General features: G+C 43.5%; 3 protein-coding genes across 4 annotated transcripts; 1 reads left to right on the top strand and 2 right to left on the bottom strand.

Annotated features, from left to right (window-relative positions):
- The first annotated feature begins 3057 nt into the window (after nt 1–3057).
- Nucleotides 3058–16633, top strand: kctd12b (potassium channel tetramerisation domain containing 12b). The gene is made up of 2 exons (XM_030061388.1): nt 3058–4622; nt 15503–16633. The coding sequence occupies exons 1-2, from the start codon at nt 3779–3781 to the stop codon at nt 16081–16083; spliced, it is 1425 nt and encodes a 474-aa protein (XP_029917248.1). The 5' UTR covers nt 3058–3778; the 3' UTR covers nt 16084–16633.
- Nucleotides 16634–43338: 26705 nt separating this feature from the next.
- rhogd (ras homolog gene family, member Gd) lies at nt 43339–47080 on the bottom strand. The gene is made up of 2 exons (XM_030061917.1): nt 46986–47080; nt 43339–46406 (listed from the first exon to the last, which is right to left on the bottom strand). The coding sequence occupies exon 2, from the start codon at nt 46369–46371 to the stop codon at nt 45796–45798; it is 576 nt and encodes a 191-aa protein (XP_029917777.1). The 5' UTR covers nt 46372–46406; nt 46986–47080; the 3' UTR covers nt 43339–45795.
- Nucleotides 47081–49287: 2207 nt separating this feature from the next.
- On the bottom strand, nt 49288–60352 carry fhdc2 (FH2 domain containing 2). Of its 2 annotated transcripts, XM_030062510.1 has the most exons (12): nt 60135–60352; nt 58182–58853; nt 58009–58070; nt 55489–55591; nt 55105–55190; nt 54652–54752; nt 54238–54308; nt 53909–54016; nt 53407–53477; nt 52654–52771; nt 52295–52459; nt 50174–52168 (listed from the first exon to the last, which is right to left on the bottom strand). In XM_030062510.1, the coding sequence occupies exons 2-12, from the start codon at nt 58671–58673 to the stop codon at nt 50174–50176; spliced, it is 3372 nt and encodes a 1123-aa protein (XP_029918370.1). In that variant the 5' UTR covers nt 58674–58853; nt 60135–60352. The 2 variants fall into 2 exon arrangements, with proteins under 2 accessions (XP_029918371.1, XP_029918370.1); XM_030062511.1 differs by lacking the exon at nt 60135–60352 and having other exon boundaries at nt 49288–52168; nt 58182–58673.
- Between the last annotated feature and the right edge of the window lie 2078 nt (nt 60353–62430).

Raw genomic sequence — 62430 nt, 5'->3', positions numbered from 1 at the left:
TCTCTGCTATAACTGGAGAATATTATTGACACTAGATTGCTATGATGTTTCTGATAGTAGGAGAGAAGCCTCTGATGCTCGACTCCCAATGTAAGCACTCCCTACCCTAACATGAGTACATTTGTATGTATGGTCCAAAGGCCACCATTGGAAATCACCTGAATGCACTACAGCTTGATCATCTTTTCAGAACCCTGTGGCAGTGTAGCATCAAGACAGATAGTGAGGTTTATGGATCCATAATTTGCAAATGCACTTTGCCCAGTTAGCGGGCCAATAGACTCTACCAATACTAATTCCCAGTACAGACTAACGAGACAGGCATGTGAAAGTCCAAGTTGAGGATAAAATCCTCATTCGATAGCATGTCTAATTCTGCTTTCTCCTGTATCAGACTGAAGCGCGTCAACAGGAAACTGAAATGTTGCATATTAGCAGCAATTAAATAGGGAATGGTAGACCTCACTTTCCTTTAGCCATGCCAACCTGAAGGCATTCAGTGCGTCAGAGAGCACGTTGTTGGTGTATGGCTCCTCCTGTTGGTGCAAGGAGAACCAAACCTCTCCACGTATCAAAAGGGTGAATCAACTTTAATTAATTTCTTTACAGGGTATGAATGGGTTCATGACCTAAAAATATCAGACTGCTTTCATCCTGGGTTCCTGGATTTCTCCTTGGATCACAATCAATCAATCAGTCAGTTGTGCAGCTGTAGATCTGTGAATATAAACGCTGTGAGCTCTGACGGTGTTTGATATTTAGCTAAAGAAAATTATCAATGACAGCCTTTGCCTTAGTTCCTCTCTTTACAGAGATTAGAGATACATAACTGCATGTCTTACCGAGGAATGTGTTGATAGCATACCTTGTGGTATCTTTCTTGTCACCTGTCACATATATGCATGATGGCTTATACTGGAGGAAATGAAGCTGTGCAGATGGGTTCAAATGGACATCGCAAACACCTGAGAAAATAGATGCAACACCCTGTCCATTTTTGTTGCCTCGGTGGAATTTTGCCCATAAATCACCTAGTGGTGCAGTTGTCACCAAACCTGCTGAGGACAAGGGGATCAATATGCACACACATCCATGACGTCCTCACTAAGTAACCTTCCTCTTCTCACTGCATTATCAAGGATGATTTCAGCAGCATGTCATTATTATCGATATTTTTCTTCATACAGTACATGCAGAAAAAACAAAGTCATTGCACAACACTAGTAACCACCTTTCTCATTTCCTGTATATGCAGTTCTGTCTCCCATGGGCCATGCTTCAGGCACACACACACACACACACACACACACACACACACACACACACACACACACACACACACACACACACACACACACCCCTCCCACACACACACACACATACACATAGACACACCATGCACTTAATAGCCTCGGAGGAGCCATCACTGTGATGAGAATTGACAGACATACACACATAATCCAGCCTCTGCAGAAGGTCAGACCAATTTACTTGATGTAGTCATTCTGTCCATATTTCTGATGATCAATGGGCTATGCTCTGAGTGTGATTAGAATGATGAAACTGCAATTGAAAATCCAGGCTCAGATGCTGATGTGGTGCAGGATTTTCAGGCTGCCTCCAGTCAGTCAATTACAAGGTGATGATCCAAACACAAATACTACAATGAATATCAGCAAAATAGTGCTGCATGGCTCTTAAGCCACTTGCAGAGGTAATAAAAATGCCAATTTATACGCTTGCAGGAATGACTTTATAATTTATAAGACTTAGCCAGTTATGGTGCAGCTCCAGAGCATATTTTTTGGAGATATTGTTTTGGACTACTTGGGATTCTGGTGCTGAAGCCCATATTGCTCTTGCATATTTCAATTAAGGGAATAACAAATGGAGCTGGGACTGTGTTGTCAACTCACTTCACTGGCAGACAGTTACACTCCTCTATTACCTTCAGATCCTGTGGTGGCCCACATAGGCAGCGCAGGCAGATCCAGATTGTCGGCAACAGGGCCAGCACTGGAACCAACTGGAGTCCGTGGGCCCCTCAGGGAAATCAGGGCCAGATTGCTTGGAGCTAGGCAGAATGGGGCTGCTGATTAGTCAGAGGAATGACTGTTGTGGACGAGGAGAGACAGAAAGGAGAGAGAGTGAGAGATAGATAACAGGCAGCCTGTTGACTGCGACAAGTCTCTGAGTCACCCTGCCTGTCCTCCCGCACCTGTTGGTGCTGCTGTTTACACTTTGTGTGTTTTAAATTCTGTCATACTGTGTCAGTAACATTTAGCAATTGACTGCATTACTTGTGAGCTCTTTTAGGTGAGAATTTACTCAGTAATTACAAATAAAGGCTGTAGAGTGAATACACAGTGACACCATCTGTAAGTAACTCTCTCCATTTTTATCACTGATCAGACTAGATGATTCAACTGGATGGACAAAGCATTTCCTTTCGAGTATCCACTAGATGTCACTGTTCTCCCATCATACACAGAGGCACTGCACTGATAATTTTATGTGACCCCATAAATAAATGCATACTCTACTTACCCACAGTCCTTGAGGGGGATCCCACTGAGATTCCAAACGAGATGCAATAATTTCTTATTTATTTCGCCCTTTTGTGGTTGGAACGACGGGACAGTCTACATAAATGGCTGCTAGGATCAAGATTTTCAGCTTTTGCTGTACCGACTATAACGACCCCACCTAAGTAGGCTATAAACAGTTATAAAATCCACATCTACAGCAAATGTCTCAGATATGTGGCTCAATAAGCACCACAATCTATTCGGTCTCCTTGGTCTAATGTGTGCATTTATTTATGGGTCAATTAAAAAAAATCGAGAGGACCTTTAAAGCCACACATTATTATCTTCAATCAGTTAAGAAGATAATTTACCAGTCGATTAATGCACAGTCAAATGTTAGCAGGGGTCAGGGTATTGGTATTTTGACCTGGATCTCAGTCAATACACGTCATCCGCAGGTAGGTGTGGTTAACCGGGGTGAATAATACTGTAGTTGCCGTTACGTTGCAGCGGAGTTACAGTCTGACAGGGGAGAGAGGAGAACATGGGTCGGCGGGCTGACCACCTCCAATACCTCTGAGTCCAGTGATGGAAAACTGGAGATCTTTATGTTTACGTTTTTAGTCAGCGATTACTTGGGGAAAAGTCCTCCTTATTTTCTGGCTTTTCACTCACGGGACACCCACAGAAATCACCAACTATGGATTTTTCCCTGATTGCGGTTGTGAGGAATAAATCGTTATGGACAGTATTTGCGAAGTCCGTGTGTTTCCAGCCAAGAGAGCTGGGATTTTGGTGTCAATAACAGATTTTCAGTTTCGGGATATTGCGTCTGTTTGTGCGTAAAGGACATGAACATAACGGTTCCATCCCCTGCTATCTGAGAGTCTGCGCTATGTTTTAGTTACTATGGGGGGAAACTGTAGTTAGAATAGATGGTATTTGTGTGACTGCTTCGTATCTGCTGGCTTGGATGCCAGTGCGGTTTGAGGCGAGCTTTTATTGCGCGCATACGAATTGTGCGCTGCAGTTTTAGACGCTCTGTTACCACAGGTAATCTGCTCATCACTGCATCGGGACCTGCAAGCTTTAACTGCCGTCAGGCCTCGCTAACCACTGAGAAACGTCTCACTGCTTAATTTTTCCCCCCGAGTCCTGCAGTTTGAACTAAAGCTTGCATAAACTCCAACTAAGGTGACAGACGCTTTTTAACCCTGCACCCAGTTCTTACTGCTTTGCAGGACTCAGCCATGGCTTTACCAGATAGCGGCATAGCAGGGGAGGAAGTAACCTTCCCTGAGATTATAGAACTCAATGTTGGTGGTCAGGTGTACATCACCCGCTATTCTACTCTCACAAGTGTGCCAGACTCCCTGCTATGGGAGATGTTCAGTCGAAAGTCCACCAAAGGACTGGCAAGGGACACCAAAGGACGATTTTTTGTGGACCGTGATGGCTTCCTGTTTCGTTACATCCTGGACTACATGCGTGACCAGCAGCTGGTCCTTCCAGACCATTTCCCTGAGCGCGGGCGCCTGCAGCGGGAGGCTGAGTTCTTCAACCTGCCTGAGCTTGTGAAGCTGCTGGCACCCAAAATCAGCAAGCAGAACTCCCTGGGTGATGAAGGATGTCAGAGTGACCCAGAGGACTCCTCACCTGGGATTGACACAGCCCGTAACCTTGGCTCCCTGGGTGCTGCTGCTGCTGCCTGTGCCAGTCTCGTGCCTGGTGGTGTGGATGGCAAAAGGTCAGGGTTTATCACAATTGGCTACCGAGGCTCATACACTCTGGGGCGTGACAGCCAGACCGATGCCAAATTCCGGCGGGTGGCACGCATCATGGTTTGTGGAAAGACCTCCCTGGCCAAAGAGGTGTTTGGGGAGACACTGAACGAGAGCCGTGACCCCGACCGCCCACCAGAGCGGTACACATCCCGCTACTATCTCAAGTTCACTTTCCTGGAGCAGGCATTTGACAAGCTGGCTGATGCAGGCTTCCACATGGTGGCCTGTAACTCCACAGGAACCTGCGCCTTTGCCCACGAGCAGACAGACGACAAGATCTGGACCAGCTACACTGAATATGTGTTCTACCGTGAGTGAGACTATCGGCTTTGTTCCCCAGGCTCCCCCAGCCCACCCTCCCCGGCCTCCAGCCATCCTGTCCTTCTCCCTCTGATGGCTCCTGCAACAGTAGATGTACTGTAGATGTTCCCCCCCTCCATCTCTCTCTCTGGCCAGCTTTTCTCCTATGAACAATACCCACCAGCTGCTCTGACTCTTCGTACCTCCTTTGCAGGTTGAATCTGCAGCGACCCCCCCACCCCCCACCCCACCCTCTACATTTATTCTCCCATCCTCAGGTCTGACTTCTGCCCTGGCCTAAGCCCTTGATCCATCTACTCGTAGCCCCGGTGCCGGCCCCAGAACCAATCCAACACCCTTGACCACAGCAATCTTTTCCTACAGACTGATACCTTCTATGTACTTTTCCTTCTTTGTACATATTGCATCTGCCTCGGTGAAGCACAATACTGTATCTAAGAGCTAATTTTGTTAAAAGGAGCCCTGTTGAGTCTTTATGACTATAGAACCAGTCATAAGGGCCTAATAGAAAGGGCTTCAAAGAGTGCCCATGATGTACAGTGCTGTACTTTGCCTCTGCTTACTCAAGCAGCTCGGACTCTCTCCTGCTCCTCTCAACTAAATTACCAAATAATTGGACATCTTATCAGCTTTGAGGGATGCGAGGAGCCCAGCACAAGAACAAAGTGTTACATGAATGAATCTAATTACATGAATGAATCTAATTTCCTTGAGTTTTTATTAAACATGCCTGGTACTGTGTGGTTGAGAACATGCCATAGTTTCCCTGTTCAATTGCTGTTGCAAATGACGGTTTAGTTAAGCTTCTGCTCGTAATACGTAATGTAATAACACAGACCAGAAAAGGCATTGAACTTTGTGTTGTGAAAGGAAAAGACTGGCATGTACAGCTTTTCACACTAACATGTAGTAGGACAATCCATTTGGAGGTATATGGAATTTCCTGTTCCAAAATATGTTGGCTCCGAGTCAAGCTAACCAGCAGCAGGCTTTGATAAGAGCAGAGAATGCTCAAATACTGAGAGGTCACGCTGACTGGAACGGAAAAAAAAAACAGTTGCAAGAGATGCCAGATGAAGTGTGTGTATTGATTGTTCAATGGAGCTGTCAGTATTTTAATCACCCACACAGGGAGGGCAGAGGAGATGAATGGTGTTATGTCATTCACAACCCACTGCTCTTTTTTTCCTTCTTGTTTTTCATTAACATTTATTTGCTCAATTACAAATCAAAGAATATTTCAGAAAGGCCCAAAGCATGCCTACACAGCTTTTGTCCTTTCTAAACCCTGTGGTTGCTGTCTTAGAGGATCATGTTTGAGTGTTTTGTAAACAGTAATGTTATTCTTGATGCTCAGTTCAGGATTACAGTTCAAGCTGTTGCATATTTGATAATGGTTCTCACTTACTGTAAGTGAATACCCATGAGAAAGGGTAGGATTTCACTGCAGCCAGCCAAAGCCCAATGTTTTCTCACCACTGTAGCCAATGCATTGTGACGGTATAGTGACTGTGTATGAGAGCAGTTCTAAAAGAGTGAGTATAGCTAGAGGGTAATTGTCCCAGATACAACCTCAGGACAGGTCTGCACATCATATACCTCAGATTAAAACACACAAATCTAACAGATGAGTTTAAATCCAGCAGATGAAATCAAAGTGCAGTCACAGTTAGGGAAAACTCTTTAATTTATAGATCCTGTAATCATGCTATAGAGAGAGGAAAGTAGGCATTACTTAAAGTTTGAGTTGAGAAACTGCCAGTGAAGTTGTGTTGTAAAGTCTTTCATTTGAGCTAAGGTGTCAGGTCATAGTTTTGCCATAACTTCTGACAGTGACAATAAATGTGTTGTGTAATATCTAGAATCGGGTAGTGTACTGTTTCAGTGTGATGGAGTGCTCCTGACATCGGCATCAACACATCAGGCCTGCTGCAGTGTCTTGCCGCAGACAACACACAACACCGGAATTAAGAAAGTGATTTGTCGAATAAAAGATGTTTTCCTTCTATTTTGATTGTATTTTCCATTCAGAGCAATTGTGCGACAATTTAGGGTGGCATTCAGCGCTGACTAAATAAAGAAAATAGCATACGCCCACACAATAATAGTGTAATTTAAAATTTTAATGAACAGTGGCTATAAACTCTTTCACAAGTAAACCATTTCAAATTTTCATCATCCCATTTCCCGTGGAGATGGACCCATAAAGGGAAATGTCCTTGAACATAAACTGTACTTCATACTAAATGATCAAGACTCTACCCCCAGGCGCTCTCTATCTCTCCCCCTGTCCTCCCATCTGCTTTTCCAGCTCTTTCACATTTTTTTCTTCCCCTTTTTTCCTTAGCTGGCTCATGTATTGAACAGTTGACCAGAGAACAGCGCTAGAATAGAAATGAGGACACGTAAAGATAACAGGCTGTGTCAAAGCAGATTACAAAACTCTTATGTTGTTGCCAATAATCCTCCTTATTAGTCTTAACAGTTAAAATCTAGAGGTAGATTGTGCATAATATTCAGGATTAAAATTGTTAAAGCTTCACCCTTTAGCACACCTTTTTGCCCATTTCTGAAACATACGAAAACGATATCTGTAGTCAAGAAAGCTATTTTTCATGGGCATTATTTACACTAAAAAGGCAAACACACTGTTGCTTGTGTGTTGCAAGAAGTCATGACATATTAATCAGCACATATTTTGAGCTCTAAAACAGAGCTCAGTCTGGCCTACATAAAAAAGATAGCTTTCGAGCTTGTTAAAACCTGTTAAAATATTCATGTGCCTCCCTTCCTTTAAAATAGATTATTTTCGCTGCTGTCTGGAATGTATGACATATCCTCAGAGAACAGCGTAACAGAGTGCCTGCAGTGCCTCCAACCAATCCCAACCCAAACAAGCACAGGGAGGATCACAGGCAGCGTTCCTCCCATGTCAGTGTCCACCAACAGTCATTAGCACAGACATGGAGAGACTCACCTCAAGTGGGGAATTTCAGACCCCAGTGGCTCCACCACTCTCCGTCCATACCTCTGTGGGTTACCTTGAGACTCGACATTCAACAGGAGACGTGTGAGAGACGATGGCACCCATAAATGAAAACAGTAGCGGGCCAGGTTGTGAGAAAATGCTACTTGGAATTTTTTAATTCTCTGTTGTGAAACGTGCGGTTGAAAAAATAATTTAAAAAAGTGTAGCATGCCTGCTTATGTGCCATATAGAAAGCAGGTTCCAACTGTGTCACCATAGTGGTATGCCTGTTTTAACCAGAGTGTTACAATAAAGATATTTTACCATGAAGTTTGATTTTCTGTGTCTTGTAAAAAGCCAGGATCAATGAAAAATGTTTCCATGTGAAGCAGACAACAACTGCCACTCACATACATGCAGAGAGGTGCAAAAAAAAAAAAAAAAAGATCAATTGACTATTAAATAAATAGAGCAACATAACTAATTTCTTTATTTTACAGTATTGTTTCCCCTTGTCATTTTACATATCACCAAAAACATTCAGTTTCATATTCATATTCATATTCAGTCTGCCAGTGAGATGATATAATCCGACTTGTTTCCAGAATTTTATTGAATCAAGTGTAATTGTCTTGACAGTAGAGGGCTGCTCTGCCTTATTCTCCATTGTTACAACATATAGACTTTATACAGATTGGAAAATGGGATCATCTCATTCCACTGGGATTTTTTTCCTACTTGTTTCAAGAGGCTAATAAAAAAAAAAACTGATGTGGATGATAGACAAATTGACATTTTTGCAGTGTAATAAAATGTACCAAGTTACTAGTCTTTTCCCAATCATAATGCAACTGTTGCCATAAAAGTGCAAGGCTGAAAAGAATGTGTGTCCTGAGACTATAAGACTGTGTCCAACACCATTACAGCTAGAGGACTCTACCTCGAGGCAGTGATTTGACACATGGTCTGTGCCTGTGGTGCCAGTGTCACACTAAGTTGCTCTATATGGCAGCATGCCTTGGCCAGTCAGCCTCCATTTCTTAGAATGATCCTCTTGTCGCCTGGCCAGATAGGTCAACGTTTCCCTTGTTAGGAAAGGAAAGGAAAGGACCAAAGGGAAAGGAAAGGAAACGCCCGAAGGGAAAGGAAAGGACTTAAGGGAAATGAAAGGAAGTGAGAGGGAAGCAGGAAGCGATGCACATTATAAGTTAAGGGACTGGAGCTCAAGACTAAGGGATGATACAAAGAGAGCAAGCGAGAGAGATATGAATAGATAATAGAAGAATGATTCTTCTATTATCTATCCATATCTCAGGGACAGTATTTAAGCAACAAGGCTGTTGGTGTTTAATCTCATGTCTTCCTGTAAAGCCTCAGCGTGAGGTTTACTGTGTTATTTTGGGGAGGAGCTGCATCATCCTGACAAACAATACCTTCACTGGGCAGTGCAATGTTGTATTCCTGCATGAGAGATTCTGTTACGCCAGAAAAATATTGATCCTCAAGATTTCTCATTAGGATTTATGATTAATATTGATTCATATTTTTATGTCAGTGGAGAAGGCGAGAACTGACATTTTCTATCAGACAAAATCCTAATTTTCCAGTGTGTGTGTGTGTGTGTGGGTGTGGGTGGATGGGTGTGTGTGAGTATGCATGTGTGTGCCTCACACAGCTGTGTGACATGAACGTCACCGCTATGCTGTGTCTCCACATAACCTCAACGTTTTAAGGGGTACGAACTGTGCCTTTAAATGGACTGGAAGCAACACAGCTCTCCCCCTCCCTGACAGAATGCTGTATATATACATTCTCTTTTATGAATAGACATCCATGCCGGAGTGACAACACAGCACACCACAATGAGTCATTTTTCTCAACATCTCCTCTTGAGTGGGCTATCGGGCGCTGAATGGTGCAATCTGTGTTTCTATTCAATCTGAGCTCTCAGCTGCACTCATCTGAGCTCCGTTTTTATTTACATGACCAGTCGCTGCAGCGCATTGTCCACTTTTGGGTTTTTGTTGTTGTGCTTGTGGCTGGACAGCTGGTTAGAGCGATGTAAGGTCTCTGTGTGTGTGTGTGTGTGTGTGTGTGTGTGTGTGAGAGAGACAGGGGTCTTTGCCTTGGGTCAGCGCTGGGTCCCTGGCTGATATGAGGCCACACTGGGATAATGAACTAGGTGCACTCCGGGGCTCACTAATGTGCTGAGCAGGCAGTTGTCATATCCAAAACTCACACATACACACACACACACACACACACACACACACACACATAGAGGGAGTGAAGTTGCTAGGGGGAGATTCACAACAACCTCCTTGGAATACCCCCAGTGGAAAAGACCCAGCGCATAGAGACCACATGTGAAGCTGACGATACTCGGGGCCACGAGATTTAACATCTAATTGGCTGGCTTCTGTTCCCTCTTCTTCATGATCAGTTAAAAATGCATTAGAAAGCAAACAAGCCATTTGCCTCCCTCAGCCTTTCCTGACAGCAATAACCAGGAGAAGTCCATGCTAATAAAGAGAAGCATCATGGCTGCTAATTACCTGGGAGCGGTGTCAGACAACAGATGGTGTATGAAGTGGAGGAGTGGAGAGGAGGAGAGCAGGGAGCAGCCTAAGGCCAAGAGGCCCGCTGAAAGGACTGTTGCTGCTGCGGCTGGGTCGCATGTGTCTTATAGGGGTGGGGTAGGGGGGGTATGCCAACTAAGAGCGCGCATGCTTCTGTGCATTTCCACTTGTGTTTGTGTAAAGTGCATGTGTGTATTTGTGCTGTTCTCTATCTGACCATGACAACAGCGCTGTTTGTTCACCCACGCTGGCATGTTAACCAACATGCACAGAATACAGTAGGCTCCAGGCGTCTTTGTCGCATTGTGTGTTGGGTTATTTATAGTGAGGCAGGCACCGAGCCAGATGTGTACCTTCACTGCACCGCTCTATCCTCCAGCGTGGGTACGCACATGCTCAGCTGCTCCTCACACACATCTCCAGCGAGAGCAGCTGTCACAAAACATATTGGCTCGTGATCACCAGGGGGACTCCATCATGCAAGGTCGGAGGGGAGTCACATCCAGTGGGGACAGGGGGGAGGAGTGAGACGAGATGTAGTGTCCAAAGAAGGATGCATGAGGTCACAGAGATTTGCAGTATCTTCCTTTATTTATCTTCCCCCTTGCTCTCTCTCTCTGTACCTCTGTGTCTTCGCAATCTTTTGTTTCTTTTCCCTTAGGCCCCCTGTCAGAGTTAGAAGAATTGGCACAGAGAGCGGTAAGGGATGTATGAAAACGCAGAGAGAAAGTAAGATGGGATTGAGGCGGGCAATGAGCATGAAATTAGTTGAAGTTGAGTGTGTCAAAGTGTCAAGAGCAAGTTGTCGGATAAAGAGGGGAAAGTCACTCAACGGGAAACATAAGTGGCAAAGTTTCTTGCAACGCTGCGCAGATTCTGAGTGTGGATAACAGGAGCAAGGCGGGAGTAGGACGGAAAGGCAGGAGGAACATAGAGGATAGAGATCAGAAAATAGAAAGAAACAGCTGATCAAAGAGAGACAGCAGAGAGGATGAGTGAATGAGGAAAGGACAGCTGTGCGTTTGTTGTTCTGTTATGAACGACCTCTCTATGTTAGCTGAGAGCAATTTTCAACAATGATTAAATAGGACACCCAATCATTTCTTTATTTTTAATATGAACAATGATATTCAGTTTAGTATCAGCTGAGTTAAACCCTAACCCTTATTATTTCTGATACAAAGTTGATAATGAGCTGACAGTGTATTGATACACTGATAAGTTGAGTATTTACATTGGACAGGTTTATAAGTGCTTAAATTGACTTGAATGGTGCAACTTAACTGCAAAGCTGATACTAAGCTGAATACTAATATGTGACATATGTGATATATGTAATTATGTGGTTATTTATTGTGACAGTGTAAAATTATGTTATGCTACTTGTACACTACATGAAGCGGTCTGTTACAGCAGAGTGAATGGGACCAGGAATAATTACTGCATCTCTGCTGCTGCCATGTATCTGAGTGTGAGCAGTTAGTTGTAAATAGTGTCAGTTTGCGCCGGTGTCACGCTGGGATTCACCTCAGCCATCTGGTGACTGTGGCTCTAATCTCTGCCTCTAATCATCTGTAATCTGAACAGCCAAGCCTGATCTCAGTGGCCCAGGAGAAGTAAATATGGAATGAGCAGGCAGGTGAAGAAGCACCTAGATCAATATGGCATAGATTAATATGCCACGTAAGTCTGCAGATATCAAATCTCATGAAGCAGTCTCTCACGAAATGGAAGAGAAAAATCTTGCTCATCTGTGGGTTAATTATTGATTACTTGCTTTTTGGTTCATTTTGAACCTCCCTCTCTCACCCCACCCTACCGCCTTCTCTTTCTGTCTTTACTATTCAACAGCAACTTTCCATTTTTTCAAGCTTATCTTTCCCATTTCCTCTATGTTATGAAGACTGACACAAATATAATTGCTCAGAGACCTGTCACTGCACGGCAGCGCGTTTTGATATGGGAAACAGTGCCTCAGTACGGAAAGTGACTCAGACGGCCAATATTGTCATACTACATTTGATTACGCCCCCATATGTATTTGCTCTCTCAGCAATCAGAGAGAAAAGACAATGAATGTGGAAGGGCGCTGAGGCCCACTCTGTCATTAGGCGGCATACAGATCATTTCACAAAGCAGATGTTGGATATCTGAGCTGAGTGGTGGGTAATTAGATATAAGACATGCAGTTATTGTCAAAACTATGTAGCGTGAGCTCCTTTCAGAGCAGCAGGGTAGAACCATATGCACAACTTCATGCTCTATATAAAAGAGTGCCTCCATCAGAGAGACATTACGAAGCATTTGTGCTGCTGTGTCTACTGCACATTGATGTGTTACCATGGCGATGATGTTGTCCTCCTGCGTGCCAGGCTCCTCAACCTCAGGTCATTAGGCCTGCCAGTGGTCATGGTGAATTTTTTTAAGTATGCATGCCTGTTGGCTGAGTGACCTGGTCGTCATCAAGGTAATTCAGTCATACATGTTACATTCATTTTTAAAACATTTTATTACTACATGCATAGAATATTAGGTTTTATTATGAAAGCCTGTATGTAGGAGTTAAGTTGGGATGACAAGGCCTGAGAACAGATTCTTTCATAAATCATGTGAACTTAAAGTAGAAGTCATGGAATAGTATCTGTCTATTTGGGCACACAAAGTTCTGATGAGAGGTGTACAACTGGACAATAATAGATGGAACTAGAAAAGGAGCATTTCCTGAAGAAAACGCACATCTTTGCTGTCAGCGGATAAGCTGATTAGTTTGGTTTTGCATTTATGTGTTTATCATCATGACAGTGTGCATGTTTGATCAGCATTCCATACTGAGCATTTTGAAATTCGAATGGAGTTTCTACTCAATACAGTTGGTGACTTATAAATACAATGGGAGTGGATGGGACTTCATTGACTTCCATGTGTTTTGTATCTCATAAACTATTCATGTCATCATTATGAGAGTGCACATGTTTGATCAACATGCCACGATGAGCATTTAGACATTAGAATGAAGTTTCTTCTGCACACAGTGGCTGACTTATAAATACAGTGGATGTCTATGTAATTGTATTTCAGTATATGTCAACCAATAGCAGAGTATTCAATACACAAAATGATAGCATAAATCTACACAGTTTGACACGTGGAATGTCTTGTGTGAGGAGATAGATGACAAAAAAGTTTTTTTCAAAAATCACTTAACACTGCAGCAATTAGACAAAATTAGACAAAATGTGACGAATAAAAGACATGGTTTCAGGTAAGGGGAAAATAAAATGCACACAGTGGAGTAGCCATTTGGTCACAAAGAGGTAAAAGCTGGCATTACTGACATATTATGGCTGCTAATGGCAGTAATGATGGCAATGGAGGGATGTGTCACGCTGAACAGATGGGAGACTTTAAGAGTGAGAGAGAGCGAGAGAGAGAGAGAGAGAGAGAGAGAGAGAGAGAGAGAGAGAGAGGATATGCGAGAGAGTGCTTTGGCTTTTGCGTACATCTATGGGGAAAGAGCCGGGAGAAAGGGACAAGTGCTCTCATTCTCTGTTCTCTTCCATAAGGCTTAGTGGTAGAGGGGAGGATGGAGCCCATCCCCCAGTGGATTATTCCTCTGACACTACTAAGCCCACGTACTCCTACGTCCAGGCAGTCCTCAAACACATGTATTCATTATAAGAAACATTGTATGCACTGTACACACACATACACACATACAAAGAAAGGCACATGCACGTGTGCACACCCACACAAACACACATCAACACACACTAGAGAACATGCTTCTTCTGTTAGACTCTGCCACCCCTCTTTTCATATGCACAGTCTCCGCCCCCCATGTCTTTCTTCCTGTTTGTCTTTATCTCTCCTTCTTTCAAATGCCAGTACATGCCCAGAATAAAGCTACGTGCACGCTCGCTCGCTCGCTCTCTTTCTCACACACACACACCTCCACATACACGCACACACGTGCTTACGGGTGTATGCACAAACACAACACAGACACACACAAACTTGCGCGCTCTCTAGCACTCGCACTCAAACATACACATACAAACAAACACGCATTCGGTTATTCAGAAAGCAAAAGCAGTGGGAGAATATTCTGCGCCGCCTCCATTTGACACAAGCAGCTTTTCCTGTTATATAAGCTGGGTTACTGTGACGATAGAGGAAAGAGTGTAGGGCCCTTGTGTGTGTTTGTATGTCTGTGCACTTGTGTGTGCGCATTAATATACTTACATATATCTTTGCATCAGTGTGTGTGTGAGGGGCTGTGGGAGAGACTATCGTTATGTGCACACTTAAGTGGAAAGTCATGCCATTTAACAGCATGTATGCGGCTTTAACGTTTCATTGCGAGTGTGAGCATGTGTGTGATTTAATCTAGTGTGACTGAGCTCTCAGGTGGTGGGAGTGCATGTATGCATGCAGGGCTGTCATTACCATCAACACTTAAATGCGCTAAGTTTGCAGTGACTTGCTGAGCCAAAACAAGGACTGTGTTCGATCTTACAACCAGTGCAAATCAGAGGAATAAGTGATGCTGGCAGCCTGCACAGCGGTTTCCACAAAATTAGCTGCTTTGTAAACAGAGAGGAGTTGATTCAAAATGGTAGATGGGCTTTAAATTACCCTCAAGTACAGCAGGTCCATGTGTGTTTCCAACTGTTCCGAGAAGCTGCGCCACAGCAACATCCTCTGTCCGCACATAAACATGAGTTTAGATGGAGGATCCACAGAAACCGCTGAAAAAATAGCTCTCTTATTATCAGCCACAATGTTCCAGGCCATTCACTCAGCCTAGCGTGCCCTTCGAACATAATGTGAATTCTAACAGAGAGAAAAGAATCTGTAGAGGGACACAGACCATTCTGAGATTAAATCTCTTTTTCTCCCCTCTCCTGCTGAGTCTTCTTTCCCCTGCTAATTTCTGCTCCCATAATGCTTCTATGCTCCCCTGTGCCAAGATGTGTTTACTGTTGTACCCTTGGAAACAAAACTCTAAAGCTCAAAGTTGAGGTGGTTGTTTCTCTCCTGGCAATACACTACTGACACACTTTGATAAGGCAAACAATAAAGGGAGAATGTAATCAAATTTTCCCTGTGAAGTTCCCCTGATAGCCAGGACCTTTCAGCAGATGTCAGACACCTGATTCTGAATACAATTTCTTTACTTGCCCCTTGTCTTATCCCTTTTTTTAGTGATTTCTCAGTGCTTTTGTGCCCATCCTCCTAAATTTTGCATGAATTGGATTTTAATTCAATGTCCCAGATCAAACCAGACTGTGTAATTATGCAGTGCTTTTCTTCCTGCTGCAGGTGGTTCATCACTGACTTCCACGAAGATGACTTTGAAACTCCCAGTCTCCAGTGAAGCTGTGACTTCCGAGCGTGCCGCTGCTCGTGTCGATGCACCGACAGCAGAGTCGCCCAGCGGCAGGACACAAAGCCTTCCAGAGACCAACAGCGGCACAACACTGGATTTACAAAACCCCTTGCCCCTGGACTGTCCTCCCCCTCCAACTCCTCCTCTTCCTCCTCCACCACCACCTCCTCCTCCTCCCCAAGCTCTGGACAGCCCTGACCTCCCTCCTTCACCGCCTCCTGCCCTGCCTCCATCAAACCCAGAGTCCGTCTCCACCCCTCCTCCCCCCAGTCCGCCTCCCCTCGAAAGCCCCCAACGTCCGACCACCCTGAACCTGAAGACACTGCCCCGCCTCACCTCCAAGGAGAACGGCGCCCCCCCGGCCGGGGTTGACGAGGATGAGGAGGAGAGGAAGATGCTGGAGGAGGATCTGAAGAAATGCATTGAGGACTTCAAGAAGATCCGCATGCCCAAAGTGTTCCCAGACCGCAAGAGGCACTGGCAAAACGACTTGCTCAAGAAATACAATGCATAGAGGGCTTTAGCTTGTGGTGAAAAAAAAAAAGCAGGACAATCCAACAAATCATCAGCTTGACTAATTCAGAGAAGAATTTACAAGAGTTCAGTGGAAAATGTTACAAGCAGTGGTCTTCAGCTTCTATGTGACCTCTGTCAGCATGCGGCAACAAAGTTTACTCATGAGATTTAGAAAATGTGGTAGCTTTTGCATGTAAACAGAACTGAAGTTGACACATTAAATATAGTGCTTGGGTTAAGCTGCTTTAGCAGTCATGCATACAGGACTAAACAACTGAGAATAGTCTTTCCCATCATAGAAAACAAGATACTATCCTGATAGAGAATGTTAGTAACACTCCTTTCTACAAAGCTAATTGGAAAAAATACATGATATCATAACCACTGTGAATCATTTGCTTTTCACTCACTCTGTGATAAAAAAAAATTATGTCATGTCATGTCATGTCATTAATTAGACATTTCTGACCTGCTCTCTGTACCATTTCCAGTGATCAAGCTGCTGGCTAATGTAAGATAAGTGTGAAATTTTAGGCTTTTGACCTTGCTGATGCAAAATAAAAGAAATAACTGAAATCTCTGGCGCAAGTCATCTAAAATGCCTCACCTCATCCATATTAACAGCATGACTTCAAAGCCTTCCTGCTCTCTGCCAGTAATTCAAAAGCTCTGCAGTTTGGTTCATTTTACGATTGTGTTATCCTCAAACTAGCAATAAAAGGAATTCTAAAAGAGGATGTGGTGGATTCTAGGGAGCGAGGTGGGTGATTATCCAGGACCAGGATGTGCTGCTACTAATAATAATAATAATGATAATAATAATAATAATTTCAGGAACACATCCGCAACACCAATTAAAAACATATATTTTCTTGCATTTTTAGTGGTTAGTTCATGTCATATCAATAAACATACATAAAATATCCAGCCAATATTACAATCACAGTTTTTTGAACAGTCCTCATTCTGCCACTCATGTCAAACATGCATCTTCATAACATTCAGAGTGGAGGGGTGTTCAATCCCAAAAGGTCTTTGGCTTCTCTTTTATTCTTGTTAAGACACCAGTGACTATATTCATTCATTCTGAAGAATCCAGCATTGTATATCCAAAAGAAGGATTTAAAATCCAAAATCAAATATTATGTGCAAAACCTTTTTGAGCACTTTTATATTCCTCTCCAACCTGCTGCTGAAAAACATCTATATACGGAAGCCATGGAATTGTTGTTTCCCTTCGACTTTAACCATTCACACCAAAGGGCTGACTTATTGACTGCAACCTTGGTGTCTTTTTCTGTGTTTTGATCTCTTTATCTCTCATTTGGCCTGTCTCTCACTTCGCTCCAAAATGCTGCTTCACCTTTGATTGTATTGAGCCCAGTGGCCCTCCTTCCACTCTGCTGCCGAAAACATCCTCGGGGGTTTTCTTCCACAAGAGTTTTCCCCCAAGGCTGTGTCACTGGTCAAACCGCAGCTCGGCTGTCTGCATCGCCTCAGGTTAATATTGAGGTTAAGATACTAATCCTCAAGTGGTGGGCAAGAGGGATGTTTTATCTTATTAAACATCAGACAAATAGAATAGTTTTATCAGGGACACTGGTAACTGCCAATAAAGATATCCTCTTTGCTGTGAGTGGAGGATTAACAACAGATAAAGGGTTTGTCACAATCCTAAAGAAAATGCTGTGTCTGCACAGCAGGCTATCCCTCTCCCTCTACACTATAGCCCCAATTTCTGCAAACCATCTCAGTCCTTCTCAAACATTCCCACCAAACATCAGTGCTGAATCCATCTCCAAATGACTGGTCACAGCTGAGAAGTCAATAGAAAAGATTCTAGCTCTCAACTCATTAGAGTGTCTTGCCTCATCAGCTCCTTTTCTCATATTTGGCATTCAGCTCTGGCTTGTACAGAGACAGTATGCTGGCTAGGCTCCCGGGCCCAAAGAACGCGCCTGAGTCAGGATGCATGCAGAGGATAGTAACAACAAGTCTTCCTGATTTAAAATTCCTGTTTACTGTAGCAGAAGCTGCACAGTCTGCTCTGCTGGATTCCTGTTACACAAAACAGACACCCCTATCCAAAAATAAAGCCCTTGATTTGCATTTTGGGCTTCCACACAGGAATTCATTCATTTGTGCATTCTCTTTCCACCCTTTGTCTATATCTATATCTTCCCCTGAAGCTGGCCTCAACTTATTATGAATGCACTCTGGGACTGTGATCTCTGAAGTTGAGAGGCTCACCCTTCAACAAAGGGAATACTTATCCTTTGAGACAGCGAGGTAAAGCAATCTACAGGGACCTCCATAAAAGAAGCATGCTTTGACTGGATAACCAAGATCAAACATGCAAGTTCTAGCTGTGGTGATAATCACTGTGCAGATGAGTGGCTAACTTGAGGCTCTGTCTTTAATGTCATTTCCCAAGGCTTTCACTGAACTGCCACCACATGTACAGATGACGATGACTAAATGAAGCCCTTTCCCTGTGATTTCATAGGAGCAGTAACACTGTTGGACACAACTGTTCCCCTGTTTGCAAATTAATAAGTCTTACTCATGAAAATTGCACCTGATAAAATAAAGGCATGGGCATCTTCAAGGGCTTCATGTTTTGAAAAGTTCAGATCAGAATTTGACGGACACATACGGCTTCCTGGGGAAAAAGGGCAACCAAACATGAACTTTTTTCCTTTGCTTGCGAGAAGATTCTTCTGCAAGAACAAAATGTCAGAGGAATCCTTACCATAAACATCCTGGACAGGATCTACGGTCTTCTTTGCTCAAATGTGACTTTTTTTGCTGACACATGGGATGCCTTGCATTAGCATGAAAGAGCACCTTGTACATTTACTTGGAATGGTCAGCAATACATTTGCATCTCATTTCTTTAGGTCATGAGTTATTTCTTTTTGCCCTCAGTGTCAGTGCAGTCTGCACCCGCACAAATAAAACTCTCAAGCTGAAAGCGATGCTGTGTATTAAATGAGTTCTTGTAAAGCGAAATATTGCAGTGTTGTGCAATATTTCACACAATCTAAAGCTTCACACATAAGGAAAAAAGTTTCTGTGTAAGCACTATTTGCTAATGAGAGGAGGATACAAGGGCACCATGACAGAGGGAGGTGGTGTCAGTAACATAATCTTACATCTGTTCTAATGTTATGAGACCTACAATGATCCGAGTGTTACAGCAGGCAAGCTGTCTAACACCTTAACAGAGAGTGCGTAGAATGAGCAATCAGACACCTGCAGTTTCCTCCTCACTATGAGCTGTCCCAATTAAACAACACAGAGCTTCAATACAACTGTTATTATTCCCTGTGATGATTCACCACCACCTTATTATTCATAGGAATCATTAGACGGACTGATCCCCGATTATTGATGCATGCATGCATATGTGCGTGGGTAAGAGTGTGTGTGTGTGTGTGTGTGTGTGTGTGTGTGTGTGTGCTCCCAGATGTAGGCGTGAGCTAGTGCAATGACTGTAGCTGTGAAGCTGTTATCACACAAGATGTGAAGTGCAGATGATCAAGTCTAAATGTGATTTTTTTTTTTTTTTTTAACCAGCGTATTTGGTGCTTAAGCAAACGTGCTCGCACACAAATGTTCTTAAACAAATGTATGTTATTTAAAGGAGAACACAGTCTTTTGGCAGAGCTGGCTCTTGCCGCAGGCCATCCATGCAATCAGCAGGAGACACATGCGCTGAAGAGGAGGGGAGGACCACAGTGAATGTGTCAGACTCTTTCCATTTCCATCATTTAAACCTGAAGCCTAATCTGCCACTACTTTAATCTCCTAATTCTGCAGCTCTTTCTCTCACCATCCACTCATATCTCATTCCACTTTTTTCTCTTCCTCTCTCTCTCCCTCGCTCTCGCCTCCCCCACCGCTGTGCTGATGTACTTCTAAAGCCATGCGGTTCCATCATGGCCACTGTAGCACTTATCCAGAGCAAACACACAAACCAACAACTAGCCTGTAAAAGAACCACAGATAAAACACCAAACATCAAACAGTTCCATAATGAAATCTGTAAAAACAAACGGCATGTGCATACAAGCTCACCGAACAATGTGTGCAGATCTAAATTAGCACATTATCCCCTGGCCCTTGATGAATAATGCAATTTTGGATACATTTAAGGCATTCTGACCAACATGGTTACAATCATGACGCCCTACAAATAAACTCATTATTGACCAAGGACTCCCTCACACAACATGGCATGAAAATGTACCAAAAGAAATCCTGAAAAATATAATAAAGTAGAAAAATAACATAAAAAAATATATAACTGGCTTGAAGAGATTGAAGTAAACTCCAAATTGAATTTCTGCAAATCACTGAACAGGAAATATGTCATGTCTGGATACCTGATAACAGTTTAAGATTTCAGAAGAAAAATACTTGACAAAATATCAAAGTGGAGGACATGACATGACTATTGAAAAGGCTCATTGTAAAAAATGTATGGCAAGAAATTGACAAATTCAACTGAAGATGAGGAGGTTTTTCTCTAACACTCCCTAAATACCTTTCTAACAGAGATGTACATTTCCCTAAATTTCCAGATAAAAATGTGTGTGTGTGTGTGTGTGTGTGTAGAGAGAGAGAGAGATGCTATAATTTTATTCTTCTATGTATTACTCTTTGTACATGTCATATTAAATGAGTTCTCGTAAATACTATGACAGCATTGTCAACACAATAATTCTTGTCATGTTAATCTCTCTATCATGCTCTCCGTCACTCACACACAAACGTATCATATTTATGAATTTCAATGGGGTCATTGAAGTATTTATATGATTGTGCTGCCATGTGAAAAGTGCACACTGAGAGGTTTTGATGGTCATTTCTACCGTCTATATTATGTGATCCTTGTAAAGCCCTGACCACGATTAAGAGGATATACAAGGATGTACAATTATTTGATGGATAATGTAATGGCACAGAAGCAGACACGTGGAGATGCCAGGAAGTAAATGGAAACATTAGATGACTTGATTATCAGGCACCACATCAAAGAGCGAATCAGTGAAATGGCATGGCAGATGGCCTGATAGCCAGAACTGAAAGCCAAGTGGCTGCTAGCTCTCTCTATGGAAAATATTACATGCTCTGTCCGAATGTGAGGCACATTGCCTTGTTGCTGCTTTGCAGCGTGTGTGCTGGAAGCTGCTGTATGATTGGAGTAGCCCCCTCCTCGCGCTGCATGGAACTTATAATTATAACATACCAAATATAGAAACAAATATGAAGCAGGATGAGCCTTCTGCAGGCACATAATGTCGTCATAAGAAGTTGTAAAATGGTAGAACTGTTCAGCAGAGGTGCAGCGCTGCTTACAGCATAAAATTTTGAGATGAATTCATTGAAATTCCTCATTCATTTAATGCTTTCTTTGGTGCAAATCACCGCACCGTGTTTTACACCATTCTCTGGCTTTTGCAGATAGTTGCATTTTTATGCATATCAATGAGTGCCCTGCTGACACGTACCCTGCAAGCTATCTGCTGTCAAAAGGGGAGACAAGTGGGGAGGAGAGTGGGGCTCGTCATGGGTTTTATCTGTTCTCCACCATCGGAGCCAGCTGTGCATTGTGCATTATTTCCTGCCTGGTTGTGTTGTATGAACTGATAAGGCAGCAGAATTTGGTGTGAACTATCAACTGTAATAATGTCAGTGGTGTGTGTGTGTGTGCATAATGATGCAAGGCATACTGCTGCTAGAGTGTGTTTTGGTGCTTTGGAGGCCAGTATGAAGCATCATTAGAAAAAAATATATATAATTCAACTTCAAAGTACCAGAAGCAAGAAATGTTGCTCTAAGGAGTGGGTTTGATGATGATGATGATGGCTGATGATGATGACGATGATGAGCTGTAGAAAATGCCTATGAAAACGAGATGTGTGCTTTTCTGGTACCGGCTGCAGTGTGTTGCAATATGAAACCAAACGCCGACTGCTTTTCCACTTCATGTGTGTCATCTCATGCTTGGGGCTTGTGTATTTACAAGTTGCTAATTGTACTTGAAACACCTCTGTGGCAGACTAACAAGGGAAAAGGCTCTTAGGGTCTAGACAGAAAGCTGCTTTTTAAACAATTAGCGCTTAATCCGATGTGACATAACCTCACCTTTAATGGCATAGAAAAGACAGTTTAACCTCATGTGCTAGTCTGCTGGGACCTGGAATCTTATCTATAATTCAGCAAAGGATTAACAGTCCTTTTTTAAGTGTGCAATGTATTTTTCTTTGATGCAGTTTTATTGCCTGCATGTAATTAAGTGCATTTATAAAGACACAAAAAACAGCCCATTCTGTGGTAAAATAGATAGATAGATAGATAGATAGATAGATAGATAGATAGAGAGATAGATAGATAGATAGATAGATAGATAGATAGATAGATAGATAGATAGAGAGATAGAGAGACAGCTATAGTCAGCACTTCAGTTAAGGAGAAAGTGACTTAAAAAGAGATTTAAAACATTTTTCTTTTCAGCTAAATGATTTTGCTGAAAAGAAAATTCTCATGAGATGTTTTACTTTGCAGCATCAGCCGGACTTAAGATTACAACAGTCTCTCTCTCTTTCTCTCTCACTCTCTCTTTTTTCCCATATAGGAAGCATGAAAGAATATGCTCTCACCTAACTTTACCCTGCTGTATGATAACATCCCACACCTGAATCTAAGGGAAGTTATTTTTAGGTATGCATGGCAATGTTGCATGATCAGTTTGAAAAAAAAAAAAAGAAGAAAGAAAGAAAGAAAGAATGAAAGAGCCTTCATTACTGTGTTGAAATGCAGTGCAACTGTTATTGTTTAAAAGGGAATATCAAATCCACCCTAAAGTAGGATTCATGCATTTTTAATAATCCTGGACAGTCTAGTCTCACTTTTTAAGACACAAACATGCGGTGTGAAAGCAAAAGCTAAGACAAAACCAGACATTGACATTGTCAAGAAATATATATATATATATTGTGGATGCTGAAATTATTGTCTTGAGAAAATCCCCCAGTGTGTGACACTGACATCATTAAGACTAAATTAAAACATGTTCCCATGAAAATGTCAGTGAGAGCAGTGAGGCAAACTGTTGGGACGGCTCCTGCTGGGAACAGATGCAATAATTAGCTCTTATCTGTATTTTCCTCCTCCCCACAATTTGAGAAAACGATTCTTCTCCTCAGTTTATTCAACATATTGTGTGTAGCTTTTCCTCCCTGCCCTTGAAGCTTTTGGAAAGCTGCGGAGTTGTTGATGGAGAGCAGTAGGCAGGAGAGGCGGTGTGGTGCATCGGGACAGTGAGTAGCTTCCTCGGCCCTGCGCTCCCGCTGCGTCAGCCTAAGTCACTGTTCTCCTGGCATCCTATACTGCTGAGGAGGCTCCCCAGCACAACGTGGCTGTACATCATCATCATTTCCTATATGTGTGCTCGTGTGAATGTGTGTGTGTGTCTTCCCCGCTAGTCTCCAGTGAGGCCCCACAGGCTCCAAACAAACACACTGCAGTAACAACAGTACTTGCTAGAGTCCCCTGCTGCACCCGGATATACCCAGGAACACTGCTGTCTCCCTGTTCCTTTGCATCCACATTGCCCGTATGCATTAGTGATGCCGCTCCCTTACTGGCAACCTGCCAGACGCTGCACAGAGCAGAAGTTCGCACCTCAAGAGATGGAAAAAAATATAATAAAATAAAACTCCATCTCATTGAAATAGACGATTAATTCAGTGAAAACTGCAATGCTTCGTTTAAATTTCGGGTAATTGCATTTATTCCTCTTGGACGTCTGACAAACTTTGGCGGGCGCTTTGAGCATAAAATATGATATGATTGACAGTGTTTTAGAACAAGCTAACTCATAATAAACCTGACCAGCATGTGATTATCATTTTGCATATAAAATGCAAACACATTATTGGTAATTCCTGGAAGCTGTCCTCTGCAGGGTGGCTCCAGTCTTATTGAGGTGCCCCAGGAATAATTACCTCTTTAATTAATTGGGAAGGAAGAACAATGCACTTCACTGGGTGCTTGCTCTCATGTCATCCATTATGTATAGGCCTTCTGACAGCTTTGAAGTGAAGCATCACTCCACTGTATTCTTCTGCCTCAGTCTTTGTCAAGTCTCTATTATGGCCCATGGCTGTGTTTCTTGCTCTGAAACACATCAAGGTAAGCTGTGTGGAAAGACAACTCTCTCCTGCAGCTACAGTAACACAAAATAGACAGAACTCTGGCCAAAAAACAGCCGTTAACTGGACATGTTGGGGTTATTTGGATTTGGCATTCGTTAAAAAAAAACACTTTTTTTCCGGGATAAAAACAAGGCTAAAACTGAACAAAAATAAAGCTTTGATGACAAAAACTGGGATGAATTATAATGACATTTCCATCAACAAATAAAAAAAAAGACATGGAAATGCCAGAACTAGACAAATGAAAACATAACCACTGACCTGAGTTTGGAAGAGAGCAGATATATGGGCAACCTTTACTTGTGACATAAAGTGCAGTGTAAAAGCAAAAGCCGGATTCAAAATACATGAAGCTGTAATGAGGGATGTAGATCAATCTCTGCATAAAGGCCACTAACAAATTATTTAATGAGGACTTGGCAGAGAAAAAAAATGAACAAGTGATTCAGCAGGATTAGATCAAAACTTTCCTTTTCATCAACTAAAACCAGATTAGGTTTTTGCTGACAAAAACAAGACTAAAACTAAGGGGGAAAACAACTAAAATGTGACTGAATTAAAATACATTTTAATCAAAGGAGTAACACTAAAATTAAATCAGAACTGGCTGTCAAATTTAACACCACTGACAAAACTGTACTTTTTTTCTAGCTTGGCCGTGTTATCGAGATATCTTTTTATTGAGTCTGTATGCCATCCGTGGCACAGCTTATTTTGCCATAGCTTATCATGCTAGAAGCTGTCCGATCTCTCTGCCCTAATCTGTCCAAGTTAATAGATATAGATCGGCTCTACTGACCAACTCTGCAGCTGTCAAACAGCTCAAAGTATGAGATTCATGTGACATCGGGCAAACGCCATCAACTGTTTCCAGCCTCACGTTACTGCAGCTTTCTGCCGATATTGTTTGCATATGTGGTTCAAGAATCAAAAAGAAGCACATTGATTTGTGGAGATTATTGTGTGAATGCATACAAGTATCATAAACATTTATCAGAGTGTATTTTCTTGAATTTTCAAAAATCCTGTGGAAAACAGTTCACTGGAAATCTTCTGAGGGAAGCCATCATCGTCACTGAAACACTCCATTACAGCACTGAACTGTGTTTACACTTGCCTTATGGTGCAACTGTATGCAACTGTATTAAGTAAATAAATCCTAGTGCTTTTGAGTGAGTTCTGGTGCTTTTTTGATCATACACCGCATAACCATACGTTCAATCACACATCTGTTCTCTCTCTCACACTCACTCACACACACACACACAAGTGCACACTGCCCAGGACAGTAACAAGTAACAGCTAATACTACATGCCAGCCTGCTCTAACCTTGTTATTATCTCAGTGAATTTGACCTTGATCTCATCAATCCCAGCCTCAAGTCATTCCAGAACTGAAAGGGGCCTATTGAATCATGCCATTCAATTCAATATCATGGTTCTCCTGTGGTTTTGAGGCAAACTCAGATAATTGGATTTCCTAACCTCAGACTATGCGGACTGCCAGACAGGTTTGGGGGAATTAAAATCTTCCTTGTGCACTGAATCAATAATTTAAAAAAAAAAAAAAAAAACAATCCGCTCACTCTTAAATTTGCCAGACATGCAAGGAAAAGTAATTAACCCACTGCAGGAATTGATTTGGTCCTCTTTAGCTTATCTCCTTTGGCGTGGCTAGGCTTTTACATACCCGCTGAGAAGATCAAAAGTTTTTCTTGTTTCAAAACCTGACAACATCCCAGGATTAACGCTGATTTTATCTTCACCTAGCAATTACCTGCTCTGGTAATAAATGCAGGACTGCTGTCTTTAATAGTCTTGGTATCGCCTCCTCTGCAGGCTGGGCAAATTACGGTGATTCATCACAGCACCACACTGTAGAGTATGCCAGCAATGCTAAATCAGCTCACCCACATGGACCTTCACTTTGTTTGTTGCTGCTAAAGAGCCTGCTAACTAGCTCCCTGCATCCTGGTGGAGAAGTTGCTGAGAGATTAGACCATAATAACGCTTAGTCGTTTATAAGAAAACATTTAATCAGGAGGATTTTAGCAAGGAATAAATAAATTAGCCACAAGAATGGAAGCATTCACTCGCGTTCTATCTCAGACCACCAGATACGCACACACCGACGAGGCCTGCCAACAGGAGAACACCATCTTTGTAAAGTTAGCTTTCCAAGTTTTGTATCCACTCTGTAATCCTAGAGTGTGAGAACGCCAGCTTATTTTAGCACCCCATATTCAGTGCATCACAACTTACAAAACAACTTGAGAATGTGCCACAACAACACAAGCAGAGAATCAAGGCAAAATCGGGTGCGCATAACTGACAAGACATTTCGAAATCTGTCCTCGTTGAAAGGCGGAAGTTGCACCGATGGAAATCGCAGGCAGACACGGTGAGTTGAAAATGGCGTAAAATAGAGACAAAACTCTGTGAGATGGAATAAACAAAAGCAATGAGACAATTGAGGTGAGGTGCTTGTTTGTATGGAGTGGATGGGGTTGGAGGTTGGAGCAGTAGCCCTGGAGAAATAAATGAACTCTGAGGAAAGGTCTTCTGCTCCAGTGAACTGCACTGGCACACAGCTGTCCATTCTACCATTTGTTTTCTCCCTTCTTCTTTTATGCACATGCACCAGCCTGTGGTGGAAATCAATAGCAATCCCACCTGTTTCTATCTCCAGGCGACACCTGCCAACTTCCCCAAATGTAAGATTTCACATTCAGACGTTTCAGACAAACATGCGGCAGCTGAACAGTGTTCAACAGGATGGAGACCAGACAGGAAAAGTCAAAACAGGAAAAGGAATGAGGGTGGGGGAGGCAGTGAATCCTATAGTACATCACTTTTCAGTAACCAGCAGTGAGGCTGTATGTAAAGTGCTAATGAAAGTCGGGGATCACTGTAACTTGAACAGGCACTCGTATAAGCAGAGGTGCAAGTAACTGATTACATTTACTCATGTTACCGTAACTGAGCAGTTTTATTGTGCACATGTGCTTTGCAATTTTTTTTTTAAGTCAGAAATTTTACATTATTTGTTTACTGGATTATTTCTGCTTGAGCATTATACTCCACTACATTTTAAATCACGTTCATTACAGAGAACGAATGATCAGTGACAGATTGTGGAACCTTTCACAATAAAAGCTCAGTCAGCACAGATGACAAGATGAATCTGGTTTCCACTTTGTTGGTTCGACTTTTTGTCGTTTCCAAATTTCTAATAAAAGGTGCACGCTAAAAAAAAAAAAAAAAAAAAAAAAAAAAACTGCAGCTGGTCAATTGAAGCGAGGACCATTTAGACTCAACGGGAAAAAATGTGGAATACCTGTGGAAAAAGGGGGAATAATATCAGTGACGATCAGAACCATGTAGACTCAACCATCATATCATGTGCTTGTTCCACATCAGTCATTTGAGTCTGCGGGGTCCTCACTTCAATCAACCCTCTGCAGTTTTGCAGAATGCACCTTTAAAAGAAAGTAGTTTGAAGTCGCCTCCTTTTATAACTGCATGGAAAAGTCCCACACACAAAAAATCACAAAAGTAACTCAGTAACTTACCCCGAGTACATTTTAAAAGAGCTTCTTTTTACTATCACTTCAGTAGATTTTTACAGCAGAGCCTCTACTTCTACTCAAGTAAATTATCAGCAAAGTAACAATACTAGCAATTTGTGGTACGCTTTCCACCACTGCATATGAGCAATTTTCTGACACGACTTTCTGTGACTATAAAAACATATCTTAAAACTTAAAATAATATTAAAAAGGTGGGTGCTTTCTATTACGCACATAAAAACATGTTTAAACTGAGTTTAGGCATGTTAATCTTCCCCTCCACCCTTTTATATCAGACATTTATTTATTTAGTCATTCACTGACATGAAAGGGTGAAGAGAGGAAAAAATGAAAACAGATAGCCATTAAAAACAGCATCAAACCTCATTCAAGAAAAAAGACAATCATTACAGTAGCACTTATCCTCATCAATGTTCAGTTAATCTATAGGAAGTACATCAGCCTGTCAATACAGCACGCTGCTCTGCCTCCCCACAGACTCCCTCTCCTTCTGCTCCTTCACTCCTCTGAGGTTTGATTTGTGTCATCACACACCAACACCAACTGAATTTCAAATGTGTGTTGAATTTGCAATGATGTAAAATATGCAATGTTGGCATTGGAGAAGGAACTTTTAAACTTGTATTTACTTGCTTGAAATTCACTTTTTCAATCTTCCATTTCAAAATCCTTGTTATTTGCAGTTATTATGTTAAACATTGATATTTTGACCTCCAACAGGATCCAAAAATTTCTTCATGTGCCCGTGGAACTGCGTCTTCACACCATTGCTTTCCATAAACTTTCGGCTCTTGCCACAGTCTGAAAGCTTTTCAAAAGTTGAATTTGAAAAAAAGTTGAGTGGTGTTTGCAAAATGCAGCCACATTCAGCGGTAATTATTAAACTTAGATTGAAAACTGAGGACTGGAAAACTGAGGCGAGAAAATAACAGTTTGATTTTTAAACTTCTAATTCAGATGCCAGCATTTCAGCTTTCCAGTTCAGAACACATGGTCTGGCAGCAAAAAATGTCACGCCACACACTTCTCCCTGTTTTCCACCCTTGTCCACCTTTGAATACTTTGTGCCTTCAGACATTTCCAACAGGAGCCGAGGCCATGGAAACACTAATGCACTGCTCCTTGTGTGAGTGGATTACATCTGGATTCCTGGATTCCTGCATATGGCAGGCATACCCCATCAACGGGCTTAGCATACAGATAGAAAATTGACATCGCTTTTTCAGTGCTCTGTTTGAAACAATGGGGAATCGTGTCTGAACAATATCCTCTGTGCTGTTTGGTAATCTAAGCAGATTGGTGGATAAACACCAGCCTGGCCAAATCCACGGATTGAAATTGCAACATTTTCTCTGCTCCAGGGCCCATGGCTGAGGGATCAGCTGTGTGTGCATCAGCAGCCCAATTTGATTCTTCATGAGGCAGAATGATAAGCACAACCTGAAATGGCCACAGGTTAAATGCTTCATAATCACAGACGAAAATGCAGAAAAACAAAGTGGAAAATGCTGGCTTGTCGTAATTGATGGGCTTTCAGAGTCAAAACCCCTTTCAGTCTTATGTTTAGTCATAAAATGGATCTCTGCCATAAAAATGCAAATGACATGGCCATGACACAGAGGCAAATTCTTATATGTGTCTACATGAGCAGAATGTGCTCTGAGCTCGTAAAACAAACAAGATCCAATATTGGATTTACAGTGCAGCAAAACCAGTTCCTTGACGTATTTAATGGCAGTATTGACCCGGGACCCACTGTCGAAAGGTGAGGAACAAAGGGAGAAAAGGGAGTGGATCATTATGCAGCCATACTTGTACCCAAATATATAGAAAAAATAATGAACCATTCAGTACACAATACATCCAACAAAGTGCAGCGTTACAAACACATCCACTGTATGAGAGCCATCTAACCACACACTTAGCTGATGAATTAATGAATATACTGAAGGAATTTTAAGTTCATTTTAAATACTCTAAGTAGACTTTTGCCCTTGAAAGAATATTTATTTATTTCATACTGTTATCTCAAATCACTGAGTGGGAAAAAAATTAAAGCACAGAGAATACTGGAGCTAGAGAGAGTTTTTTTCTCCTTGATGTACAAAACAAATCAAACTGAAATTGAAATCAGGACCCAAAAACCACAATACAAACCAAACTGGGGGTTTATGGAACCTTTGCAGCCCTAACACGTATATACACACTTCACCTATCCACCTGCACAATCTAATACAATCTAATACAACTGTTCTGCCATGATGTTTACCTTTATGATGCCTATAATGCTCAGGTTTTCTTTTCGTCACAGCAATAGAGGTGTTCATTCAGTTCTATGTTTGGCACTGAGCTCATAGTTAGTAGTGCTGTTGTGCTGCACTGTATTTTATTGAGAGGTGTTTCTTCTATTCTGTCCCCCCTCATTGTATAGAATGAGGGGGGACAAAAAAATAGAAACACCTCTCAATATAATGTAGTCAGGTACAAGACCTCTGCAAAGTACAACCTCAGTAATAAACACAGAACTAAATTTACACACTCTCCACAATGTCAACAAAAACTGAAGCTATTGTATGGGGTTTAGTCGAGGGTCCAGGTGTAAATCCCCAGGTGTGAACTCCATAACATACGGTAGATTGAGGATTAGAGAGCGGCAGTAGCAGATCCAGGGAGCTAACCCAGACTGAGCCTTGTTTTGCTTATAGGATGGCTGACTCTGGATGTGTTTATTCTATCTGTCGACTGGGAGACAAACAGTAGGTGAAAGCACCTCACTGATGTTACCAGAGGGTAAAGAAGCACCTATCCACTGTTTACAGAAAACGAGAGGGCCTATCCAGTGTTTAACTGTGGATTTCCGTTTGGCAGCTCTCCGCTATACACAAACATGCCAGCCCATTTTCAGCAATGATAACAGTTTACTTTGCTGCAGGTGGGGTGTTTAGCAAAACGTTGTGTGAACACGCTGTGTTACATTTCCCATACAGATGGATGGAATCCATTTTTTCTCCCCGCACAGCTCAGCTCCTTCCCGCTTCCAGCACCGAGGAAATGAAATCTAATGAAACATTTTGTAACCACATCACTTTTTTTTTTTTCAATCCGTGACTGACAGCACCGTGGGACTTTTGTTTCAAGCACTGCACTTTCCATCTTTGCTTAAGAACATCAGTGTGATTGGGAGCTTTGCATGTCAGCGGGGATGTGTTGAGCGCTCAGATAGGAGCTGAAAATGTATGTCAGATCCTGTGCTGGATCAAAGCAGCCATCATTCTTTGTCAGGGAGGACTGAATACAGACAGTGACATCTGGCTAGCTGGCTGCTGCTCCTGCAATGGCTCAACTCAGCTCAGACATCTTTGTCATCTCTGTCAACTCACTTTTTTTTTTCCCTTTACGTCTTTTCCGGTGCACTGTTTTCATCTCCTTCCACCCACTTCCTCTCTTTCTCCCTTCCCCCTCCCTCTCTCTCTCATTACAATCCACAGCATCAGGGAATAAGAGAGCACAGAACATTATTGTTTGTTGTGGCTGCTTAACAGAGGACCTCACAGGGAGAGAGAGAGGGCGAGAGTCAAAAACAGGATGACCGAATAAAGACTGAATTCATAGCTGTGGGTTTGTGTGTGTTTACATATTCAGAGATGTGAATGCATACTGAAATTGCCTTTGCCTGGCCAAACAAAACAGGACCAAAGGTTGCCTGAGACAGACAAAGCTTGTTTTGGTTGGAGCAAAACCTCTTAAATGTAAACACAACTGATCTGTTAATTGAGGTGAAGCACAGCCACTGACCTGGTAGCACTGTGAATCAATTATGGGTGAGTAGCGTCCCAAAAAGCTAACGGATCCCATTCCTCCTGATCCCACAGAGGTGCCAGAACTCCTCTCTTAACATGTTGGGGCCAGGTTTCGCTTTGTAAACACCCCTTATTCAGTAGATAGTGCATGTGCATGAGCGGTTATTAACAAAATCTTCTGTGTCTCTCTGCTACCCAACTCTCCCATGCTTCATTATTTCATGCATGCATGTTTTTCATAATAAAAGTTTCCACAACCACCACAGGAACAAAAAAAAAATCTTAACTCATCTCATCTTGAAATGTTTTCCTTAAAAAGAGAAAAAAAGCCACCGGTGGGATGGGATAATCCCACTTGTTTTCAGAGCAGTTTCACTTATTTCAGGAATTTTCCTGGGAACAAATTATAAATATGTTGGAACAAGGCAGAATAAGGCAGATCAGTCAACTCGAATCAAGAAAATGACACATGATTTAAGACAAATCTTTAAAGAAGTTGATTAACATAAGGGACATGTGGGATTATTTTGTTAGATTGATTAACATAAGAAATAAGTAGGATTATCTCATCCCAGTGGTATATTTTTCACTTGTTTTAAAGGAAACAAGATTGTAAGACTCCGTGTGAGACTAAATGATTTGTTAAAATGGAGATTGATTGCATTGTGATAGCACTTAGGAAGCAACATGTTTTATATGTCAAATAGCAATATGGAGCTGACATTATAAGCAAGCAAGCTGACACATCTTATTTCCTGACAACACACACACGAAAATGCATGCTGTACATTAAGAAATAGGACGGTGGCATGAGGACTGGTTGCATCTGTGTCCTGTATGAGCTGGGGAATATAAGCTGAGCACAAGTGATTAAAAACACATTAGCAGAAGCCGCCGTCGACTGACTTCATTCCCTGCTGCTCCCACGGGCTCCAGCGGCTGATGCGTGAAACAAGCTAGTATTTGTTTTGTTCAATGCAGGTAGCTTTGATTCCCATGGGATTTTTTGGCGTTAATGACTGAGCAGAGAAAGAGCGGGGGTGTTGGGGTGGGATGGGATTAAAAAGAAGGGAAGAAAAGCGAGAGCAGCAGCTAATCACCAAAGGCTAATTAGTCTTTAAAATTTATGCAAAACTGTTCAGGTTTCAAGTCTGGAGAGATTTCACGCAATCTGTTCGATTTCAAGGTAACTCAAGGCAATGACAGTGATGTTTATTACTGTCAAATGATTGTTGCATTTGACTTCTTGTGAGCAAATAAATTTAGTGTGTAATCCAGCACTTGAGGCATGGGTTTGTTACTCTTAATGTTCAGAGTATATAGTACATGTTTATTGATTTATCAGTGGGTTTGTAACTCAAAACATAGCCCTCTGTGACATCTTAAACCTCTATTTCTGTGTCTACAGAGCTGAAATTAAAGGCCCTGGCCTTGCAATGCCTCTCAAGTCAATTTGTGAATCATTCCTACACTCTAACCTCTGTGCATGGCCTCTTTTCTCGGATTGAATCCCTGCCCCAGTGGTCACCCTGCCAGCAAGCCATCCGTGGCCCGTGCAATCATGAGTGGGCAAGCGTGTCGGGCCAGGATGGAGTGTGCCTGCTCGTGCACAGCCCAGTGGGATCACAGCGTCCACCCACCTGCTAGCTTTATTACCTCCATCTGTTTCCTGTGAGCTAGCTCCAGCTGCAGCAAAATAACAGCAGAGCATTTGGGAAAAGCATCAGTCTGATTTAGGAGTCACAGTATTCCCTTCGCCATCCCCGTTACTCCCCCTCCGAGCCGAGGCTCACCGCTGCTGCATTTTGCACAGGCTCATTCCTCACTGTTGGGACGACTCCCCTCTTGCTCGTTCCTCTCTTTTTGGCTGGACGGCAACACGGGGAGCCGGCCCTACAAGCACGAACATCACTGAGTCACTGACTGAGTGATGAAGTTACACCACTGGCCATCGCTCTTTCAAAATGAATTGGTGCAAACAGTTTTCTAGTGCGTCCTCAGGGGACGTTAACAGTGGTTCCTCTTATTGACAGCTCATTCCAAATTCATTGCACACTAAGAACAGGATATTTTTCTGTGCCCGGATCCTACTCAGGACTAAAAAAATTCTCATTCACTGAGCAGACCATTTCGTCCATTCATTGTCTGCAGCTCATCCCAAATTTATTGCACGCTTGCACTGTAATAAGACTATCCCTCTGACAAGTTGGCCACAATTTTGACCATACATACACAATCCAGCCATATACTACATGTTGACCTAGTCTTGCTTTGTTTTCTTTCATGCTCTATTTATCTCACTTTCCCTCCATCTCATTCTCCTCCCACACGCAGGTTTCACCATTTGACCTCACTCACTCCCTCACATGCACCTGTTGTTCTCCTCCCGTCCCATCTATTCATTTCTGTGTGTTCTTCGTCCCACTGCATTCACCCCGTCTGTCATGTGTGGGTGTTATTGAGAATGCTCCTCTCACTGAAGACTTGGACCTGTTAATGGGCCTGAAACATAACTCCCGTTAGGGTCAACTTCATCTGTTCCTCCCATCAGTAGGTTTAAAACTTCCTGGGAGCCCATATGCCTTTGTGCACAAACATATACACACATGCACACACACTACGGAGAAATCCTGATCTATTCCTCTCATTCTCTTGTTCCTTTTCTCAGCCTTATCAATAATTCAGACCTCACTGATGGCAGCACAGGCAGGGAGAGTTAGTGCGGGTAGCTTGGAGCTTTGAACAGAAGGGCAGTCCTCACCAGGGCTCCCGGGTTGGCATTAATTAGATGCTTCCCAGTGTCCCTTAAACAAACATCTCCACACCGGGGCTGCTCTCATTACCCTTCCCATCGCAGCGGGTCTGGAATCCTCTGACATATCCACACAATAACAACAGCCGGCCCCACTCTTAACTGTCCCCCCGGGGGAGTCTCAACCTCAACTGTTGCTCCCCTCATGCAAAATGCACACATGCACACACACACCTGACCTCTAACTGTTATCAACCCCAAACACCAGTAGCAGCTATTCCTGCCTCCCATCAATACCACAGTCTTCATACCGTAGCCCCTCCCCACCTCTCTGTATCCCTTCCACTCTGACCTCCAAGCTCACCTCCACGGAGTCGATCCCTCCCTTCCTCTTCCACAACACCCACTCACCCTCGCTACTGTCTTACCACCTCATTACAAGAATGATGGCTCACTCCGGCTCCCTTTGAGGCTCTCTCCAGATCCATCGACATCCATCTCACTCAGCTGAATGGTGGGGAAAGAAGGAGAATAGTAAAAGAAGGGGACATAAAAAAAAAAAAAAAACAGGCCGATATATTGAAGGAGCGCTAAAGTGCTGGAATTAAAACCTAGACGAAGACTGCCACTGATGTTGATGGATGTTGGAAAAAAAACAACACTGTAACAAAATGCCTTTGTTGTCTATGAAGCCACTCAGGCTGAAACTCATATTTAGGGGTATCACAATAGCTGCAATGCCAAAAAAAAAAAAAAAAAAAAAAACACAGCATGACAAAACAGAAACAGGAGGCATACCACTCTCTGCTAGTTTGTATACTAGGGGCAAAATGCTTGACTGCTTTCAACTGGCATCAGCTTGTTGCACCCTGACATTTCTGCAAGCCAAAATATTATGCCATTTCAGGGTCATGGTATGGAGTACTGTCTGCATAACTCATATTTCAGAATATGAGGTCTTGTTTTAAGATCAGTGAACGGCAAGTTGAAGTTTCAAGGATTTTAAACTTTGATCAAAATTTCACTCTCACACTGGAGCGTGACTGCGCGCACACTGGAGTAAGATAAGACGAAAAAATTATAGCGCTTGACACCATCAGGAAACCGTTGAGCACAAAGTCGATGGTTTATCCTCATGGGTACAAAGCTAAGGCTTTGCATGCCTTTCAATATTGTGTTGCTCCGATCTCCGGCAAACCTCTCTCAGTGTCTTGTAAATGTGGCCAAATATAATGACGCGTGCATAATTCTCCCACAGGCTGGAGAGAGAGTTTATCGCTGTCAGGCAGGAGAGTGCAGAGCACACACTTTGCCTTGAGGCATTCCTGGGCCTTGTCTTTACAGCATGATAGAGGATGAAGGGGCTGTCTTACTTCCTTGCATAGTAAGTCTGATTTAAAGGGGAGAGCTGAGTGAGGCCAAGATACGTCTCCCTCCCCTGCCGCCTCTGCTATTGATTGAAGGCTAACAGGGGGAATGAACTGGCTCACTATTCATTGGTATGTCATGAAGAGCCAGGCAGGAAGCTTAAGATTGGAATCTTCTGTCTCACCAAACACCTGTGTTCTCCAGCATACTAAAGACCTCTCTCGTCCTAAAAAAAAAAAAAAACTCACCAAGGGTATTTTCTCTAAGCTGTCATACCATTATTTTTTACCCTGCTTCCAATGAGTGTATTTTCCACACAAAAAGAATTCAGGCCTTAGCAGACTTGTCCTTTATCCCTGACCTCAAGCAGACAGAGTCACCATACAAAATAGCCTATTTTTTCATGAGACAATTCCCCTCAAAGCCCCTCATTTCTTTTTTAAATCCACAGCTGAAAGCAAAGGTTGCGGGAATTGGATATTAATTGTGTTCCATCAGAGTTGATTGCCAGGCGAGTGCACGTTTGGTGGTGCGTCTGTGTGTGTGTGTGGTGTGTGCGCGTGTGTGTGTGTGTGTGTGTGTGTGTGGACACTGCGTGGGCTGGTGAATCACAAATCTATTTTGGTATTGAAGAGAAGTGAAGCTGAGCATATAATTACAGTCATCTCTGTCAGTGATGGGAACTCCTATGGAGATGAGGACACGGGTATACTGACGCGCACACACACACACACACACACACACACACACACAGATGCACAGTGAAATTCAAGCACAATGTGCAATAACATAACTGTGTATTTACACACATAGACAGACCTCCAGGTGCATGCTCTTTACACAAACGCGCAGCAACACACTCCTCCAGCTCGCTAATTATTCATCTCTGACGATGAAAATTCCCCATTCATCCGCCGTAGGAAATTATACGGGCCTGCATCTTAAAGGGTATGAAACACACTTGAATAGTCTTTATAGATTCCCTTCTTGATCCTCTTTTCACCTCTAAGGCTTACATTCAGCTCAACACCGCCGTCAGCATCGGGAATCCACACTAGATGTTTTATTCAGTGTAAATCCTGTTCATTTACCAATGTGCTTTGTGCCAAGTGGATAGAGTTGTCTCCTCTCTTCAGCTGTGAAATTAGAACTGTGGGGAAAATAACTCCGGAGGGTGTTGCAGGAAGAATATGAGGGATAAATGTGCGCCTGAACTTATATCTGCAAATGCATCTGTGTGCAGTGATGCATGAACACACAGTATGTCTCTATCTGTGTTGTACACACCACACTGAAATGTTTGAATGTCAGTGCTTTCATGCGTGAGTGTAATTACTCATTTTTTACACGGTCTGGCTGTGTATTTGCTTGTGTTGTTCATGTATATGTCAAGGAAGCCTCTTCTTGTATATACTGAATGTGAGGGCATTTTCAAGTTATCTCAGCTGAAGACTCTGTGTGTGTGCATGTGTGTGTTTGTCGGTGTGAGTGAGTGTGTGCGTGCATGTAAAACCATCCTGCCCTTCATTATGGGACCACACGCAGAGAAAGCAAGCGGGGGTCAAAGCCACTCTGCCTTCCTGCTTGGAGTGAGAGGGGGTTGCTGGTGATGGGAAGGAGGTAGACTTTATTAGCGATTAGCGCAGAGCCCCAGGGGGAGCCAGCTTCAATTACTGCACACAGCTTGCCTCCTCCTGCCACCAGGGAGCCCAGCCCAACACTACAAAGCTGCAGCCGAGATATCACATCTGGAGGAGACATCTCACTCGTCAAGACAAACACCTTCGAGATAGACTTCTGCAGAGAGGAGGGAGGAGAGCGCTATCGGAAAGTGGAGGGGGTGGGTGCTGGAAAGGGGAGCGGCGATTTGTACTGAGAGTTGAAATGAGGATAGGAGCGCGTGTTGTTTCTGGGGAGAAGTAGCATTCCATGTAGTCCCAAATGTCAGCATGTGTACTGCTATCTGTTTCTTTTTTTTTTTTTTTCATCTGCATTCCTCCTCTCCTCTCCTCTCCTCTCCTCTCCTCTCCTCTCCTCAACTGGACTCTTCAGGATGTGATTGTCAGCGTGCAGATCATTGTAGCCTGTGCACGGGCTAATTTCCTGTTTCCATGGTCACAGCAAAAGCTGTCAGTGTCAGTATATAAGAGGTTATAACAGCAACCCATTTATTAGTGTGGGCATAACACACACACAGTCTATGCACAGCATCATGCATTACCATGCACACACTCACTCATATAAACACACACATGCACTTGCCCCCGAAAAAATTTGCCCAGAGATAACAATGATACAAATGTTTGGTGCCCCACCCCTGACATGTTGCATACATATTTCCTGTAGACATACAGTGAGTCAGTATTTGAATTGATATACATTTTATTATTAGAGTTGCACACTCAAAAAATCAGTTTCAGTTTTGGATTCTAGCTGTTGTTGAGCATAACTTATCCACATATGCCACACTGCTGTGCATATGTTGTGCATTGTTATTACACAGAGTCATTTTTGTGATCAAACTATGGAAATGCTGCATACATATGGATAGCAGCAGAATATTGGGCCAAGACATGAGCAAAACTCACATTTGAACTCTTCTTCATTGCTTCAAAAGATAGTACCTGTGTTCTACTCAAAAGTGAGTCCATTGAGGTCATATGTGTAATTTTTTAATGTTTGTCAAATTCCTTTAATTTTACAACATCTGGCCCACATGTAGTGCATATCAACAAAACTGCTCAAAAATAATGAATGAATGTAAATTTTACTAAGGCTCTTAAAACTGTCCATCCAAGATATCTCTTGAGGTTTTTGTCCAGTGAAAAATCACCACAGTAGAGAAGATCAGTGAAAGCATTCAGCAGTAAAAGTCTGCATTTCTTTATGGATGAATAGAAACAATAAAACATAGACAAGGAGGGCAATGGAAAGGAGGAAGGGGATGCAGGGAGAAGAAAATTTCCCTTTGCTTACTTTGTGAGGAGCAACCGCCCCTGGGAATGCAGTATTTTTTTCTTTTATCTGAATTAGTTCTTACAAGCTCCCCAACTCTGCAGCTTCAGAAGACACCAGTGATAGCACTGACAGCCGTAGTGGACACACTGTCTGCTGCGCCTCAGCACAATGAGACCAGGCATGTCCAGCTTTTTTTTTTTTTTTTTTTTTTTTTTTTTTTTTTTTTTCCATGAGGGAACAGCTTTGCAAAACAGTAGATCATATTTCAGTTTGTATGTCATCGCACTGAAATGCAGCATTCACACTGTATTGAGAACAGGCTGTGAAGTTTATGTATCATTAGCCAACCACAACAGTCTCCACACCGGTGACGTGTTCTCTGTCCACAAGAGGCTCAGCTGCACAGGCTGACCCCCCAGTAATCCATAAACATCTGAGAGACATGCATTCTCACGCAAACATACACACACCCATGCTCTCACACACACACACACACACACACACACTCACACAGAGCCCAATCCCCTTTCCTCACATGGGACTAGAGACAATTGGATTAACGCTTGCACTAGGACTCTTGCCTTCACGGCCTCTGCTACCTGAAAGTGCTGTCATCTTCCACAGCCTGATGAATGACACTGAATTAATAAAGGGCTCTCAAAAAGAGATGGAATGTGGAAAATAGAGCAGCACGCGTTTTTCAAAGAGGCGAGATCCTCGGTGAGAGAGATTGCTTCCGAGAGATTGCTTAAAGAACCAAAGCCAACTATGAAAGCAAAATAGCTCCCCTCTCTTTTAGAATGCATTTTCCACCTGGTTAAACCATACAGTCTGCTTCAGAGCGAGCAGAATGGTACAATCTGTGCTTCAAAGAGGAGATGCGGGAGATCAAAGCTGGCAGGGCGCAGTAGGAAAGCAGTAACCAAGGCAGCAGAGGATGTTCTGTTTCAACACACATGGAAGCCAAACTTCCAGCTGCAGAAATACACGCCAATGTGCCAAAGTAGCTGTAGTGAAGCATCGGGACTGAGGACGAGGATTATGTCTGACTACTCTGGCTGGCCCTTGGGTAGCACACTCACGGGCGGACGCCTGGAGATGTATTCAGAGTGAGCAGTGTTTGGGTACGGCTGATTTAGTACCAGGCGGTCTAAATTGCTGGGTGACCTTTCGCTTTGCTGACTGAATTGACAGGGTTGTGAAAAGGCTCTGCTGTCTTGCTGGCAGATCCCTCAGATAGATGACACTGACGCAGGCCAGAGAGCAAAACAAAAGCGGGCAGAGGATATAGGAGACAGGGGAAGAGATGGGGGAGAGAGAAATGAGGTTTGCTGAAGCTTCACGGCGTTTGGTTTAACGCCGCCTTATTGTTTTAGAAATTTGACAGCTCAGACAGAGGACATCTTCACACAGAGGTTAGAGCTGCTAATAGGGCAGAGCCAAAGGTTGTCGCTGTATGCGTCTCCATGTACTTGTGCGTTTGTTTATAAAGGCAGCCATAAGATCGACCGTTCTTAACTATGAATTAGAGGGACGGAGAAACTAAGCTCATCAACAGATTACTCACACATTTAACCACAGCTCATCCCACTAACTTCTCTCTCTTTGCCTTTACAAATGTCTTTCCAGTCTTTCCATGCCTGTGTTTGCTTCATCAGTGAAACTACACAGCGCTGTGGGTGTTTTTGAGCACTGTCAGCGCTAACTGGTTCTGGCACCCTATGCCATCTGGCCTCTCCTCATCTAGGTGATGTAGACATCACTGGCTGACAGCGTGCGAAAAATCCTCTTGCAGATTTAAAGGGATTGTGCATCAACAATGCACGGCCACATGCACGGTACAACTAATAAGCTCTGTTTAATTTTGCATTTGTTTTCTCAGGAAGGGGTTTGAGCAACAAGGATGTGAGGAGGACACTTGAGGACTTTGTGTTCCTGGTGCTGTTACATCGATGATTCGCAGGCTGCACTTCCCCACCTCCACGATTCAAACCAATATAATAAATGCTTGAGTGGACCTGTGTGCCTCCTCTGTTCTGCTGTCTGCTCTGCCGCTCTGCTCTCCTCTTTTCTCTGCACACTCACCTGTAATGGTAGTTCAGCCCCTGCAGGTCTTCATCCGGGCTGGCTCCGCTCTGCTCCCAGAGCACTGCGGAATACTAATGCAATCATTAAATGACAACAAACAAGCTCATTTAAAGGACCTCTTCAACCAAAACACAAAAACAAGATATTTCCCCACTCAATCCTCATGCAACCTATCCATCCAAATACTGTCTTCTGTGTTTCGGTGAAGTTTCCAGTCTGGCAGAATCTTCCCTGTCGCCTTCGGTACAACAGGGCTGAGTATGTGTTGTTTTGTGGGAGTCAGATTCTCAAAAATCTACATGTGAAAAGCGCAACAACAATGACGCGGATACCTGACATAATCCACAACCCTTGGGGGAGAAGGGTTTCATTTGGAGCGATTTCCTGCCCTGGAACAGTGGCAAATTGTATCTGTTCACCTCAAATTTGTACACCCTGGGGGCAGAATAGCCACAGTTTGCTGTCTGTTGCGTTTTTGATATGTAAATTTCAACGGTTTGAGCTCTGAATGAACTAATACCAGTCCAGCCCCAATGGTATTGGTGTGAATGGAGACAGGGGAGATTGTGACCGTCTGGAAAACCTCACCAAATCACACAGAATGGTTTGCACTTTGGATAAAGAGGATATACCTAGATATATAAATAGGTAGATATATTTGCATTATTGGTGAACTGTTCCTTTAAGCCCATCATCTCAGGAGCTAGAAAGGGAGGCAGTCACCTTGCTGCTTCTTTCCTTCCATTGTTCTTATTAATCACACTCAACTATATTCCCCTTTGCTTCAATCACCTGTCCACTCAATCTTCATTTCAGCCAATTTGCTCTCTCTGTCTTTCCATTAATTTCTACCTACCGTGATCTTTCTTCTCTGCCTGAAGGAGTCCTGTTTTGCTGTGAACACAGCCAAACAGCCTTCACTCCCCCCTATGCTCCTCTGCAATCTCATTTTTCTCTCCTCTCCACTGGAACAGTTGAATTTGAATGCAGAACTGCAGCTTTCTCAGTCTCACTCTGGCTGCGGGCTGTCTATTAGATCAAGGCCATAGCTTTTTCATCTTCAGAAAAAGAAAAGAAGAGGATCTCCCATGTTCCTTATTTGAATGGTGCCCGGAGCTGCCCATCCCTTTAGCTTTACCCAGCACATCATAAAACGGACAGTGAGAGGCAGGGAAGGAACAAGGGAGATTGAGGAGTGATAGACGGAGCCGAGATCAAGGTTCTGGTGGAGGCCAGCTCTCGCTCCCACTCGCTCCCCACCTGATGACTCACAGAGCAGCTATGTGCCTGTCAGCTAAACCCAAAGTTGCACATTTATTTTGAAATGGCAGAGATGGAACGGACAGGAAACTCTAACCCCGTGCAAACACAATGTTCCCGGTCACGGTCCAGCATGAAAAGCATTTGCATTTACATCCCTCACATCACAAAGCCCCATTTCATTTAGTCAGTCATAAACAGGCAAATGCAAATGGGAATTACGAGGCTCGTTTAAAGCTGTAGCAATGAAAGGTAAAGAAAAATAGAGGAGGAGAGAGGGAGACAAACAATTGTGGAGAGATTTAATTACTTAGTCATCTCGAATAAATGAATTTATGTCCTGACTGTTTTCATACACTTCCATCCTCACGCCTTAAGCTCTCACCCAAAAATGGATAGCTTTAACTACACCATTCCAAGTGGCATAATCCACCTGCTTTATCCTGTAGAAAACAATCCTCTCTGATCCTGACTCATCTTATTTGGCCAACACGTCTACTCAGGTGTTCCTCTTCCCTGAATGCCTGTCCAAATCATCCTCTGCAGAGATCACCAAACTAAATGTCAAGCATCAGCGGAGATGCCAGCGAACTTTTGAAAGCTGTAAACATTCACATTCAGCGCCGTCTCGGTGTTGAAGCATGTATGGAAAGAGTGCTTCTCTTCCTAGCAAAGGAAAACAGGCTTTAAATGTTGCTGCAGTGGCGTTGTAATGAGTTTTTGGTGGAGTTAAACACATTTGTCTTGTGTCAGAACCACCACCTATAAAGGTCAAAGGGATTTTTCAGAGTTACCAGCACATTGAGTTTCTAAGCACCTGCAAACTGATTGAACTTGTGAATGTCTGCAAAATTGAATGATGGCCTTGAAAAGGGGATGGGTATAGACCATTAACTCTGAATGTACAGAAAAAAATAGACTGTGAAGAATGGCACTCACTGAGGATAATGTGGTTATGCTAGAGGTTTGTGTCCATCTAGTGTTCAGAGGTGGTAGTGAAATGGCTGTAATTACTAGGTGCCATGTTGCAGGAGAATATTGCAGTCTCTGTAGCTGAGAGCAGGTAGGATGACTGGCTGTGTGCATATGTGACTCAGGCTTAGCTTCATTTCAGTATGACTATTCAGCTATGCAGAAATGTCATCTAAAGTGCTGAATCTTTCACACACGTGGGCCGACCCCTGATTTAACTTGAACAAAACGCACAGCTGCTTGGGTTTAACCACCGTTTTATTTGGCATAATTTAAAATCATCTCATTGTTAGTTCATTTATACAAATATGCTTTTGTTATATATAAAACAATTACAAATAGATTTCTACAAATCAAGTTCCCAGTGTAAAAGTGTAGTACCACGCACACGGTAGCATACAGACAGCTCCGGGACACAGACAAAGAAAAGCCCACAGGTGTACGTTCCACTTCGACAGCACTATCGTCGTGGAATCGGGGCATGGCAGAAAAACAAGCTCACCACAGTTGACACATCATGCACGTACATTCACCCCTCCACAGTCATACTGATCTGGGAAATTGTCATACTTCTTTTGGCAGACAAACCGCATTATTGGCTTCCACTCGTCACACTTCAGTTTCTATACACAGGCCACCCACTAAGTTTGCGTATAATGTGGCCCTACTCAATTGAATAAATGAAAATAACTGACAAAACGTGGTAGAAGGCTTACTGTTATTACTGGCAGTTGTGGGCACAAACGGGCAGCCATTTATCACTTAAAAAACCTTTCATAAAACAGTATAAAAATCTTCAAAGCTGGAGGCAAGGCACTTTCTGTCAACACAGGTAGTGCTACACTTGTGAGGCGTCAGTTATGTTTGTGAACCTTGGCCTTGCTGCACCAGTGCGATGCAGAGATGTAAACCACAATCTGTCGAGAGCCGTGTGCCACCAGCGCTCCGTTTCACAAATGCACGCAGATGCTGCACAAGATGTCAGTTTAGCACCTGTGTGTTACAAGGAGGGCTCGGGAGAGGGTGTTTATTGGCAGGAAACATCTCATAAAGCTTCTGAGACAAATATGAAACCAAAACCCGAGTTGGTTCATCCTGTATCAAACACATAAAAGGTCTCAGGGCACTTGCAGCACTATGATAAGATCCTTTGGGTTTGATAGAGGAGCATTGTTACGGTCTTTGGTTTAGATAAGGCATCAGGCCAGATAAGAAGCTCCTGTAACGGTGTATTTAAACTGCTGTTACAAGGTAGAAAAATTTACATCAAGCTACAAGGCAGTTATCATGCTGTGCTTACTCTAAGACGGAATGATATTCAGCTATCCAACACGATTAAGGAAAATAAGTATATAGCCTGGCACAAGCCAATTAAACCACTTAAAACTTATTATGGCATTACATGCAATATGGAATCCATTATGTAGAAGTCAAAATCTGTTGAGTTTGAAAAAAATGTAAGGCAAGAATATAACTGACATAGGAAGAGTTATGAGTTGTGGTTTATCAAATCTGAGTATTAAGTACAAAACACAAACACATTTTACTGATCAAATAAACATAGGCGATGACAAAAAAATATATATTTATATTCAACTTTGGCCGTGACCACACTCCTGGGTTAAAAAACATTTGAGGGAAAAATACATTTACAGAGTAAATCCAACATAATTAGTCAAAATACAGTCACTGCATGACGCTACCTTGTCAAAGAGTTATTTTTAGGCACGGTTTGAGCGGCACTCGGTGTGAGCCTGATGTGTAAGACGTAGACAAACTAGAGCTGTGCTTCAACCAGAGACTTCCTGACTATGACAGCTCGGAGAATCCAGTAGAAATGGGGGTTAATTTGGCAGGCCCTTACGGACACCTGCTCCTCCATTACTGGAGAGGGCAAACGGTCGGCTGCTTTTAATGGTTCCAGCTTATCTTCAAAGGCCTACTGGCTCCTCCATGCGTGGCAGTGAAAGAGCAGTGCAAGAGGCCAGCAGGGCAGCCTGCCAAACAACTCTAACATGCCACACTGAGCACAGGAGGAACTGCGGCACTAAGTAGTTTAACCTCTAATCTGTGCACACCGATTACGGGGAACTGGCATTTTCTCGGGAGACATCACACCTTGTCTGGATCCTAGTTGCTTGAAATTATGTTCACCCTCTGCTTGCTGTTTATTACATCTAAATAGGCAAACTTGGTGGTGAAGTTGCTCAAGGCTAATGAGATGCAACCTAGGTGAGAGTATGAGGTAGTCATTATTTCTCCACCTGAACAAAGGCAGATCTCTTCTCTCCAGTCAAACAGGGTAGCTTGGTTGGTTGTTTGTGGTTATTATGGCTTGTGACAACCATTATCAGCATAAGATTTTATAAGGCAAAGCAGAGAAACTATTAATCTAGAACAGACTTAAAACTGGGAAAAAAAGGTGTAAATATCAAAAGTTAAAATGTAAGAGTCCAAGAAAGAGAGAGGAGATCCAGTCTGTTGCCCCCATTTTGGTTTAGTCACTTTGGTGATGATGGCAATGGAATGAAATCCTCCAGGAGATGAACAAGGAGAGGAGTAACAGAGGAGCTGAAGTAAAAGTCTACACTGGTGGAGGTGGGACGGAGGCAGCTAGATGATGACCTTCCTCAGCCTTCCTTTGCATCTGTGCATCTCCATCATCCCACTCCACAGTCCAAGTCCGGGAACCATTCATTACAACAGCACACACTTCTTGGTGTTCTTTTTCGTGACCGGGTACAAGACTGCTCTCACGGCTTCAGCAAACACCTCTCTGACACCTTCCTGCAGCAGAGCAGAGCACTCCATGTACTTGACAGCCCCAATCTGCTTAGCAAGGGCGTTACCTTGCTGCTGCGTGGTGGGAGCCAGGCCCTGCTCTTTCAGCTTCTTCACCGTTTCTGCGTCGCCTCTCAGGTCCCTCTTGGTGCCCACCAGTAGGATGGGCACATTAGGGCAGTGGTGAGACACCTCAGGGTGCCACTTGTGCCTGACATTGGCATGGGAAGAGGGGCTGCCAATGGAAAAGCAAATGATGAAAACATTGGTTTGGGGGTAGGAGAGGGTGCGCAGGCGGTCATACTCCTCCTGGCCAGCTGTGTCCCACAAGTTGAGGCTCACGGTGCGTCCATCTACACTCATCTGAGCACTGTAGTTGTCGAACACAGTGGGGATATACTCCTCGGGGAAGGCATTGGTAGTATAGGAGATCAGCAGGCAGGTTTTGCCCACCGCCCCATCGCCCACCACCACACACTTTATGGTCTGCATCCTGCCTACACCACTGCGGCTGCAGCACCTGGGAACTGAAAGAAAACGCCTACATATCAATGTCGATTTACATACTAAGTGAATCTAGACTACGCTTTGCGTCCCACAGCCACCAATAATTGAAGTCAACAAGCTACAATCTAGCAGTATTTGGGGAATAAACTTATGACAACAGCTTAAAACCTTATTGTGAAAGTTATGCCTCAGATAAGAAAAGAGCTAACCAGAAGCACCGCTAGCTCGTCGACTTAAGTGAATATGTTATTTATCATTTCATGTGCGGAAGAGTTTGTAACTGAACAAAATACAACGATTGACTTAGAAGTGAGATAATGAACGATCGGCGTCGATTATTTCACACTGATCATTCATGGCCCAAAGTTACTAACTAGGCGTTCCCCACCAGCTAACGACAGTAACATCAAGCTAAGGAACTAGCGCATTCGAGGGCTAACAAGCTAACTAGTTAGCAAACAAGTCGAGAGTTTATTTGTGAGCCCGTGGCCTCACAAAACCCCCCAACTTACTGTTAAAAAATCTAATCCATTCTATTCTACGACTCTGACACGGTGGTTTGCAGTAACAATGACATTTTTAACGATTTTGGGACTTACCGCCACTTAGCTTTCGATGTCTTTTTGCTTCGTACAGTCAATCACAGCCGCATCCGGGGAGCTGTCCATTACGTAACCACGACGTACAAGTACACTGCAAAATGGGAGTTGTAGTTCTTTTATTTCCAACGTATAAATCGTAGTCGTTTTTTTTACCGCTAGGTGTCGTTGCATAGTCAATTTGTTTTTCAAAGATTTTTGAGTGTCAATGCCTGATGCCAACTTTCGATCACTTGATCTAGTCACATCTGAAAAGTTACATTTTTTGAATGCAAATTATATGCATGCCGAAATTAATGGTGTCTCGGAACACTACAGAAAAGGGGTTGAGTCATATTGAAGCAGTACAAGATAATGCTGGCAATCAAAGCCACACGAAATACCCACATTTTTAAATGGACTTTGGCATGCCGTTTTCTCCCTAAAGGTATTGGTGCAATATTTCAAAAAGATTCATTGATCCTCTCGGATTCCCGCGAGTGTGAAGATGGCCTAAAGGTTGACTTTTTCCAAAAACGTGACCCCCATGGCTACAATAATTACCTGACCCTCCTGATTTAAAGGTGTGTGGATGACACTAATGATAACCTGTCTCTAAAGTGACACCTGCTGAAAAAGCTTTCTTAAGCCAGGTCCAATTTGACATGTAAACACTGATCAAGCTCACTACTAGTGAAGGAGTCCAATTGTTTCTGGTCATTATTTTTTTCCACTCAAAACATTAGTTGTAAGACTGATGGGCACCACCTTTTTGTTGATCCAGCTATTTTATCACCAAAATGCCACAGCATGCTCCTATAACCTGCACACATACATGGCATACCTATTGGCCACGTCTCTTTTTGACCTCACCCTCTCTCAGATCATTACTGGTGTTGAGGCCCATTTATCAGTTGTTTGCCTTCAGACAAGTCATTATTCTTTCTAGACCAGTGCTTTCTGATGAATGTAGAAAACATGAAGGCCACTCTGAGAGGGATCACTTTGGACTGCTCCGGCCTGCACCCTTGGAGACCTGCTGATGATGTCACCCCTGTGCACTGAAACAGGTTAAGAGGCCAGCACTGATCGACAACCGGACACTCAAGAACACAAAGAGGCACCAGTTTATTGCCTTTCCCAAGAGGTTCTGGCGTCACTGTGGCCTATAAAGAGAGATTTCCCACTGAGACCCTACACCCACAGTCACCCTCCACCCCAACCCTTGCACCTCACTATTCTGCCAGGAGATTCCCTGGGACGCCTGTATCATCTCCATGACAACAGCTACAGGGTTGGGGGTGGGAGGGGGTGACTGTGTCAAGAGTTGCAGTGAGGAGGAGAGGGAGAAAAGTAAGGGAGACACATGAGGAGTTGTAAGACAGGAGACAATGAGGTGCTAGAGTGGCGGTGGAGGGTGAAGCGTAAGGGCCTTGGAAGTGAAAGCTGACCATCACACTCGAGGCTGTGTGTTTAAGAAAGTGACAAAACCTTCAACCCTTGTAGAGCACTAACATCTACGTGTATACAATTTGCATGATAATATAAACTGTTTCTATTTGTTAGGAGTAGTTAAAGTGCAACATAAATTCAGCGTCACCACAGACGTGACATAACATGAAATCAACTTAAATCAAGTAAAAATGAAAATTAAGTTGAAATTAAATTAAATCAAATTAAATATTTGCATGTAAAGAAAGTCAGTGCTCAGTTGGAATGGTTGGGGCAGCAGCACTTTTGTTTGTAGGGAGAGTCATTGGTTTGTATTTCTTTATGTATTTAATGTTCTGTATTTTGAATGTTAAATGTTTTGTGAGTTAATATAAAAATGTTGAAATTCACCCAGTTGGTAATTCAGAGTCCACCCTGTTAACCATTTTTTAATAACCTAGCAGCTATGTTAAATGTTTTTTGACAATAGTTTTATATGTTAATTTGCAAAGTTGAAAAGGATTAACAGCATCCTTTTTTTTTTTTTTTTTTTTTTTTTTTGCAAATTTGTCATTATCCATCATTTTGGGTACAGTGTAAAAAAGGCTAAATATTACTGAATATTTGCATTATTTACACTTTGTAATACATATACTATATCCCTAACAGGGTGCAAGTCTCTCACAGTTCATGTCTGAACAATCCATCGGTAATTATTACTAATTACGGTTAGCGTTAGGGCTTGGGCTCTGTCAATACAAGTTCCTGAAGGTTAAACATGTCATTTACCTGATAAGTAAAAAACACAAAAAATGTTTTCTTTTTTTCCCCAAGGTAGGCACTTGTATCTTCAACTGATGAGCACTTTCTAAGAGACGGACTGCACAACTACTCCAATTACAGTCTTTATTTCACCTTTTCTTATTTACAAATGTACACATCACAGTGAATAACAACCAATGCTGTTCAATTAAATTATATGATTTTTTTTTTAATACAAAAAAAAGACAGAAAAAGAATTACAGTAATCATCTCCATGAGACCTCTTCATCAGTATGTAAAGTGCATCAGAATGATGAGGCCTCTGAAAACAGTTCAAGATCATACCGATTGCAGTTTGGACTGAGAAAACAAACAAACAAACAAAAACAAACACAAACACAGCCAAGTGAAAACACAATGACCGCTCAGAAAAAAAGGTCACATTATGCAAAATGTTTGGACAATTTGAGAAATGCCATGTTGCTAACAACAACAATAATAATAATCATAAAATTCAACAGGAATGCCATCTCTTTTTTCCTATACCGCTGTGACTGGAACAGTTCCAACAATTACAGTTTTTAGAAAGCACACAGGCCGCACTGGCAAGGCACAGAGTAGCATTTCAGCCATCTGAAGGCATTTTACTTGGATGAAAACATGCATTCATATAAAGCGCTGGTGAAGACGGGTCTCCTGGTAGAGTCCTGTTGCCTGCACAGGACACAGACCGATGTGCATGGAGGTAGGATGCAGAGCAACTAGTTTTCTGTCTGCAGAGTGAAACCAAGAAGATGAAGTGGCCCCGTTATTCATACAGCAGATCCATATCACCTGTGTAGAACTTAGGTACTCGGTACAAAAGACGTGTTTATAAAAGCTCAACTAGAAATGAAGCGTTACTGAACAATACCTGAATAGAGACTGAACTATGGAGTAAAAACAGAAAGTCCATTATTATCCACAAACAGAGAAACTCCATTAAGGCATGAATAAAGGGCTCCCATTAACTTCCATCACCTCCAAAGTGGCTGAGATGTCGTAGGGCGAGGTATTTTGGGACCAGGAATGCGTGATGCTGTGGGTATTTTAGAGCTGGAGGCAGTGGCATTTGTGTTTGTCGTCTTGGCAGTTTTGCTTCTTGCTGCAGTAATGACAGCCGTGCGGATGGTCTTGGCCGTGGCCGAGGATGGGCTGTGGGCAGTGCGAGGCTGAGAGGGAGCCTGAGTCTCAGAGTTTGGGGCGAGGCGTTTGGACACACGGAGAGGAGAGCCTCTGATGAAGGAGGCCTGCGTGCTGCATGAGGCTTTCTCTGGTAAAGATCTGTCTGAAGTCCTTCGGGTCAGGGTGGGTTTTCCTGGAGTCTGTGTCTCGCTTCCAGTTTGTGCCCTTTCCCTTGCGCTGTTACTTCGTTTCACATCCGCCTGAACATTGGCTGGTCGTGTGATAGGGGACGAGCGCATGGAAATGCTGCGGGGGGCAGCTAGGCGGGTGGGGCGAGATGGAGTAGGTGGATCTGAAGGAGCAGGGATTCCACTTGAGGGCTCAGTCTTGGAGCGCACCCTGGGAATGCCTATACTACTGGAAGGTCCTATACGTGACACAAGTCCCCTCTTGGCCCCTACTCCACTACGCACAGGGGTCTTTATGGTCCGGGTCTCCTCCTTTGGTGCTGGAGATCCAGGTGTTGTCCCCTCCCGAAGGTCAACCTCCCTCTCTTTCCTCCACTTGGAGCAGAGGCTTGGTGCGGGTCTTGGGAGTGGGGAGGTGGGGGGTGACAGGGCCTCATAGGATCGCAGGCCTTTCACCAGAGTGTGGCACTCCACTGTCTCGCCCACACGAGAGTATGACCTTGATAGCTCCCTTTCAGGATTGGGCAAGTCGGCATACTCCTCCGCCTGCTTTTGGCTAAGCTCTGGTAGACTGGAAGGCATCCAGTTCTCCTCTACAGGTGTAGAGGCTGATTCTGTGTCTGTCTGTTTTGTTTGCCCTCCTTCAGGCAAAAGCATCAATTGGACAGCACTAGATGTAATGGTGTGCCCACTCGTTACCTCTCTCTCCTGTTGTTGTGACTGGAAGCTATCTGGAGCATGTATCGATGATTCTGATTGGCTCTCAGAGGGCTGGTACATTAAAGGTTCATCCCTGGTGTCATTATGAGAAAGCATTCCGGCGGTATGAGCAGAATTTGGTGCCGACTCATTAAATGAAGAGTCATTTGGCTTAGTCTGTAGAAGGTGATTACTGTCTGTCACTGGCAGGCCAAATCTATGTTTACGAGTCGAGTTCTGGCTCGTAACACAAAGGGCAGGAGCAGCGGTGGTTGCAGCAGCAGAGTTTGTACATGACCTCAAAGGTTCGGTGGTCATTGAAGCCATCTGTGGATGTGGAATCTGACTTGCTTCTTTTTTACGTCCACACGTTTGTGTTGTAGCCAATTCATACTGGCTTTGCGGCACATAAGAAATGATATCAGGTTGTTGTTGTGTGACCTTGAAGCCGCACCCATGCTCAGAATGGCTGAATGTAGCAGTGTGTGAAACTGGAGTTGCCTCTATGGTCTGGTTGGCTGCTTGGTACTGGCTGAGCTGGTTCCGGCTCTCCCTACCCAGCGCTGTTCCCTGCTGAGTGGGGGACGCTGCACTGTCAGTCTCTGGGGAGCTGCACGTGGCAGTCTCCTGGTCTGAAGAACTGCTGGGGTGGTAACTGGTTGAAGTTGGGCTGCAGCCTAGCTCTGGGAAGGTCTTAAAGGTGGATGAGTTCTGGGACTCAGTGGTGTAGTTCTGGAGGTGATGGGAGTGCCTCCTCAGGCTACGTCGGCTCCAAGTGTAGCTCAAGTTTTTCGCTAGTAGTCTTTCTAGGTCATCCTGGTTCTCCTGACTGTGAGGCTCTCTGGCAAGGCTCAGGCTCAAGTCCAGCCCTGTGCACACAGCCAAAGAGCGACGCTTTTCCCCTATCTCACGTTCCCGCTCAAGACGTTTCTGTTCCTTAAGTTCCCGCTCTGCATTCTCCTATAGAATGGAAAAACAATCATTAGACCTTGAGCTGCAGTGATGCATCAAATCTAAGTGCCTAATTTTTATGAAAATGCATACTTTTCTAATAAATAGACGTTTCTATACATCTATAGGTCTCACCTGGACAGCTTTTTGAAAGCGGTAGCAAAATGAGTGGAAGACCCTACAAGCTTCCTCTAGTTTGAAGGTGCTGTCGTCCTCACAGAAGAACTCCACCAGTGCCTGGCTCGACATTCTCATGCCCTCCACTTCATCCTCTGCCTCCTTCAGGCGCTCCTCAGCCACCTGCACATAAACAGAGAACACACTTTACTCAGTCGCCGGTTGAAATAACTGTCCCAAAAACTGCCCCACTGTATTGTTTTCCAGGGCCGATCAGCTGGCCACCACAAAGTACACATGTGAAGTGAAAGTTTTGATCTGGGATTGGCTGCTGTGTTGAACCTCTAGATTAAAGTGTAGTTCGTTAAGCAGTATACCTCCAGGAAAGGCTGTGTCTGCTGTTGAATCTCAGGCTCAGTCTGGACATTGACCTTGACAGCCACCACTCTGCTTTGCAACTTGGATAAGTCCTCCAACAGAGACTCCTCACACAACCTGCAGAGGAGGAAGGCACTTTTATTTAAACACCCAATTATATTTAAGTAACTTCATCATAGCAGACAAGGTAAATGACTGCACACATAGGGCACATGCATTAATGTATTCTTAGTCGACATCAGGTTGTCTTGAGGAAGGGCTTACAAACAATACTGAAAATTAAATAATGCAGATATGATCCAGGGTGGGGGAAAATTTTCACTTTTTTTTTTTTTTTTTAATCAAAATGGAACTTCATGGGGAGCAATTATCTTCACGAAAGAACAGAACGCATAGTGTGTGTGTGTGTGTGTCTCTGTGTGTGTGTATGTGTGTGTGTTAGTAGTAGAATAAGTATTTCCATGCCTCAGAATTTCAAATGGTAAGAGAAACATAGCATGCAAACTCCCCAACAGAGCTAAAATATTGGCTCGGACTATCAATGTTGTCATGACCCACTTTCACTGAGGCAGCTAGCTATTGCTAACAGCTGGGCTCCTAGTTGTGATACAGGAATGCAATAGATATATGTTAAAACTTGTGTTTTAGCAGTCAGTTGGGGTGTATTGATGTTATTAAGGAGGGCTTGTATATTCCCTCAGCCTCAATCGCTATTTAACCTGATGGGATCAGTGTTTTGAGAAATGACTGACCTGGAGGCAGGGCCAACATGGCCTAGTTGGCTGGGAAACGACAGCAAACTCTGGTCTTTTTTCACAGCTTCCTGCGGAAAACAAAGACAAATGCTTATCCAGCTATTGTTTTAAAAGCGACAAGTCGTCATTTGCTGATGCTGATGTAATCATATCTACTGTAGGACAGTCTGGCTTGAGGTTCTTAAATAGCTACTCTTCAACACTGTGTTAAACTGTGTTAAAACAAATGTTAAAAAAAAATGTTTCAAGCCAACCATATGAATGCCTTTTTATGCAATGAAAAGAAGAAGGCATGCAGATAAATTGCTGTTTCCCTTTATATTTCCCTCTTTGCCTCTTTCTTCATCATCTGCACCACCACCCACCTCAAACTGTCCCACTTTATTCAACACAGAAAGTTTAGACTCAACAGTTTCATATTCCTGTTTTGTTTACAGGGTCCAGCACCTGCTGAGCATTGAAGGATGTTCTATAATAGCATCTATATCTCTGATCTTACCATAGCAACAAAATGCAGCAGATTCATGCCCGGCTTGTTGGCTTTGGTGTCAGCCAGTTTCAGCAGCGATGAAATTCGGAAACCAGCGGCATTCCCCGCGTATCCACCCTGGGAGACCATGCACAAGGTCAGAGGTAACGTAGTGACACAACATGTGACGTCTTTAAACAAACAATCTTACAAAACCCAGGTGCGTACTCAGAGTGACGTTCTTGAACACACACCCAGACCCCTTACGCCCTGGTCATTGTGCACAGATAAAGGGCCATGCCTTCTTTCATCTGGTTGGCTGAAGAAAAGAAAACAAATAAAAAGAGAGAGGCACTCACTGCATTCATATAGTTCCCGGCTTTCAGCACCAAACGAAGGATGGAGTGCAATTCAGGACAGCTCAGCAGTTCTGGGCAAGGGGAAGCCAGAGATACAATATTAACTTCGATGTCTAAGGTGCTTATTTGATCTTTGAGTAGTGTATGAGTCAGCGACTTTTGTATGAAGAGCTCTGACCTTAAAGCTAGCTGTTATAAAACATATAGCAATGATAGCAGATGGTTAAAATCATCACCCGCTTACATACACACTGTGCAATAAATTTCTCTGAATGCTAACCATGATGTGCCATTGGCACTCTGGGACTAAGCTTCACCACACCAGACTAAACCTAAATGGGAGCACTTAACAGGGCAAAATGGACAAGCTGTATAGTGGTTGTGAACAAGCACAGCTCCCTGCTGTTACTTTACCTCTGGCCGCCTCCCTCAGACATCTGGCTGCCACACACAGAGAGGTCACAGCAGGGTCAAACTCTTGCTGCAGGATCATGGCATCCAGACGCAGCCGAAAGCTAATGGAGGAAAGAGAAGGATGGGGATGGATAGATGAATAGAGGAGAGAGGGATAAAGAAGGGGTGAGTGGTGACAGAGAGGAAAAGGCAAAGGCTAATCAATCAACAGTTAAACAAGCACATGTCACCACAAAGTGAAAAAGCAGTGAATCTGCACTTAAGTGTGTGTGCACATGTGTGCATGTGCTGGAAAACAGAAGAGTCTTCCATGAGTCACATCAGAAAGAGGGGAAAAAAAGAGTGATTCACCAAAGCTGTAATCATCCTGGAATTTATGGTTAAATATGAAGAACGAGTCAAAGGTATTGGGGATACACTTATAATCCAAGTTAGGGGTGAGGTGATGTGTACCTGGGAACTTCAACTAGCAGCAGCATGAAGAGGTCAGGCTCTGTGAGCCAGCTACGCTCCCCGTTGAACCTCCTCAGACGCGATTCCTGAAAGAAAACAGACGATGAGTAACAACAATCTGGAAAGCAGATTCTGCAAAGCAGAAATCTGGAATACTAAAACCAACATGCTGTTAACAGTCAATTCCAATATCTCTCACCATAGCCCTTTGTCAGGAAACACTCCACATCAGATGCTATGGTGTAATGGCAAACTTTTGATCATGCTAACCAGAGCCAGATGATGAGTAGGAGGGAAAGAGAGGGAGTGAGGGAGGGAGGGAGGGAGGGAGGTGGGGTGCCACTGCTGTATTTCCATGCCAGAGAGGACATGCAGCACTTTTACCTCCTCACTGTCAGGCAGCAATTTGCAGAGCTCTGTGAGCTTCTCTGCTCCATAGCGCTCGCCAGCACCCTGCCTGATGTCCTCGACTATCTCCTTAGCAGGCCTGTGGAAAACAGCAACATGCCCATCTTATATGACATATATATTGTATGACATCACATTTAACATCCAGTGGTGTTATAATCTGCCAGAGACCCTGACACACTTAGTGAAGCTAGGAAAAAAGTAAGGAATGACACCCAAGTAGGGCTGGCAATTTTATATTGATATCAGGTTTTGAGAATAGATATTGTCTGGGATTTTAGATATTGTAATATTGTGATATGGCATAAATGTTGCCTTTTCCTGGTTGTAAAGGAATAAGCAAAGGAATGTAGCTTTCTGAACTTATCAGACTGTTCTAGCCATTCCAATGTTTTAGCTATCTTTTTGGTCATAACATCCATTTGCAAAATATCTTTTGAAAGCACCAGTAGTCATACCTACAATATTGTCACAATATCAATAGAGGTATTTGGTCAAAAATGTTGTGATTTTGTCCATATCGCCCAGTCTAACACTGTTATTTGGATTATGGTGTGTAATGAGGCCCATCAGCTTTGCTCTACCACGATCACACATCCAGGCTTATCCCGTTCTTATCAGCCCAAGTATTGAGGGGTAGGGGTTGACGCCGTACTGGCGGTACACTGTGGTAAATGAACAAATAAAGGCAGACACACTCATGCTGAAAATGTCTGAAATCAAACTCCTTGGACGTCAAGGTGTGATTAGAAAGACCAAAAAACAGAGCTGCCGCTGACTGTTTGACCTCTGCCTTACTTCCTCTCAGTGACACATCTGTCCTCTACCCCGGCTGACTCCCCCACACAGGTTTCCCTTCCACCTTATTACTCTCACAGCCTGTCTCATAAACTCATAGCCCATTACTTAATGTGTGTGTCACTGTGTCTAGCCTTTATTCTCCAACATATTTCCCTGTCAACATAGAGCTCAACACCCACTTCACTGTTTAAATCTTCAACACTAACAGGCCAGCTCGGAAGAGGCTAGCATCAAAAGCGAACTGAGAATGAATAAATCTTTCGCTTCCATAGGCACTCATGAGATTCAACAAAGGCCCTGTGGTTTAACAGTCTCTGGTTGTCTACAGCAGCTTTATTGAAAACAAATCCCTGAATTCAATAGCCCTCAAATAAAAATTGAATATAATGAGAAGGTAAGGAAGTGAGCTGTTGCACATTGGCCTCTGCCTAAACAGAAAACTAGACTTTGTTCCAACTACACCCATATTTCAACAGTAGGCCAATCTGCTTGATCATACCAGAAGGCAAATAAGCTCCAAACAAGACAAATGATTGTGTGCACAAGAGGCTCTTCTCGCATAATGGCTTTCTCTACAAGTCTTGACAAATCTAGTTTGGAGAGATCCACTCTTCAATTAAGACACGCACAATTGAGTCTCCTCGAACTCTCGTGTACACGCGCAGGCATGACAACTTACCAGCTCAGTGCACGTCTTTTCCCTTTCTTTCTCACAGTGTTTATATCTGCGCAAAGCACACGTCATGGCTTCAAATGTCAAACAAATGAACCCGAATGTTTCACAACACCTGTAAGTGAGCCAAAGCTATTATAGATTTCCCTATTCAGTACAAGACTTGAAGCTTTGTTTGAACCAAGCAAACAAGGTAAAGAGGCTTAAAGGGATGGATGAATATGATAAGCCTCCAGTGGGTCTGTCACTGTAGGTGGTGGCTTTTACATTAGACACTCTTTAAAGGCATCGGCAGGTGTCTGACCCCAAGGGTGACAGTCTACACCCGGCCCCTCACCCACCAGCCCGCTTTAAGACCTCAGGTCCAGCTGCTCTGGGTGCCCCTCCCTTGCACCTGTTTCACTAATATGCTCTCTCCTCTCTGAAACGTCAGACAGACCCTCTTCCTGATGAGTCTTCACACTTTTGACACTTTGACATAAAGGCCACGCTCTCCAGTCTATCTGAAGTGTGAAGTGCCGTTCCTCTGGGCACTATTCTGCATGCTTCTGTTTCCTGCTCTTAAAAGTAATGGCACTTTTGACTGATGGTGTGTGACCTCAAGTAAAGGCAGCGCAAAAGGCTGTGTGCTCATAAAAACTGTGCGTCTATAGGTCATGTCCACACTAAGCCTGGTACATTTGCAAAGTTTGTCTCTGTTTTGGTTTTCGGTCCATGCTAAGCCACTGTTTTCCAGCCATGAAAACAGTGCATAGCGTGTAAAATGCAGGAAAATGCTCGTCTGGTGCTGTGGTGTGGACGGTGATAATGGAGCTTTCTGAAAATGTTCATGTAGGATTGTCATGTGGTCTAGGCCATAGTCTAATAGTGCATGTCAGGCTTTTGGAAATGATCTGACAACATCAGCGTGGAGCAGTGTGGATGGAATACCAAAACAGCACTTTCAAATTTACCCAGCTTAGTACAAACACAGCCTAACACCTTAAACTTGCGTGCCAGATAGTACAAATATAGAGACTTACGTCTTGAACTGACGTAGAAATATTCCAATGTTCATACTGCGCTTGGAGTCCAAAAGGGAGATCTGCAAAGAGACATAGCAAATGAGTAAATACTCTTTGATCAACAGTACAAGCACAACTAATTTCTCCATCTCTGTGCAATGTCCCGAAATGAGAAAAATTTCACTGCCAACCTGCTCTGTTGTACTGTCCTGGGGTGACCTGCAGCGCAGCAGAGCCGAGCGGCGCCTCAGGGTGCTGTTTCTGTCCTGAGGCTTGCTGTCCTTCTGTCCAAACAGCTCATCCAGAGAATGGAGATCAATAGGGAACTCGTCCTCACCTGTTGTTGCCCCGCTCCACACGCTCTTCCTCCCCTCCACCTTCTCTTTGGGGATGCGCTCCCAGTTGAGCTTCCTTAGCCGGCTCCGACGAGCACAGTCCATTCGGCTAAAAGGTGAGGCAGAGGACTGAGGTGGGGGTGGGGGTGGTGGAGGAGGAGGAGGTGGAGGAGGCGGTGGAGGTGGAGGCGGCGGAGGTGCCAGGGAAGGCGGTGGGGAGGCAAAGAGGACGGGGAGCGTATCCATGGCTGTCACTTCCACGACAACAGGGGCAGCGAGGGGGCTAGCAGGCAGTTTTCCATGAAAGGCACAGGACTCCTTGATGGACACAGTCAGGTTGATAAGCATAGAGGCTGCCTGGGAGTCAGAGAGGGGAACACTGGGACGTGGGACGGGGTTTAGACTGCAGCATATATGCTGAGTGCCCCCATACGATTTAGTCCCCGGGATAACAGTCTCTGCTCAGTGGAGAATGTCCTGTGCACTATCCAATGAGCTGTAGTTCAAAGGTCCATCAAGCATTCTAGTCTAGGAAACAAGACAACAAAGAAAATCTAATCTCAGACACTATTATTGAACACAGACATGGAATTCAGGTGATGAGTTAAGCAACAGTGTAAACTAACAAGTCAGCCACTCGTGCAGTTTTTTTTTTTTTTTTTTAATTTGTTAAACCAAGGCAGTGACCTCAGCTGAATATTCTATAATTGGCCTGCAAGCTTCTCTGACCTCTCTACTCCTTTCATTAGTGACACTTCAGAGAGTGAGCTGATGTAACAGCTAGTTGGAGCTGAAAATGCAACCCGAGTTCAACTTTCAGTGGAAGTTCAAGGCGTTTTTGGGAAAGTACTAGCTGTGCAAGATGAGCTCTCTGTGCTGTTTGAACAGCTTGTCCTATCCTGTTCAGTTTCACCCCATTGCATGCACCCACACCTCCACCATGCTCTACCTGCTCCTCTCCCTTCTAATTAGAATAAATAAAGACACCACAGGCAGGCAGCCTATAGGCAGGGAGATACACAGGAAACCACAAGCCTGAGATGTAAAGGTTACAGAGGAATCATGGATTTAGTTCTTTTGACTTTGTGGGAGGTTGATCTGAAATCTTGTTACACACACTTGCACCAGCAAGTTTTAAGAGGCATTAGTCGGTGTAATTAGGAATGAGTCAGAGGGTTCAGGTGTCCGATGCTAGGGGACTTAAATCAAAACATGGCTCTGGATTTAGAAGCGCATCCTCCCCCGTTTTTACATGAATCACAATGTCTTGGGAACTTTGAGGACGATAAGAGATGAGCTTGCTGATTGCCAAGCTGTTCCACTGAGAGCCACATGAGCGCGCTGCAAAAACCGGCCAGCAGCCTCGGCTATATCACTCATTAGTTCATGAGATGTCCTGACAAGCGAAAAACCCCTTTTTTGAATTTTGTTACTCAAGTGAAAATATAAACAGCCTACCCAAACTGCTCACTGATGAGAAAATACTAATTGCTGGCAAATAAATCACAGGCACAGCATAGGGATAAACACAGAGACAATGATAATGACCTCATATAAATGAAGTAGCCAGACTACACACTAAAATTATTCACAATAAGGATTTAATGGCCCTGGAGTTTTGCTGCCACTCGTTGTCAATTTAAGGTGGGTTAATCGATGGTGAAATAAACTACTTTATTCTACTTTACTTCACCTGTAATGCAGCTTTTAAGGCTCAATTTGAAGTTTACAAAAATAGCAACTTCAAAATCTAACATATTCCCATGTTTCTAATGTAGAGGAACTCAAATTCAACATTAGGATACTCACTGCGCGTTGACGCCTGCGCTTCTCCGGTGAGGTATCTCCATAAACACCCTGAAAGATTTAACATAATTTAACTGACAAACAATTTCGGTGAGTGTAAGCTTAGGTCATTGCACTTTGTTTGACGCATCATATCCACAGCCTTGTGCCGCTCCGCTCTTCGCAGTCCTCTGTCCTTCCCCAACTTGCAGGGGAAACTTTCCCGGAGCTCTCCGGGAACGCGCAGGCGCGCTCCCGCACTCAGATGTGCCTTCCTCCCAGTTTTCCGATGGGTGGATTCAGGATTTTCAGGTGCGAACGTGAACGATCTTTACACCACTTGGTCCGCTTCTAGGCTGCATTTCAGAGATGTTATGATTGGCTGGAATTCGTGCCATGTTTGTTGTGTTGAAAAAGATTGGACAAAAATGTCACCATCTTTAACACAATCGATAACCCAAACGCTTGCGCCCCTTTGAGCGCCTAAATCTCTTGTTTGGATTTTTTATCAATGATCTTGATTCTTCATACTGTGCTTATACTCTGATTGGTGAGTCCAGATAAGGCTGAAGATGAAAGCCTGTCTGCTGTCCTGACAGCGTGATAAGTCTCTATTTCAGACTTATCATCACAGAGGGCAGGGCTGTGATCTCTAATTGGTGCAGAGGGCCTTGATCAGGCTAAGAAGAGTGTGCTATTGAGAACCTGAGAGAGGGAGCAGATGGCTATCAGACATGGGAAACGATGTCCACATTTCTCCTCCCTGAACCAGGATCAGCGTGGAGAACGGGAGAGAGGAGAGATGCTGGTGAAAACTAAGAGGCCAGAAGTCCCACCGGGGTGCTGAAAAGGCCAGGGGGCTGCTGACAACATAGGATGTAGAGTCATAACATGGCCCTTTCATCCGAGGTGCTGGAGCGCTCCTGGCCCACGTCACCTGGTGCTCCCAAGTCCAGCTCAGGTAGCCCCTTCACAGGCCACACTGACAGGCACTAGTCAGCACTTCTGGGTCTACAGTAATTAGGGGGTTACGACCCCTGAGATCTGGCTATTGTTGTCCCTGTCCACCAGGGCATGTTATGGTGTACCCGTGCCAGAATAAACCTCTCTCAGGAAACTTCACTTTCTATTCAGTCACTCTCTTCTCAGAGTACAGTGCACTTCTCAGAATACAAGGAAATGCCACTGTTGAGAGACGGCTGCTTTATAGTCCATAAAGGCCCCGAACAACCCTTGTACAATTCCACATATTGTGCACAGCCAGTATTCATGTAACGTGGACGCTGCGACAGTGATTAATGAATAGTAAGGAGTTAACTTGGCATCCCATACTTGTTTCACCAAGACAGTTGAACTGCAAGAGACAAAACAGTCTGTGATGTGTTTACAGGCCCGCTCCCAGCCGGTCCCCCCTTTTGCATAACAGTGCGCTTCAGAGCTTGTGTTTCACTTGGCCTATTCTTTAGTGAATGAATGTGCATGAGGGTGTTCATGTGTAAGATTTGTGTGTGAGCCAGCCTGTGCGAGTGCAAGAAGAGGGATGGCATCATACATCGAGGTTTTTTTTATCTTTTCTTTTTTTAATCGGTGCAATCAAGTTAAATTGCATAGAGCTACAGTGGTGAGAAATTGTGATTTTTTCCTCTGTCTAGATCAATTCACCCTGAAGCACACTGGGGGAAGTGATTTGTGTGATTTTGATCATAAGCGTGAGAATTCTCTGAGGTCTTGAGGAAATCCGCTCCCTTCCTCTTGAATGGACAAATAAGGGTTAACACATGAGACCCCGGCACCAACGACACTGTTGGAGCTCAGCTCTGGATGCTTCAGCTTGAAGGGCTGGTTGCAGCCATGCAGCAAGTGTTAGGCCTTCTCCATCTCTCCTTCTTAATCTCCCTTTGAAGTCCAGGAAGGGTTACGTAAAGGTGAAGACTATTAGCTCCCTCCTCCTACACACACATACACATACAATCTTTGGCAGTCACACACCCCAACACAACTGCACACAAATGGCATTAAGCCCGGACAGAAATTTTGCCATGGTGCTCAAATTCTACACAGTGGCCTCTGATGAAATTGGCTTTTCACACTGCAGAAATGAATCCGGATGTAAAGAAATCAATACAATAGATTTTTTTACCCAGCTGTCCCACTTATATAGCCCGTAAAAATGGCTGTGAAAAGTATTCCATGTGAAAGTATTGATAAGACTTTATGGGGGTTTAGTGCTGTTCTGCCTCTGGTGTGCCTGGTCTGCCTCCTGGGTCTTGGCCATTTCCATGGTGGAGTAAATAGGTCAGTGTGACTGTGGCTCCGTGGG

This window comes from Myripristis murdjan, chromosome 10, assembly GCF_902150065.1.
Source record: "Myripristis murdjan chromosome 10, fMyrMur1.1, whole genome shotgun sequence".
Classification (NCBI taxonomy): domain Eukaryota; kingdom Metazoa; phylum Chordata; class Actinopteri; order Holocentriformes; family Holocentridae; genus Myripristis; species Myripristis murdjan.
Note: the sequence above shows the minus strand (reverse complement) of the source record. Positions and strands in the feature narration are given on the sequence as shown.

What these genes read in the sequence shown, in the direction of transcription:
- rhogd (XM_030061917.1), bottom strand. Translation starts at nt 46,371, where the DNA reads ATGCAGACCATAAAGTGTGTGGTGGTGGGCGATGGGGCGGTGGGCAAA.
- kctd12b (XM_030061388.1), top strand. Translation starts at nt 3,779, where the DNA reads ATGGCTTTACCAGATAGCGGCATAGCAGGGGAGGAAGTAACCTTCCCT. An exon ending in CACTGAATATGTGTTCTACC is followed by an intron (nt 4,623 to 15,502) that starts GTGAGTGAGACT and finishes TTCCTGCTGCAG; the next exon opens with GTGGTTCATCACTGACTTCC.
- fhdc2 (XM_030062510.1), bottom strand. Translation starts at nt 58,673, where the DNA reads ATGCTTATCAACCTGACTGTGTCCATCAAGGAGTCCTGTGCCTTTCAT. An exon ending in AGACACAGCCTTTCCTGGAG is followed by an intron (nt 52,460 to 52,653) that starts GTATACTGCTTA and finishes GTTTATGTGCAG; the next exon opens with GTGGCTGAGGAGCGCCTGAA. An exon ending in GCTTTCAAAAAGCTGTCCAG is followed by an intron (nt 52,169 to 52,294) that starts GTGAGACCTATA and finishes TCCATTCTATAG; the next exon opens with GAGAATGCAGAGCGGGAACT.